Source organism: Eumetopias jubatus, unplaced genomic scaffold (genome assembly GCF_037043125.1).
Source record: "Eumetopias jubatus isolate StellerSeaLion01/CBP00866 unplaced genomic scaffold, mEumJub1_p1.0 scaffold_1, whole genome shotgun sequence".
Lineage (NCBI taxonomy): Eukaryota > Metazoa > Chordata > Mammalia > Carnivora > Otariidae > Eumetopias > Eumetopias jubatus.
In genome coordinates this window covers 179,553,318-179,625,406 of record NW_028274807.1, presented here as the reverse complement: position 1 = coordinate 179,625,406, position 72,089 = coordinate 179,553,318, and the positions used below count along the sequence as shown (strand labels likewise).

The window sequence follows — 72,089 nt, the reverse complement described above, 5'->3', positions numbered from 1 at the left end:
CATTCATCCCTGCTTGATTTCTACAATAAAGATTATTGCACACCTGCTATCAGCCAGGCATGGTGCCCCCCTGAGTGATAATCATGGTGTCTGTCCTTGCCAAGTCTAGTGGGAAGGACAAACAGGCTGTCACAATACATTGTGCTCCTGCTCTCTTGGGACAGGTGCAGGCTCCAAGAGAGAACACAGGAGGGGGACTCTGAGGTGGGGAGAGGGACGGAGAAGTGTACTGTAATGGCACCCTGGGGGGAGGTCACTCGCCTTCAGGGAGGAGCAAGGAGGAAGGATAATAGGAGTGAAAGGAGGAAAGACTGGAGACTTAGCTCCATGTGGGCAAGTCAAGGAGTCAGGACATCATCCACAGGGCAACTGGGAACCACAGCACCACCACTGGCTTCTTAGCTTAGGCTAAGGCAAAAATTTATTGAACCTGACCACGTACAAAGATTAGGGTACCACACAAAATGAGAGCAGCGCCAATATCATCTCCATCCTGCAGTTGAAAGAATGGAGGCTTGGCAGTGAGGTACCCCACCTTGGGTCATCCAGCTACTGGGACTTTACGCTGTAGTTGAGGTTTCTGAGTCTGTCACCCAGAATCAACACCCCCTTTTCTGGGACTCCATCTCCATGAGGTCACTGGAGCTGTAGGCTAGGGTATATGACTTATGCCTGGCCTGGCAGAGCACTGCCATCCTCTGGCCACAGTCACTGGCTCAGGAATGAGAGCCAGTTAGATTCAATGGCACACAACGTTGGGACTTCCTGGGAATCTAGAGAGAGAGAGAGAGAGTGGGAGAGAGAAAGGTCTCTTAAAAGTGGGAGGATATAGGTTTAGAGCTGGGGAATGAAGACAGCACAAAGAGAACCATGAGATTAGGTCTCCTGGATCAAACTGCTTGAAGCCACAATACTTCACAACTTCTCAGTTAGGTTATTTACCATATTCTTGGTAGGTTTCTCTGTCACTTGCAATGAAGTAGCCCTAATGCAACGGTGCTTATTGTGACCCTCTCTTCCTGTACCCTGAATATTACACGTGGCTGAAATTGCTTTGGTGTTTTGCTAATTTCTCACATTTAAAAAATTATCTTAGTGAAAATTTTGAGCATGGAATAAATTGAGCTATGAAAATAAAGGCAGAGAACAGGAATGCGTTATTTAAGCAACTGTAAAATTAGTTGCACAGGAAAAGGAGACTGGATGTAGAGCGAGGGGAACTGAGGTACAGAAGCACAGGTCCTGCTCTGTGGCTCACCAGCTCTGTGACCTTGGGCAAGGCACCTTTGCTCTCTCAGCATCAAACTTATGGAATAAGGGAGCATCACTAGAGGGGACCCCAACTCAGGTTGGTGACTGCTACGTAGGCTGCTTTTGAATCATCAAAAGTTGACTAACACAGATTTAGGAGACTCATTCATATCTAAACATAAATGGAGGTTTAGCTTCAAGAAAGTTCACACCTGTTTGTATCTGGCAGGTGCAGCTGAGAAAGGCTCATCATTGGGTTTGTGTTCAGGGAAGGGCAATTATGTAACTGACAAACCCCAGAGAACCTAGCTTGTCTTGGATCCTGGAAATCTCAAATGGTAGCCCTGGGAGAGGGTTTCCAGCCTGGCTCGAGTCTTGTTGTGCTCAAGACACATGAATATCCCACCACCCTGCTACTTGTAAGAGAGGACTTTCCCACTTTGCTCTCCGCCATTATGGAGCCTCTCTCTACAAACCCTTCCAGTGAGTCCCCAAGTGCAGCTGGTCTCATCTTTTGATGACGGCCAGCCAGTGACCTGGAAGGCAGCCCACAGGGACCCATAAAAACCACACTGGTTGTTTATAAAGGTTGACACTGGCAGGTTGCAATTGGGTAGTGACTTTCAAAGAATCTGATGGGCTGGGCTGGGTGCTTTATTTAGCTATTCTGCTAAACATAAGCTTTAGAATTTCTACAACTTTTAGAAATACACTTTTCACCTACTTTGAACTTCATACAATGAAGAAAGCATCTACAGGAATTGGAGTTAAGATGCCTGTCACTATAACAGACTTTGAATAGAGTCTCCTTTTAAAAAACCTGTATTCTGTTATAGATAAACACACTTTGTTCTCCGATTCCACCTATGAACTAACTAATTAGGGCTTTTTGCCTGCAACATGTGCGATTTTAAGTTCTTTTTTTTTTAAAGATTTTTTAAAATTATTTTTATTTATTTGACAGAGCACAAGTAGGCAGAGTAGCAGGGAGAGGGAGAAGCAGGCTCTCGCTGAGCAGGGAGTCCGATGCAGGGCTCGATCCCAGAACCCTGGGATCATGACCTGAGCCGAAGGCAGATGTTTAACCGACTGAGCCATCCAGGCGCCCCCGAGATTTTAAGTTCTGTGTTGTAAAAAACGAAATATAAAACTGGATGTGTGAAGTGGCTATTGAGATTGGTTAGAACAGTGTTCTACTATGCTTTCTAATTGGCAGTCACTGACCGCCTCTTGCAAGGCAGAAATTATCTCCTCCCCCCGGATAACACCAGGGAATATGCTCCCTGTAAGTCCTGGTGAAGTCCTAACACAATTTCAACCTCTCCCATCTTATTTGAATGATTTTTTTGGGCTACCCTATCAGGGGTTCCATGTAGGCCAAGAGCCATAACAGACTTTTTAGCAGAACAAAGAAGACCAGAGTCACTCCCACTTTTATGCTCTTGGAATTACTGAAACACCAGCAAAACATCTAATAGTAGAAAACTATTAACAGTGCCCAGCTCTTGTCACGGCGACTATCATTCAGCTACCTAAACACAAGAGACGTAAACCATTCTTGAGAACAAGATACAACACCAACAAGAAAAATAATTAGATTTAAAACCACAAACCTCCACTGAAGTTTCTCCAGGACCAACAGTCTGTGAGTCTTGGTGTGAAGATAATACACATTTGTTGATCAAGGTGAGTGCCGACTTAATTACCTTGAGGGGCATGTCTGAACTCTAGAAAGTCAGTGGGGGCTCTGGCGGGTTTCCTCTGCCCTCAGACCTCACCTCCAGGTGCAGAGTGAAGAAAGTCCTACAGGTGTTGGACGCCCGCAAATGAAGCATAATGGCTATGTTTCCTTTAAAGGATCCCGCGCACGTGGGCAGGAGACGGGAGATGCTGGTAAATGACTTCTCCCGTACCACCTGAGTAAGGCCAGGCCACTTTGCAAGGCTCACTGTTCTTTGGTCTCTCCTTTTTCCTGTTCACTCTCGCCTTACTTCCTTCACATGTCCTTTGTGGCATTCCTCTCAGCCTTGCCCTGGCCCTAAGCAGCCCCACTTTTGTGCCTATCTTCAGATATCCATAAACACTGTTATTTCCCACAGCTATCATCGTGGAAAAAAAAGAAGTACTTGGCTGGGGGTACGGGGGTAGCTATTATTGTTTGCATGTGTTAAAATGTATCACTTTTATCCTAAAAAGAGGATTTTCATAAACATAAAAAGTGTCTGGACGCTATTTTACTTTTTTTTTTTTTGAGGTGAGGAGAGAGAGAGGCAGAGGGAGAGACCCTTAAACAGGCTCCATGGAGCCCGATGTGGGGTTCGAGCTCACAACCCTGAGATCATGACCTGAGCCGAAATCAAGAGTCAGGCGCTTAACCGACTGAGCCACCCAGGCGCCCCGGGACTCTGCGTTAGAGTGTGATTTTAAAACACCGCGTGTATCTAAAAACAACAGGCCTATCTTGACCAGAACACTATGGTACCATAAAATAGGACTATCAAGACCCACACATGAACAGCCTGAGCTGCTACAAAGGGTCTTCCCACAGATTTTCTCATTTCATCTTCCCACCCAGCGATGGGAGTATTCATTCTTCCTGTGCCCTAGACGACAGAAGCTGAAGCTCAGAAAGGTCAGGAAGCCCCATGCGAGGTCACAAAGCTTGCAGGCTGGGGTTTAGGGAGGCAGGAGCTAGTCTTCTCCCTCAAATGGCAGTGCTCTTTCCAACCACAAAACCAATTCCCCAGGATCCTACAAGGCATCTCTCTTGGGCTTGTGGCAACGTCGCTCCTCCGTTCAACAAACAGCAGAGCCTCTGTGTAGAAAGGCCTGGGGATTCTTGAGTTAGGACCACACTTACAAATGAACACACATGAGAACGCACCTAGTGCCACAGAGGAGCAAAAAGAAAATTTAAGGGCCTCCTACATTGCCAGAGAGGGGGCTCCTCTCCAGCTTGAAAGCTCAGAGCTGGCTTCTTGGAGGAGGGGGCCTTGGCTCACGCTCAGAGGCTGGGAAGGGGTGAGCGGGCGGGGACAGAGGCAGAGGGCTGAGGACACAAGGGGCTTGGCTGGCCGCACACATGTCAGAGAGCAGTGGGGTCAGCACTGTAGTCTGCTCGCTGCAGCGGAGAAGGGAGAACCCGCCATACACTTTGCTCCTGGCTGGATTCTAAAATACAGCTTTAAGTTATTAAGGACCCTGGAATGCCACAAACTTCTGAAAACTGCCTGTCAGGATAACAAAGATACTTGGAGGAAGGCTCTTCAAACCAAGTGTCAGAAATGAGAGATGAGCCTGTGTGACCCCACTTCACCACGCACATGTTTATCAGCCATCAGTCACCGGATGGCGGTGGTGCGGCTGCGTGGAAGGAGATCCTACAAATAAAATAGGAACTCACAGTATGTGGATTTGCGTGTTTTGCCTCCATATTAAAAGGGGGAAAAACACCTCTTGGGTTCTTCTTTCCAAAACTGTGATATAAAGGTATGAACCTTTCATTTTTTGAAGTCTTTTAGGGAAAGGCGTAAAGCCCGCCCAGGACAGTCAGGGGACCATATTTTGTGCAACAGAAATTCTTCTAAATATAGAACGCACAGCGATCACAAGAGGGATGCGAGCAGTGTCCTTGGATGCTCCGCAGAACAGGCGGATGACAAAGCTGCTAAGAGGGTTTGCATCGAAATCCTGCGCTCCCCGATTTAGCAGAAGGCTTATTTCGCTCTCTCGCATGAGTGGGTTGCCGGAGCCGACCCACAGCAGTCGCATTTTGAATCCCATTCTTTGCCTTGTCCTAGGCCTGCCTTAAAGGTACATAAAGCTCCCGGCCGGGGGAATTTGCTTTTTAACCAGGTACAAGTAAATTTCCTTAGCAAAACGCCACCTATCCCTAACGCTTGCCAGGTATCACAAGCCATTTCTTTTTTTTTCTTTCTCTTTCTTTCTTTCTTTCTTTCTTCCTTTCTTCCTTTTTCTTTCTTTCTTTTTCTTTCTTTCTTTCTTTTTCTTTAACTTCACCTTCCCAACAGAAACATAAAAGGGAAGCTCTATAAACATTTCAGATTGCTAATATACTCCCTCTCCTCATTCTTCTAAGTGGAAACTTTGCTCTTGAGAGAAGGTGAGCATCTACTAAAAAGTAATTTTCCTCTGTCAGAAGGGCTCGCCGAGCACTTGATCGCAGCTGAAATGTGTTTTAATAAGGCCTTTCTCCTTTACAAGCCGGCAGCTTTCAGCTCTGTCCCACAGCCTGAGCAGGGAGGAAGATGGCTCTCAGACATCCTTTTGTGGCTCTAATCAGAGCCAGAAGGGCTGTAGTGACTTTCAGGCCTTGGGGAGCTGTAGCTCTTTTGTATCCATCTCATCCAAGAAATCAAGTTTGATTAATTTGTCATCAAGGCAAATGTGTGATTCCCTCAGAGCCAGGCCTTTGAAGTGGAAGGCTGAACTAGGGCTGCAAAAACCCAGGTCAGCGGGATAAACGGTGACTGTGCCCAATCGAACAAGTTCTTCTGTGCCTGTTCTCATTTAAAATCCTCACTTAAAATGCTGGAAAAACAACAACAGAACCCTTTTCCACACAAGTGTTCCGAATTGGACTGCTCCCCATCCCAAGTCTCCTTTTGTTTACTTTAATTGAAAATAGAGTTATCTGGGCTACAGAGCAAGTAAGACCCGGAAAACACTGAGCCACGCCACAAAGCACGGGGGTGGAAGGCTCTGACCTCCTGCCAATCTTAAAAGCCCACTTGGAGTGGGAGATTCGAGAGGGCTGAACCCGGTGTCAGCACGTGCTTCTGGAATGAATAATCGGAAGGGGTCTCCAACTGGGTCATGGGACAGATGCTCATTTACGATGCTCTGGTCTTGTTAACCTGCACTTAGTGGAGTTCCTGAGCTGCTGAAAATGCATAAGGCAGTGGCCCCAAGATATTATTTAATCCAAGACTTAGTGTCATATTTCTTGTTCAGATGCTATATATGCTTTATAAGGAATTACAGGGCTTTTAAAAATTACAGAGTAAGCAATCTTTAGACATTCCATAGTGTAAGAATCCCCATATTGAACATGTTGGCGCACAGGCCTTTTTATGATGGTTACCCCTCAGTATATATATAAAGACATGGTGAATTACCAAGCGAAAGTCCAGGGCTCGCTTGGCTTTTAAAGATGTTTGAAAAGCACCAACAAATTATAAACAGGCTTTGTGGTTACTGAATTCAGTATCAAAACTATTATTAGAGCAGTTTAAAACAATAATGAGATTAGTAAAAACACTCAGCTTTAGAAATCTCAGGATACTTTAACTTAAAAAAAAAAAACTGCTTACAACACTCAAACATTCCTTCATTCCAGCATGCACTGAGTTTGTAGTATGTGTAGGTATGTGGAGCTCAAACATGTTTAAGATACACTTCCTGCCTTTCTTATGGTCTAGTAGTTCCTAAGTTTTAATATTTGCCAATCTGCTCAACGATAAGCTCCGTGAAGAATGGATGATGTCTTTTCTTGTTTATTTTTGTATCCCCAGTGCCTAGCAGCACATCATAGTTGTTCAATAAATACTTTCTGAGTGAATTAGTCAATATCCCATGTAATCCTTGTATCAGCTCTACTGATGTCTACCAACTTTCCTTACGGCACCCAGCATTAAAAGAATATGCATGGAATACGAGGAACCCTTGGGAGCCTCCTACGGTCCTCCTCCAGGGGTAAGTTGGAGTGCCTACAATGCACAGAGCATTACGTGGGATTTAGGTTTCAACGATAGTTTGTTCAGCCTGGAAAACATTTTCACTAGCTGGACTTCCTTCGTATATTCCTGAGTAACAATGGCAATAATGTCCTTAGAAAATAATTAACTGGAAGATTCATTCAGGTTTTTAATTGGTTCACAGCAAATGACCCAGAAGTCAGGTACACAGTGCTCCAGTGAAGAAGGCAGATTTGTTTGTGCCACTATGGCGTGAGGAGGTAGAAAGATTGGTAAACAAGCAGTCATGAGACTAGCGGGTTTTGGCCAGTGTTGCCACCAACTTGCAGGATCTCAAACAACTTAAGCTGGACCAATATGTCAAGAGGAATGTGCCAAAGTTTCACTGGATCAGTTCATTCTCTTTACCGTGTGGACATATAGTCAAATAATAGAAGTACCATTGAATAGCTCTCTACGTGAGCAAAGTGCTGAGCTGGGTGCTTAAATATGTCATTGGCTTTGAAGAAGCTCTGTCTTCTTCCCTTCTGTAGATTAGGAAATTGGGGCTATGAGAGGATGAGTAACTTGCTTGAGGCAGAAGCTAATGGGATTTCAACCCAATAAAACAAATTCCAAGCTAAGCTCTTTGCGTTGTGCCAGTCTGCCTCCCTTCCGATTGTTGACATCCAAGGCTAAGGTTTGGAAATCCCAGAGTGGTCAACAGAGAGAATCCCACAGTCTCCCACGAAAACCACCAAACCATTATCCAGGACACGTGACACTCTGGTCAAGAAACCAAATCCCATCTTCTCTGCTCTTCTCATTTCCAATCTCCAGTAGAAGCATTTGCAAACACAAATAGTTAAAGGTCACCAGTAAGAAGTAGAAGAGGGATTTTGCATGATCCATCTGTGCTGGGATAATCCAGAATTGGCCGTGAATATGTTGAAGGGCCTACACTACACCAGTAATTCTTCTCCACCTGCCATCCACACCAGTCAAATGTGTTATTCTTGTACATTCTTTGGAGGAGAGTGTTAGGCATGTGCAATCTACAGATTGGGCACTCAATAAGTGAGACAGAAAAGCAAACTTCAAATATAAATTTTTTAATTCCCAGCTAAAACCTTGAAAAAGTAAGCAAGTAGATGGTGTATCCTAGTTGTACACTGGTTTCGAGACAAATCTGCTCATGTGGAACTGATGCAAAGAAGCGGATTAGGAAATGTGTATTTTTTTCCACATAAGGTATGGAATGAAGGAAAGATCATTGATTTTAACAGCCAGGAGATTCAGGGAGCTGGCTGCAACTTTGCCACCAACTGCTTGTGTGACCTTAAGCAAATTCTTTATGCTTTCTGGGTCATTTCTTCATCTGTGAAATGAAAGGTTGAACTAGGCCAGCGAGTTTTCAATCGTTTTCTTAAAGCTGTAGAAAGGACCTTTCCTTTACCAACAAACTCTTCTAAGCAGCCTCAAAATCCTTGTATATTGGAATCTTCCATCAAGCCTAGCATCAGGAGAACAGGCTGGAGCCATAGTAACTTATATGTCCCTTGGCTCCGTGACAGACCACCTGCGTGAGCGTGGGAAAGTCATTTCACCCCTGAGCCTTAACTTCCACATACAGAAAATGGAGGCAACAATCATGACAGTACCCCCTAGTGTCTTGGGGAGAAGTAAATTAGGGAGTCTGTGCTTCGATGGCATGGAGCTCCATATGCCATTAGTTTCTACTGAGTCACAGCTAGGAACAGAGTCACACAGCACAGCAGAAGCGTGCCAAACCCTATCCGCTCCCTGACTCATGGGGGTAGCAAGGGCTTATAGTGTCATTCTGCACTTAGCATTTAAAGAGCTTATAAATAACTTTTCTGAACCCAACTTTCCTAAATAGAGGAGCTTCTATATAAAAAGATAAAGGTGATGTTTATCACCTGAGTGGTAAAACCAGAAAGAAATTCAAGGAAGAGCTTACTGGAGTCAAGTGGGCAAAGGCAGGGCCTGGGACAGCGAGGAAACTAACAAAGAGGGCTCCTGGAGTGACCGGCAAAGTTCTGTTTCTCGACCTGGGTGCTGTTCTAGGAGTGTTCTCCATATAACGATTCACTAAGTTACACATTTGTTTTGGGTGGTTTTCTCTCTTTGTTTTATTTTTACAATAAAAAGTTTCTAAAAAGTGGTGTTTCATAAAACAAAATCAATGAGTATGTAAATTATGCCTACTGGCTTCCAAAATGTTAACAATTTGCCTTGCAATGCATGTCAGTATGGATGTGTTATTGTGTTACTACACTTTTAAAAATACTTTTAAAAAATATACTTTACAATAGGAGCTTTGTTTGCAGTATCTAAAAGTATTTCTGTAGAACCAACCACCTGGAGAACACTTTCTGAAAGCCAACAGGCTTCTGTTAAAATGTTGTTTATGATTCCATGACGTTTGTTTTTTTAAAAAAAGACACATTCTGAAAATCAGAGTCTTGTCCTTCATAATTTGACTATCTTCCTGAAACACCAATTATTTTTGCCTCAAAAAGGGAATGCTGTGTTAATATTTACCTTCATTTCTACCGGTCTCCAGTCAGGGTGAGTCACAAAACCCCAAACTTTCCTAAGACCTGAAACCTTCCTCTAGGTCCATGCTTTCTAGAATTCTGTATGTGCAAACAACAAGTGATTTAAGTTCCCCAAGTGAAAGAGGAAATTGGGGAGTAAGAGCTTGTCCACATCTTTGAGGCTGGGAGGAGCCCACACATTTAACCATACCATCTGTACAAATGGTACCAGAGTTCAACATGCTTATGATTAGAAGAGCTTATGATTTATGCTTGCTAGTTAAATATGCTTATGATTTAAAATTATTTTCTCTGGCAAGAAATAACCTAGTCAGCACCACAGCTTAGCCAGATGATGGGAAATAGATACATATTTCAATGGTACACATTTTAACTTGCTGAGCCCAGTAAATACTACTGTTTTCTTTTCTTCCTATAACAAAAGACCTATCTTCCCATAGGACTCCAAAGGGTTTTAAAAATACACTCATTAGGGAAAGCAGTTAAAAGTTCTGTAACAGCGGTTACTACAACCAAAAGAATCACCGGGGTTGGCCTCTGAAAAACTGTCTCTTCAGTGGGAAGGCAGAGCCTACAACTAAGAACATGTCCCCAAAAAGTGCATCGCTAACCACTACATGACCCAGCACACACAGAATGTATGGCGGCAGTAATTAGACCCGAATACGAGAAGGAGATACTGGCAAATCTTAACACCTTTAGGGTGTTACTCCCTGCCCTTCAAAAATTTCATGAAAATCTGCTGTGTTCATGGTGACTGGGCATCACACACATAAGCTTGAACTGCTTGCTTCTGCAGTGAGAGATAGGAAAGTCTGCAGATAAATGGAAGAAATAAGAGTTTGCTGGTTTCTTTTTGTTTTTAAAGGGATATATTGGACAGCCAGAAAGGAAGAGTAAGTTCACTTTACTTGGAGAAATGGGGGACAGTTGAATCTTAAGGGCGAATTGGAGGACAAGAGAGAAATAAGAGTAATTGACTTACTCTATAATGAGACCACTCATTATAGCAAAAAGTAGAGAAAAGGATTGAAAGTAAGTGAAATGTGTTTTCTAAGAGCCAAAGATGAGCGCTCAATACGGGAGTATGCAAGGAACAGCTGCTTCCTGTCAGGGCATCATGGACGCCCTACTACGTGTCCCACACGCCATGCTGGGAGCTTCATACTATGCTAGCTGGACAGAAAGGTTCACTAGGAGCTAGAATAAACAGCGTTATGACCATCACCACACATATACTTGGACCCTAGTTAAGATGAAGCAATGTGGTTACAAAATGGCGTGAAATTTTAAACTTGAGGGAGGAGAATGACACTTCTGTTCTATAGAATCCCAACACAGAGTGAAAATGAGTGGCAACAGATGAGAAAAAAAAACTCTCAATAGCAAGTTCTACAAACTAATGGACCCTTAAACCCCACAAAGTTATAACTTGAAAAAAGGAGCACAGATTTCATAATAGCAGCTTAGTCCCAAATGAGAAAACAGCAAGAACTTTTACATGAAAAGCCTAAACAGTCGCCCTCAACACATAAATCACTACATTTTCAAGGAAGAAAAGTACAGTCTAGTCTTACCTTATTGCTGCAAAAGGCTGGAATAAAAATTACTGACTCATAGAAGCAACTTTCACATGTATCTGAACATCAAACACAACACACAATATAAAATCAAAAATAACTAGAACAGAAAAGTTTTCAGTCTGACCTTAAAAATACTGAGCAAATCACTAGATGAAGCCAGATCAAAAGGAAGGGCATTACACCAGCTTGTAGCCATATGTGGAAGGGCCCCAACCGCATAGGGCACAGATGGTATACAATGGCGGGGGGGGGGGGGCACAAGCAGATCCAAAACATAAGGCAAATAAACCTGCTTCGGCTTACACACAGGTAAGACAGTTTGAAAGAATGAATCATTTTGAACGCAACTGATAAGATTTTAAATTTGGGATAACTGGTGCTAGATGTCCCAAGCTAAAGTGTGCTCACCAGTTTAAGCTCTGAAATTCTTTGTGTAGTAATTTAAATGAAACTAAAATCTCAGGGAGGATACTCGCAAGGGGATGGTAACTTGTTATTAAATGATAACTGAGTAGTTAAAACTTAAAAAAAACACACACACACACACTGTGGTTGCGAGCCATGTTACCTGATTAATGTCTGAGAAATGGGGGGGGGGCGGATTTAATGCATACTCACAAAATTAATAGCTCTATTTGAAAACAGAAACCCTACAAGTTTTATTAAAATGTTCAAAGTCCCCATTCATCATATAAGGTAAAGTGCTAAAATTAAAAATTTCACCTCTTTAAACTTTCTTAGGTAAAAAGACAAAACGTACCATTGATTTTCTACAGAAAACTCAGAAACGCTCACATTTACTTAATGCTTGTTTCTCTAAATACAAAGTTGGCAGTTTTATAAATCTCAAACACTTGTTCCAAAATAAAAGTTTCAGGAAAATTCTCCCACTTCAACATCAGGAGTTGAGATTTTCACAAAGAAATCTTACATTTCATTAAATGAGTCGATAGCTTTTTTAGGCAGCAACCCAAACATTTAACACAGATTTCTTCAACCTCATGATTTCTGAAGGACACAAAAGCATAGAATATCCAAAAGGCTATTTCATTGGATATTCTAATTAGTACGTTCAACACACACATATACAATGGGACTCTAAATTTTAGCAGCAATGATGGACAAAAAAATATTGACTTCACGATGACTTTTGATTATCATTCACATGGTTTTAGGGAATACTTACTTGATTTTTTTGATACTTCTTTGTATTAAAGAATCCCTCCACTTTAGTAATGGCTTTGCTAAGCTACGTCTAGGAGTGACAATTTTAGTGGAAATTCATTCCCAGGCTACTTTGATAGTCATTTGAACAGTTTTGCATTATTTTACATGCAATTTTATAGCTCTATAATGTTCATTTAATCTTGTTCAATGATGCTGAACCCCAGATGCCATAAGATATTATAGAAAAGTAGTTACTGCCCATATGGAGTAACTACTTTCTCTGAACATTAATTTCTTTTCTCTTAACTCGCTGAAATGGTATTTAGAAAAGAGAAAAGCCGCCCCTCTGTATTAAAGGTTTTATATCATGGACTTTCAGAGATGGGCTACTTATTACCGCTGTGGTCCTAGCCATAAAGTTCTTATTTACGAGCATCATCTTCTCAAGTCTTAGTGATAATGGTTTTCTCCAGCCTTCCTAGGGTTGTTGGTATTATAATTCCAATCAGGTCACCTGAGAGCTTGGGGGGTGGGAGGCTCTCCTCACTTGTCATAGGCAGGGGTTGGTATGAACAGTGGTTCTAAAAATGAGGTCTGAGGGCCATCCACATTAGAATCACTGGGGCTCTTGCTAAAAAAGGCAGATAGCTAGGCCTCCCAGACCTGGTGAATCAGAACCTCTAGGGTCGGGGCTGACAAATGATCATACTGAGTAAGCACCACGATGATTCTTCTGCATGCTACGGGGTGAGAAGCACTGGTAGATGATCTCGAAGGTCCCTTCCACTCTAAAATTCAAAGACTCGGTGAGTTTTCTTTTAGAGATGGAGTAGTGTCAGCAAGATGAGACTATCTCTATAACACAAGATGGTGACTTTTTGGCCTGAACGCGCTAGCCTAAGTAAGAAGTGCTCACAGATTTGGATGTATATGTAAAAATAGAAAACAGAAACAGAACAGCATAATCAGGCGTGTAAAGAACCTATTTGAGCTTTCTTCCTTGGGACAGGATGAGTGGGAGAACCCACTCTAATTGCTACACAGAAGCGTGGGTTCAAAGGGCTCTTCACCGCGGCCCCATTCCCACCTTTTCCCTCTCCACCTTCTGACCCCTCTCAGTTGTCGAGGCCATTACCCAGGCTCTTACAATCCCGAGTTGCCAAACTCTTACATAATCTTTAATTGGTCTGCATATATCCTTTTAAGAAATAAACTACCTACAGGCAGTCCTCTACTCTCAGTTGTTAGGGAAATCACACAGAAAACATGCAGCCTAGGAAAGGTGAAGAGCAGACTTACAATTTTAAAAGGGAATTCCATATTTAGAAAGCCCTTAAAAACCCAAAAACAAACCATAATTTTACTTCTCCCTTCAGGCACAATATTGGATGAAATATTTCTGGTATTTCCTATATGTTAGTTTATTTCGTTCTTTCTCTTCATAACTGCTTCGAGGCTCACGGAGAGCCTAAGATTTGAGATTTTTAAAGCACATCCAGAAAGTTCTATCTTTCACCCGTTTTTATTAGGTATAGGAGAGCTAAACTTCTTTGGTGGTATCTAACCACATTTTTATAAAACCAGAAGAGCAAAATGCACTCGAATCTTAACATTAAGTACACAAACATAGCTGGATAAATGATGCCGCTGAGTCAGACTGGTTGGCTGGAAGGCAGCGCCACCATGTGATCGCTCCAAATGTTGTCACTTTTGTTTAAGTACAAAAGATGGGACCTTCTAGGAGCTGGGCTTCTCACAGCAAAGGCCCACCTCCTGTCCCAATAAGGTTATTTTCAAACACCAAACTGGAGCATCGCTTTAGTTGCTGAAAGTCAGAGGGAGAAAATGAGAGGATACCTGATCATGTACGGGCATATCAGTGGCCAGACAGGATCAGGTATGTAGTGCTCAAGTGGGGTGAGCTGTTTGGGGGTTAGGTTGACAGACTTTTGATTGTTCTCAGTTCGAGGAACCTGGACTGGGTATGTAGCCTGCTGTCTCTAATGCCCAGCTCTGTCGCTTGCTACCCCATGTCCTTTCACGAGGGACAGGTTTGGTCAAGGCTCTGCTAGTACCCGGCAGGTGTGTCTACTACTCAATGATACCCAAAGTTTCGTTCATCTGTAAGGTCTTGGAACTGTGTGTATGTATAGGCATAAGCTGAAGTCAAGTGTTGAGAAGGAGTCGAGTTAAACTATTTAAAGTTTTATCAGAGTTGTGTTTTTCCTTTTGCGTTTTCTTGCTGTCGATTTTACCATAAATTTAATAGCCACATCATATCAAATGTACGTGTTCACTGTAAACTATCCCCTCGTTTCAGAAATGTGGAAAAGTCGGGCGGGAAATCTTTAAGTGGAGTAAGTCAAGACTTCCGGGATGTGCATACAGAAGAAAAGTGAATACAGAGACAAGTTACTTTCAGTGGGTATTATCTGTCCTTATGAAACGGGTGTAACTTCCCCAGTGTAAGCAAGCCATTGTGATCTAACAACATAGTATGGGGCAATGGGAGGAGAAAATACATACTGGTTTCCATCAGAGACCCTTGCTCTGCATCCAGACCTAAGGAAGGACAAAAGCGAGCAAGTCAGCGCTGTGACTTCCATACGGCTCTCTGTAGAGAGGACAGGCTGCACCTGCAAGGTCCGGACTGAAAAATCAGGATCTTCCTGCAAGTTGCCACCAACCACCCCCACCCTACGCCCCCAAGCATGGGTACACTGCCCTAAACAAAAGTCACATGCCCCACAAGATATTTCCTTGTATCTCAAAAGAGTATTAGCTTCTTTAATCCAAGAAGGTAATGAGAGGTTTTTAGACTGATTAAATCAGATTAGTTCATACAAAGTCTGTTAGGAACTAAATATTCAATTAAAACAATTTCCAAAGCAAAATCTGACAAAATCCACTCTTAAAGTAATTTAGATAATAGGTTCTTAACATTTGGCAAATTAAAACCTTCTCACAGTTGGTATTTTCTGCCGGGTCAGAAAAGGTGCAGAAGTTCTCTGGGACAAAAATCTACTTTGTGCGTTAAGCCATGTGCCACGATCATCAACAACAGAAACTCGAGAACACTAATGTGAGCCTAGCATTCCTATTTATTTTTTTTCTTCAAAGGCTACATACATGCAGAAGCTGAACATGTCATCACAATGCTTTAAATAAAGTTCAAAAAAAAAAATAAAAATACTTCAAATCCATTTAATTGTGGAAATATATATGACAATTAAAATGAAGATAGGCAAATCCTCCTTTTTTTCCCTAATCTATCAGAAAAATATATTATAAAAAAGAATTTAACTTCATGGTCAGAATAATTTTTTAAAAAATTCTTGATGAATAACTTAAAAATAAGTTGGATGTTAGTACAATGTTTAGAGAAGCAAGTTCCAGGCTTTTGAAAAAGGGGTCTGATATCCTTATACCTCATTCCGAAATCATTGAAGAAATTCAGTTTAGAAACAAAAGAGTTTTTTAAAACTACGATCATTGAGGTTATGGTTGATGTGGTTAGTAATGCAAGTGAAGGGCACAACTTTTATAAATAGGTATCGTTGAAGGTCCTTTAAAATGTTTGAATGGAGAATTTTATTTACAAACACAGGCTGGAGGCTTCAAGTAGCCCTACCTCTCTCTGCTGGTCAATACTGCAAGAGGGATTAAAAATCCTGGGTACAGTGAAGTTCTGAGCACTGGGCCCCTTTTGTGAAATGTGTAAGCGTGCACTAGCTCCCTGGACTCAGAAAAAGCTAGCAGGAGGAAGTGTCTTCAAAAGGCCCTGCCTTTTTCAGGTAAAAGCAGTAGGGAGGCTTGGCAGAGTTGAGAGAGGGAAATTGGCACATTTTTGAAAGAGTCTCAGTGTTCCAGAGGGTGGGCATTTCCTTCTACTAAAACTGGTATTTCTTTGGTAACATAATACAATATATATCAACAATTCCAAAAATTAATATCAAGAGAATGCACTCAACATTCCACTTTGCCAATGTTCACATTCATCCTGGAAATGAGATTTACTTTGCTGCTCCTAAACGAAAAAGGCAGGGGAGAGCTGCCCAGGGAGGAGGACTATCAATTACTGGAAATGACATACAATGTGAGCAGGAAAAAGGGATAATCTAACAAAGTGTGTTCGAATGGATTTGGAAAGCCCTAAGTGGGCACACACACCCAAAATTCAGAAGCAGCTTTAATGCAAACAATTAAAATATCACCACCTCTTCAAATCAGAAATACAAGGTCTCCTACCAGGAGAAATCCATTGCTACCACTCTATGCCTATCCTTTGAGAAGGCCAAATTGAAATTCTGGTTAGAAATACTTCCACAGAGGGTGTGAAGGCCTAGAGTTGATTTATATCCTGAAACACTCAACTGTGATTATAGTTTTCATGTTCGGCAACCCAACTATTATTTTCCTTTTATTGCAAAAAAAAAAAAAAAGTTTAAAAAGGAAAAATAAGAGATGTGTGTCCTGTCAGTGCAAAATCAGATTAAGTATGGTTTTTCTTTTCCCTGGGACAGAAAAAAACAATGCCCAGTGCACAGTGTGAAGGAATGTGTCACAACAAATAATCAAGACAGGTTTCACCAAGCTAGTATTCCTCCAAGTACAGTGTGGTTTTCAAAAGCAGTATTGTCACGATTAGGCATATTCTCATTAACTAGGTACAGCAGAGCTACTTAAAGGGAAACCGATTTCTTGTGCCTCAATGAAAGGGGAGTGTAGAAAACAATAATTAGACTGAATAAGGAAATTTAAAAGGACAAAAAAAAAAAAAAAAAAAAAACCCAACCCAGAGTGAAAAGAACAGAGAATTTAGAAGGCAAAAAAAAAAAAAAAAAAAGCAAGTAATGTGACGGTAGAAACCCACACAGTCCCCCCCACCCCACCTGCCACTTCGAGCCCTAATTGCCCCATCTGCAAGGACAGAAACCCACTCTAAATGGACCAGCATCGGGCTTCGGCAAGTCTTCTCTTCACTCTCCCTCCTGTTAAGACCGTTTCCAAAACCAATCAGCAAAGGACAAAGAATTCTTTACAGAGTGTGCAATTAGTGTTTTCCACGTCCACCTTCAAAAGCATGATGCTCTTCATGGGCTAAAGGACAGAAAAAAACAAAAAAGAAAAAAAGGAAAGAAAACTTTAAGCAAAGGATGGGGCAACCCTTCTCTAAGGCATCTCATTCAGTTTCCCCAAAGGCTGGCAAGAATGCAAATACCTTTTTGTGCCAGTAACTGTTAGCTAAGGCGTGCATTTCCTGAGAAACGTAATCATGAAAATTAAAACAAGGAATAAACAAGCAATGGGCATGCTGCCTGTTTCTGCTTGCTGTGCCGAGAGGGTGAGTAATCCCCGCAAGCTGATGAAGAGAATATGTGGGGCCTCCAATGCTACGGGGGTGGGGGGGGTGGGGGGAATGTGCCCCATGGGATGCATGGGGTGGGGGAACCCAATGTCACCCACACCAGGGCCATGCACGGACCTATCTTTAGAAATAAAACAAAACAAAATCAAAGCAAAGCAAAGAACAACACAAGGGGGTAAGCAATCCTATCACATCCCCCCAACCTCTGAGCACCCTCTGTGGGAAATGAAATTTCATAAAACGGATGGGTCTTTTATTTTTTTCCAATCATGTTTTTAATTTTTTTTCCAGTCCTATTGTCTGGCTTGCAAAATCACTAATTACAGTTAGGGACCCTAGAATAAAAAGCTGCGCTATCAAAAATATTTTTCAAAGACTTAAAATGTTATAAAGTAGAAGTAGGAAACGAGACATTCATAATAGATATACCATTTTCTCCAAGGCAAAAAAGGCCAAGTGTGAAAGTCCACTTCCTGGAATCTGACTAACCATCACCATGAAGCAAGGGCAGATCCTCTTCTCTCGAGGGGAAAAGTCACTGCAGCTTGGGTCTGATAAAGCTGAAGGCAACTCAGAATTCTCTGTGCTTTGTCTCCCTACATCCTCCCACTATGGGCAGTGAATGGACGTCCTGGGAAGGCATGGATGGGCTGGCCCATTTCACCTGTCAAGCCCCTTCCATTTCTCTGTTTTTAATATAGACTAAATTCTTCAGACTAGTGTCTGAAGGGGTGAAGCGGTGGGCAAAGGGACTATTTTCTCTTCAGGATCATCCTGGATGTTCGCCCCAACCTGTTCTTCACTTGGATAAAACCCTGGCAGAAGCATACCTACAGCTCGCAGGGTTACCGTGGGTTGGCCAAATTCCTAAGGAGAGCCTACAATCCCAAATGATTTAACTGAGTGCTTCTCGCACGTACAACTTTACAAATATTTCACTTTTTTTTTCTCTTTAGAACAGATTTTTAGGGCTGGTACCGAAGCAAATATGGTCTGTTCTGCAGTAAAATATACAGTGCTGCGGGGTCAAGTGGAGGAAGCCCAGACCTCTTAGCGACGCCGGGCTCCAAGTGATAAATCGAGAGATATGGGCTGTCCGGAGATTTTTATGACTCTGAGTGCGAGGGACAGTCTGTGGTGGTCATGGCTGAGATACTGAAGTCCTGTCACTGTGATGGGCTATGAAGCTAGCAGAATAGAACATTCAGAACTGGGGGAGTTCTGTGAGACAGAAGTTCTTTTTCAGCCTTGGGTGAGCCTTGGTGGAAAGAGAAGATAGAATTCTCGAAACCAGGAGTCAAGAGAACTTGCTCCGGAAAGGGGCAGAGAATAAATATTTTACGCTTTGCAGGCCACATGGTCTCTGTCCCAACGATGAACTGTGCCACCGTTAGAACTAAAGCAGCCATTCACAGTATGTGCACAAACGGGCACCGCTAGGTGCCAATACACTTTATCTATATATGGACACGGAAATTTGAATTTCATACAATTTTCATGTGCTACAAAATGTCGTTCTTCCCTTGATTTTTTCCAACCATTTAAAGATGTGAAAACCATTCTTAGCTGCAGCCCCTACCAAAGAAGGCAAGGAGGGGGCAGATTTGGCAAAAGGTTCATAGTGCGCCAACCTCCGCTCTAAATAATTCTCACATCAGAAAAGATGCCATTCAGCTGCTCTGAAGAACGTAACAGAATGGGTGTGGGGGGAAGGGTAGCACTGGGGTGGAGGGAAGGGTCTCTGTACACTGTGAGTGTCTCCATCAAATAATTAATCTATATCCAAATCCTGTATAACTTAACAACAGCCCACTCCTCATCTCCCCTGCTGGAGGCCTTGACCGAATACGCTTGGGCTCTTTCTACATCGAAAATCTGCCATGTCACCTGGTTTCTGTATACTTGTGAATACTTACACCAGGATCCTATTAACAAGACAGAATAAAAGCATGGAGTTGGCCATTCCTAACTTAGCTCACCCTACGACTTCTTCATCACGCTGTGATGAAGATTTCTGCCCAAACCTCATTTTTCCAAATCAATTCTGCAGCACGTGGTGTATAATAATCCTACTGAGTAAAGGACTGCCTGCTTTATATAAAATAAAGAGAATTGCTTGTTTTTTCCAATTCAAATTTTTATCTGAATAATCTTTGAGTCTTTAAATGTTAATTTATGCCATTAAAATATGGATTTCTATGGAGACCCTAGCCAGTTCTGCGTTACTCACAAACTTCACAATGGCATCTATCTTTAGGTCATCTATTCAGCTTGATTCAACTGGCCAGGTTGCCACTTCTCCCGCTTATTTGGCTTCCCTTCCCCCTCCCCCCAAGCCATCACAACAACTAAGCAGTGACTCATCCTTGTTCAGTCTTACCTGAGTATTACCCACAGCCCTAACAACTAGGCTAACCACTGTGAGGCTTAATTTTCTAGTGAAATACTCCTATCATCTTGGACCTGCTGCTAACAGTGTTACTTGGAAATTTAATCAGAGAATTTTGAAGTAGAAGGAACCTTGGAGATCATTTAAGACCAACCTCCTCAATAATTTGATGAGCAAGTAAAAGGACGAGAAGGTGTGACCTGCTCGAGGTCACACAGTTGAAGGGGAACAAAAATTCAGAGTGCCTGACTTGATGATTCCAAATTGCTTCTCTCCTCTTTTGAGTCAAATGTGGGGCTGGTTCAAAGGTGGTAAAGAATGCTGTAGCCCCATTCATAAATGGCCCTGAAATACACTTCCCTCCAGAGAGTTAGTCTTGTGAAGTAGAAAAACAAGAAAAGATCCTTGGTGACCTTTCAATTAATATGTGGGTTGAAAATACAATTAATGTTCCCCAAGGACTAAAAATTGCATCTACAAATGTGCCATTTCCACACTGCATAGCCAAGAATCAACTTCTGCAGGACCATCTTTCTGCCTCTTTTATTTAAACTTTCATTTAAAATTCAGAAGCTAAGCACTTGCTGAATATCTGCAGCAACGTATCAGTCTTGTTGCTTAAAATCTAAATCATTTGGCCTGTGATTTTATGATTCCTTCAAGGGAGGCCTTTGTTTTAATAACCTCTATCATACCAAGACAATCCCATAAGAACATTTGATTTTTTTTTTCTCCTTTTTGGCAAGGGGTTGGGAAAAGTGAAACAATAATGGAGTGTATTTCAACAAGACTAAGATGCACTCCCCAGCCCACATCGGAAGACCCCTGGATTCAATAATACAATATAGTTTAATTGGGAGCCTTTTATTTTTCTTTCTCAGTAATTGTAAAATAATACTTATCATCAAAGGCATCTTAGAGTCAATGAAATGCCACACAGTTAAAAAAAAAAAAAAAACTGGGTTATTGACTCTTGGAATGGTTTGGAAAACAGGAATTTATCAGATGTATGTGTAGGACTGTCAATACTTTTCTTGAACTCACTGTTAAAAGTGTAACCTGCAGTTTGATCTACCAAACATTCGTTTAATAGCACTAAGCTGTTTTCATTATGAAAAAGATGACTTTTTCAAAAGAGCACACAAAAGCAATGAACATGGATCATGATGGAAACAATGGGTCCACACACCTATTCATACTGTTAACATTTCACCACTGTGCGTGAATTCTCTTTCGTTCTGTGTCATGGCCTTCTGTAATGAAGAAATATTAGCATTTCAGTAGAACATTCAATCACCCCTGCTCTCAGAACAAGAGGTTCTCCACAAATACAGATGTTATACATTATAAATTCCTGTTTATGAAGGGATGATTGAATATCTACCTGCCAGCTCATATAATAACATTTTTGTTATTGTTGCTTCAAATAGAAGGTAATTTTTTTCTGAGAATGACAAATTTAAGATCAGGTTTAAATTTCTGAAATAACAAATACAATACGTATCACCTTTTCTGATCCATGTGTTTAGGTGACAATAAAAACGCATTTTAATTTCTTGAGACTGAACTTTTTTTTTTTAACACTTATGTATATTTTATTGCATTATTTTCTGGATTATAGAATTTTGAGTGATTCTGCCTTCACCTCATTTGCAACATAGTCTCTGTCTTTAAAAGTAATGATAGAATAAGCTAGAAAGTAATAACTGAAAATAAAGCACTTACGTTTATAAAATACTGCTTTAAAAGATATGTGGGGCAGAAGTTCATAGATCTTTTCTAACACAGTCGCTTCACCCACTAAAGAGGCGTTTACATTCCAGACTTGGACGACATCTTCCCGGTCCCGAACGCTGACACTGACTCCTATTACTTCATCATCTGAGGGGAAGGCGGGGAAGAAAGAAATAAGTGATAATTCCAAGTCTGTCTGTATTGTTTTTTTAAGCCCTATCATCTTAGCTGTAAGTTATGGATAAGATAATAAGAAGGTGGCACAAGAGAACACATAATAAACACTGTTTCTAAGGGGAACCGCTGGACAAAGAGCAAGTTAGTGGACAAAAGCTGCAACAGGTACATCACATTTATCCAGGGACTTAGATAAACATCATGTTCCAGGCAAATGAATTTTCCAGATAAGTAATTTATCCTTTTTTAACATGTTACCAAAGCTTTTTGACTTATTTCTTAGTCTGTTTTGATGAGACTTTTTCTAAAATGGGTTGCATAATGCTCTGTCCTCTGAAAGCCAAGTGAACTCAAATGAACTTTTCCTCGATGCTTGACTGTCTTTGTTAAGAACAGCAAGTATTTCTCCTGACTTCCTGCCAAATGTTCAGAGATCGTGGGGTGGTTAGTGCTATTTGCCCCAATACTAACTGGACCCAGACTGTGTGTTCCAAGCTGCTCATTCCATTTTTGTGTGGTTTGCTTGTCTGCTCCTTCCCTTTTCATTCTTTCTGCCCTCCAGTGCTTCTCTCTGGCCATTCCCCTTCAGGTTTTGGCATTTTTGAACTTTGGGCTAGAGGACCAATGACCATCTGTCAGCACTGTATATAAAGGGAGAGTAAATATCTTCTGAGTGTGACTCTGCTATTCTAGTACTTCTGTGAATGTACATTAAAGCATTCATCAATACTGATTTAATGTAGGTCTTTCCTTTATTTTTAACTAAATTCTGGGTTGGGGGCCACTCTGTAGATATCTGAGAATGGTGGCTAGATAAGGAAGGCTCTGTACCATCATATGCTTCCTTGCACCCACTTTGTGTCTGTTAATTTGTGGCAAAATGACAGGAATAAAGGGTTTTGACTCCCCGTTTATGTGCTCATGCCATACCAATGAAACAGGGTTGGCTCTCTGTACTTACATGCGCAGCATCTATAAGTAAAATGTGAAAGATGAGCATTATCAAAGTTAGGAAATTTTGCTTTAGTTAATATGCTTTGTCTAATTTGGCTAATTTGCTCTAAATCTGTGCATCTAAATATTTATACCATCAATTTTTCCAATTGTCTTCTGGGGGTTAAAACATTCTAGTATTCTGATACAATTGAAAAGAGGGCATGTCTAATTTACTAAAGGAATTCATCTTTAGTAAAATAATTCCTTTGTTTCCTCCTTCCTTCCCTCTCCTCCTTCATTCCCTCCCTCCTTCCCTCCCTTCTTTCCTTCTAAATGTGTATGACTTGACACTAAATGATGCCATTTATATCAGTGTTTGAAAACAGGCAAAATCAGCTTATGGTATCAGAAGCCAGATTGGTGACCACCTTTGGAGGAAGGGAGGGCAAGGAGGGATTCTGGGAGGTGAGTAATGTTCTGCTTGCTCCCTGATCTGGATGCAGTTATGGGGACGTGTTGACTTTGTGACTATTTATCAAGCTGTACACATTATAATTTGTGTACTTGTCGGTACATATGTCACATTTAAATCAAAATTTCTAAAAAAATAAATAGGACCTGATCCCGGCCATCTCTTAGCCAAGAGAAACATGGTTGTGTCAACAATTTTGTTTTAGTTCAGGTTTCTTATTTTTGAATTTACGCCTTCAACGGACACTTGCTCGAGCTCACTACCAGAAGTGCTATGTGAACGGAAAATCTGCGAGTGAAGAGGGAAGCCCCACGCATGCCATTCTCATTACCCTTTTCAAGAACGGCCATGAAGGCACTAGATCGGCCTTTCAGGGAAACAGCGGCATTCTCCGGTCTTTGGGGATGGCCCATTTCTACACTCTTGGCCAGAGGGTTGTAACTGATGGCTGCTGGATCTGCTGAGCCATCAGCATTTCAGTTTGGCTTGGCTTTTGGTAACTAGGCGGCTCCGACTAGCATAGCACTTTCAGAAGCGGCATGGTCAAAGGCTGCAACTCTTATGCAAAGGCAGATCCGTCAGCAATCATGTAATATTCATAAGTAGAATCGACCAGCAAAACCCTAATTATTTTAGGGTGCTGGCAGCATAAGAGCTAGGAGGAGCCACTGTTTAAAGATGGGGGAAGCGAGGCCCAGAGAGACTCGCTAACTTGCTTCAGGTGGTAGAGTGGGGGTAGTGTAAGAGCTAATGCTTAACAGACAGTGAATGGTGCACCAGTTTCCTAAGTCAACCACGGAATAACAGGCCTTCTTTACTCAATCCTGCCTGTTTATTATTACTTAGACTATTTTCCTGGGTTCTGGAAACAGGAATAATTCGCACAGGAAACCTCCTCTCCCAGGGATTAATGTGTTTATAATTATACCTAGGACGCATTTTTGGCTCCATACTGTGAAGCTGCTAACTATTCGCTGTTAAAACAGAAGGAATCTGTACTTTTAAGACAATTTGATCTTCACCCGGGTTTTGTCTTAAGGGAATGAAAGCTGGTGTAATAAGGAAGCAATACAAAAGGAGAATTATAGAAACTGCTAGTAGGTGAATTTGAAGCTTGCTATGGCAGTGACTCAGCCTCGGGGGCCCCCCCCCCAAAGATAGTACCATTTAAGACATCTGGGGACTAATTAATCAGTACTAATTAGCTAAGAAAAAAATTCTTTAACTGAAAGCTGAACAGGTAAAGTATTATTCTAAATGTTACCTCAGAAGCCTTCTGAAGGAACTAGCCAAGAAGAAAACAAATCGTTAAACAAGCAATTCAATTCTTCTCCTCTTTGAGTGGTTTCATGATAAAAACAAAGCAAAATAAAAATGGACTTATGGAGGCTCTGAGAAATTCACTAAGTATCTGAAAATGCCTGAGGACCTTCTATTTGAGCTTCAGGTGTGGGGTTACAAGTCCCAGTGGTGAACCTCTGTAAGTCTCTTTGAGCAGGGGCCCAAGAGCAGGACAGGAGGGAGGGAGAAAAACCAGGGGTACGGAAAGGACTGTGCTGGCCTAACTCCACACTCCACGAGACACCACTCACCCCTGGGGGAGGACTGGAAGGAGCAACCTACCCCAAACTGTATTAAGAACAAACCGATACCAAATTTTCTTTTTTCCTTTTGCCTACTGATTTTGGACAGATGTTTGTGGACACTCTTAAGATGAGCTACGTGGGGAAAAATATATGCACATATACATATGTACATACATATAACACACACATAAATATGTACATGTACATACACATATGACATGAAATGCCATGATAACATGAAAAAAACCTTTAAGTTCAGAGTTACGGAGTAAAGAACCTCGAAACGTGTTAAAAGTCAAACACATGGAAACAAATGCTTCCAAGTGACAAGCACAAGCCAAGCACACACGAGCAGGTGACCGACGGCGTGAGCTTCTTTACCTGCAGCGGCACAGTCTGTGAACTGTTCCCCGATTGTCGCTAACAACAACTCTTTCCAAACTGTGGACTGGCATGGGAAAAGAATAAAAAACAGCAAACAAAACCAAAACCAAACCAAACAAAAACAAAACAAAAAAAAAAACCAAAAAACAAAAACCAATAACAACACATATATTTTTAGACAAGTATCTTGAGGAGCTAAACAAGTCACATTTTCTTCTGCTTCACATGCACTGTGTTCATGCCCATTATTTGGAGCCCGCAGACATCCCCAGATCACGGGTGTCAACACTCACAATAGTGGCATATACTGTATTATTTTACAAGTAACTTTACACAGATAGATAGGAGGGATCCAAAGTCACAAACTTTGCGTCCATAAAACTTTGTGTCCAAAGCTACAAAGTCAATCTCTAGTGAAACCCTGATGAAGTTCAAAAGAATGGGGTGGGTGGGTGGGCGATGCTTTCAAATGATTTATAATGTTCCAGTGCTTTTAGCTTTCACTGATTCAAAATGTGTCGACTGCTTATAGTTGAATGCTATTAGTAAAATCCTTCTCTCCAATACCCTCCCTGCCCTCTGTTTTTCTTGCAGTTTATGAGATACTTAAAAAGTTACCACAGGGATGAGGTCTGAAGGAAATTTCTGGTTTAGTGAATATGAGAGACTTGCAAATTTCCATCCACTGGAGCCAGACTGTTTACGTCAAGGGCTAGAACTTGATGTGTGTATGCATGCATCTCTCCAGAAGAATCAGTTCGTGTTCCCATCCACCTCCTGCAAGTGAGAAACCTGGGGGCCCTTCTACCCAAGATCTACTCAGGCCATCCAATCAGCAGCCAGCGTGCGCTCACGGGTAGCTGGAGGCCTAAAAGTTCTTCCAGTTATCCCCCCTCAAAAAGTTCTTGGTCCCATTTACCTTCCTTGCCAGAGTTTACAGGCCCTAAACTCTTCCAGAACTGGATTTGAATCCTGCCAGGCTGCTTAGTCTGTGAGTGCGCAGGTTATCAACCCCTGGCAACATCAGTTTCCTTAGGCGAGCAGGGAATAACAACGGGCTGAACTCCCAGGGTTGTTGTGACCATGAAATTAGTCAACAAATGCATTCAAAGGGCTTAGCATTGTGACTGTAGTAAAAAAAAGCTAAGAGATAAGATCGGTTCCATAAATAGCTGCCATGTTTGCTCCATGCCCAGGTGCTCACTACATATTAACTATTAATAGTAGTGTTTCTTACTATGTTCTAATAAACTGAAAGCAGCCTAGCTGAGTTTTTAACCAAGATGATAGCAGTTAAGCACCGTGAGCTTTCACTCACAGGGAGGATTTTATTTGCCCTTTTCTAGAGGCCCCCTTTGGCTCTGCTGGTCTCCCTTCTGGAAATCATCCTCTGTTCTCTATGTCCCAACTGCGGCGTCTTACACCGTTCATGATGAAGCTGAGGGTGTTGCAAGGAAGTTTGGGCAAAGGGGAAGTTCCCTCCCATGTTGTGACGTCAAACAAGGTTGGCCCACCAGGCTCCCAACTGACAGTGAGTGAAGAGGACACTTCACTTGTACAGACACGTACGTGCTATTATCTGTGACTGCAGATGGCCAAGAAGAGAAAGGGGCAAATGCGCCCGTCAGCTACTGTTCACCACGCGCTGACAGCACCGTTGTTTCTACCAGAACTCAAAGTTTGGTGTGAGTCAATAAAGCACATGAAAAGGAAACCGTGCTCTCCCTGAAATTAAAAATAACCTATGTTCTCTCCTTTTAAAGGTGGGGGGCAGGAGGAGCTTTGCAGGCCTTGCCTGGTTGTTGGCTCCCCTGACATTTTTTATGAAAGCCAAATAACAGGCAAATCCTGGAGCTATGCATCTTGATGGTAGTCTGCATCATTAACAAATAAATGTGGCCACATCTTTAGGTTTGTGCTTACAGGGAAATGACTCAAACCTATGGGTCTCTGGAGACATTGTAATTCTTTGAGCTTATCCACATGAAAGAAACCATGAAAAGGTGACACGGGTAGCTTCTGCCCTTTCATCCATTTTCAAAGAAGTGCTTTGGTTTCCCAAAGCTTAAGAATGGGTTCAAATGTTCACTTTTAGTCAGCATGATGAATTTGAGCCTATTCTAGAAAAATCTCGGTTTCTGAGGCTTGGCCACTAGAAACCAGTTGTCTCAGCAGGCCATCCTACCAACCGGGCTCTTGTCAGTCCCGCAGGGAGGCTGGGCACAGCCTCACATGAAACCCTCCCCAAATGGTAAGATGCATGGGCTCCCAAGCATCCCCTGTCTCCGCACCAAGTTCAGTGGAGGAAGGACAAGCCTTTGGTGGGCAGGAATCTGCTTCTCACTATGTATACCAACTTCCACATGTTGGTCATGGCTGGTGAGGAAATGACTGCCATCATCAGCCTTTCTGTAAAGTTCAGCAGTGCGCAGCTCCTCAGAATTTAGGATACAGTCCCACAGCTGCATCATTTCTATAGAGAAACACGATACTACATTTTCAAGCTGACACTGTGGGGCAGAAAATCGCGAAGGTCAGAACAGAGTTTCTCACCCCCAGTCCTGTTCTGAGATGACCAAGTGGACTGCCTAAAAAGCACAAGAGGCTCACCATATGCCGTCAACAACAACCCCAACCGTAGCCAGTTCTAGAAGAGGATCAGAACAAACGTACCGTGCTGTCCTTGGGGACTTTCATCTTCCACACGCCACCCTTCGCATTACTCTCCTCTTCCCTGGATCAGAGACCGAGGTTTAAAATTACACTCAAGGATTAAATGATTCTATATGTGTTTAGTTTAACCACAGATGACATTAAAAACAACAAATGGAGCATTCTTCAATAAACTCTCCCTCGGCCCTTTTACTGGAAAAGCAGAGGAAAGAAAAAGAAAGGGGGGTGTGGACGGGGAAGGAAGGAAGTGGGATTCAGTGACCACAGGGGCAGGGGTGGCAAGGGGCGGCCGGCTTCTCACCCTGAAGGAGGCGCTGGTGAGAGGTTCCCTACACTACCAGGGATGGGGCGGCCGGCTTCTCACCCTGAAGGAGGCGCTGGTGAGACGTTCCCTACACTACCAGGGATGGGGCGGCCGGCTTCTCACCCTGAAGGAGGCGCTGGTGAGACGTTCCCTACACCACCAGGGATGGGGCGGCCGGCTTCTCACCCTGAAGGAGGCGCTGGTGAGACGTTCCCTACACCACCAGGGATGGGGCGGCCGGCTTCTCACCCTGAAGGAGGCGCTGGTGAGACGTTCCCTACACCACCACGGATGGGGCGGCCGGCTTCTCACCCTGAAGGAGGCGCTGGTGAGAGGTTCCCTACACTACCAGGGATGGGGCGGCCGGCTTCTCACCCTGAAGGAGGCGCTGGTGAGACGTTCCCTACACCACCACGGATGGGGCGGCCGGCTTCTCACCCTGAAGGAGGCGCTGGTGAGAGGTTCCCTACACCACCACGGATGGGGCGGCCGGCTTCTCACCCTGAAGGAGGCGCTGGTGAGACGTTCCCTACACTACCAGGGATGGACAAATTAATGCAAGTACTTTACACGGGTGAAGGCCTTTATGTTTCAGTACCACATTCATGGCATGGCCTCGTCTGATTCTCATAACGACCTTGCACTATATGCTTAATAGGAGACTCGGCCCCTGTGGTGGGCCTCTGCCGTGTTTTCCTGTTTAGTATCTGCTTGCTCATCTGGTAAAAGTACCCTAATTTCCCTGTAAGGAGCTCCTTGTCTCCTACTCGTATGTCAGACCCATTCCAATAGGGTTGATTCCTCATCCTAGCCTCAAAGGTGGGCTCATGACCCAGGTGTGCCAGTGAAAATACTGCCTCTTTCTAGTCCTTGTGATTGGCCAGAGATGTAAAGGACCCACAGTAGGCCAATGACAGCCAGCCTTAGCATCTTATGGGGCCTGGTGAAGGCTGAGATTGATACATTTGTAGGGTGTTAAGACTGCAGCTCCTGAGAGCCATTCTGCCACCACGAATGGGAGAGCCTGTCTGAGAAATTACACCAACTCAGAGGAAAGCAAAGCGAATCTAATGGAGCACATCAGATTCCTAAAAAGATGTGAGCATTCAGGTATGGCAGAAATCAGCCCTACCAGTGGACATCTCAGTTACTTAGAACACTTGAGGGACACAATATAAGAATTTTTTACTAATTGGGACTCCAGCCTAAGCAAACTGGCTTATTATCTACCACCCTCATCACTACACCAAGCTATTAAAGAAGGATCCCTTCCTCTAGACCCTGGGCCATGACCTGTCTCCCATACTTTCTATGGGGTCCACGTAAGAGATGTCTCTGAGGTTCAACTGTACAGCAGATGTGGATACTCCATCTGTTCCTCTCATCTCCCACCAGCCTAGAAGCTTTTACACCCCACTGTCTAGGTCATTATCATGCAAATGAAAGAACAAACCAAAATACAGCAACACCCCATACAAAGAACTGCATCATAACTTTGGCATACGAACAATGACCTATTTTTGGTGAGACCACAATGGGGTGTTCAGTGCGGAACACTGAGAAACCTACTCATCATCGTGGAGCCCAGGGTGAAGGGGAAAGTAGGCAGCAGCTTCCTTCATAATTTAGTAAGAGCTAAAATTACTTTCCATCATTACCAGGAGAAAATGACTTTGGCATTCCAATTTGGCATGAAGTAAATATTTTATGAGGTTCACAACCATTTTCCTCCCACCTTAACCTCAAATTACAAGTTGACACTTACCAAAGTGGTCGCCTCTCTCCTCTCATTAAATGATAACTACATCTCAAAGGCAGGCTAGTCACAGGAGGGATATTATTGTACACACTCCAGAATATCTTCAAAAGAAAAACACTTTGTTTAATATACCCAGTATTGATTTACTATGCCACTAGATTATAAAATTAATGCATTAAAGAAAAAAAAATCAGTTCTCATTAAGTCCTATCCATTCGAAATAGATTTTCTTTTCAGTCATCTTTCTAGTTTTCTGCTAGAAAATGTAATATAGCATTAAAGAATGTTCCTTGCTGATGCTGGGCCAAGTTCTTTGCTTCACAGGAAGCTATGGTTATCAAGCAAACCTCCCTATGCAACGTTTCTCCATGTAAAATTGGTCAAGGACTTTGCTACTGACTTTTCCGGCAGTGGATGGCATCTAATAAAGACCTGAGTGCTGAATATACGTAGTGAACCATATTTCCTTATAACACAGACTGCCTTCTTTCTAAGCCCAGAAGGAGACTTCCACTTTGGATTAGGGGATGGCTTACAGAGGAGGCAAAGAGAGATCACCTTATGCACTCTCTGCTTTCTTCTCCCCTCTAGAAGGAACAGGGAACAGCTCAAGTTACTGAAGCAACAAGTTACCCAAAATGTAGGACTGCATGTTTGTGTCCTCCCCAAATTCATATACTGAAACCCTAACCTCCAATGGGATGGTACTAGGAGGTGTGGTCTTTGGGAGGTAATCAGGTCAGAAGGATAGAGCCGCCATGATGAGATTAGTGTCCCTACAAGAAGAGAAAGACAACAAGCCCTCCCTCTCTCTCTCTCTCTCAGATAACCCTCAGACATGGCTGTCTGTCTATAAACCAGGAAGATGACCTGTACCAGAACCCAACCATGCAAGCACCTTGATCTTGGACTTCCAGCCTCCAGAACTGTGAGAAACCAGTATCTATTGTTTAAGCCCTCCAGTCTACAGTATTCTCTTATAGCAATGGGAACTAACTCAGATGAAAGGTGGCTGGTGGACAAAAACAGATTATATAAAAATAAGAGAATAAGAGTAACAGTAGTAAGAGTCATTAATAATAGTGGCTTCAGTCTATGAACTTTTACATATGCATGTCATCTATCCTACCGACAACCTCATTAGGGGGCACAGTTCTTATTCTTATTTTATACATAAGGAAATGCAGGCCCAGAGACTAATCTGTCTAAGAGTCAGTGTTTGGTATGACCACTAGAATTAGGACAAGAATTGGGTTTACAAATAAGAAAGCCCTACCCATATTGTTTGGAATGGGCCATCGTACCACTACATTATGAACTCCATGCACAGAATTACTACACAAACAAAAACTATCACTCTGTGTGGTAGGGTAAGTAAAGGGTGGCTGTCTGGGTCTCCTAGTAGATCTGAGGAAAACAGTACAAGCAACAGAACAACTAGAAAAATAAATCCTAGGGCCTCTGCCATGGAGTAACATCAGTGGAATGAAATTTTATGTACACTGAATGATAATCCTTAGGAGTTGTTCAAGCCTGTCTGGTGTAAAAATTAAAGCCCAGTTAATTGCAAGGAAAGCAACAATGAAATGTAAGATAAAACTGAAGTCAGAAAACCACCTGGCAGTAGACTGATCAAGAATACCTTGATCCCTTACATTAAAGTGGTACCACATACGGAATAGCCGAAAATAGGTTAGTAGTAACAGCAGGTCCTCAAAGAGGTGTATCTGTCCTTAGGGAGGTATTTACCCGATAAATGGTTTGCTATTCGTGCAAACGATAACATGACTCCAATACTGGTCTGTGGTGTAAGAACAGACAGACGTGGGATTTGAAGCCTAACAGTTGGATTCCAAAATGTGTGCTCTTAACCACCACGCTATTCCCTTTGAAAATATTACTGTATGTTTTAGGCACATCTTTCTCCAATTTGGAAGCCATGACCAGGTCAAGGAGTCGCAGAATGAGGGATGCCTGCCGAAGAGGTCTTCCTGCCAGGAGATGCTCTTTGCCACGCTTAGTATGGTGGTTAGCTCTAGTCTGGGACTTCCGTGATAAGGTGGCAGTGATCTGTGTAGAATTTATGGATATAAGTATGCTAGCATAAAAATCCCTGCTTTAACTAAAAGGACTTTGGTGCTGTTAAACGTCAAGCCTCCTAATGGGGCACCCAAACCAGAGCAACTGCCTACCCTCCCTCCAGCCCCCGCCAAAGTTCTCAGATCCTGGCATTTCACCAAGGGTCTGAAGCACCTTGAAAAGAACACCACAATGCTCCTTCTCGTCCAAAAAGAAAACACTCTAAGGATCGTGCTAAGGTCTGTAGCTTTAATGGCTTCTCTTGAAAATAAACAGACAACTGATTTTTTTAGTCTTGGCAAATCTGACAGGAGGAGATTACAGCCCAAGAAGACGCAGCAATAGACTGAATTCTGACTTCAGGTACTTATGAAGGCACATCTTTACACGTCTGTGCATGGACACAAAACAGAAGCAAAATATCTGGCAACACCACTGAGAAGAGCCTCATTCAAAAAGCACGCGGCCCTAAAGCAGTCTGTCTCCTTGTGGCAAACCTCATCCGATATGGGGGATATTTGCCCAATTAGTTACCCACGGTAAGCTGCAGTCCAGAAGCAGAGAATCCTCCTTCTGACAGAACATCAGAAGGTCTATAGAGGGCGCCTGGGGGCTCAGTCGGTGAAGCGACTGTCTGCCTTTGGCTCAGGTCATGCTCCCACGGTCCTGGGATAGAGGCCAGCATCGGGCTCCCTGCTCAGCGGGGAGTCTGTTTCTCCCTCTGACCCTCCCTCCTCTTGTGCTCACTCTCTCTCTCTCTCCCACATAAATAAATAAAATCTTAAAAAAAAAGGTCTATATAGTAGCTTGATGCTCTGTCACATGCCTATGTCATTCACCTTACCATGTAGGCATTTTATTATCTCCTATCATAAGAAGGGTAAGTACAGTACAATAAGGTATTCTGAGACAGAGAGACCACATTCACATAACTTTTATTAGAGTATGTAGTTATAATTGTTGTATTTGATTATTAGTTATTGTTGTTAATCTCTTACTGTGCCTAATTTATAAATTAGACTTTATCATAGGTATGTATGTACAGGAAAAAAACCTACTACGTATGGACTTCAGTACAATGCAGTGTTTCAGGCATCCACGGGGAGGTCTTGGAATACACCCCTGTTGGATAAGGGGGATGACTATATACATGATGGTGAAACAGCCTGAGGAAGGAATCCAGCATCACACAGCTCCTGAGACCCTCCTCCTACTCTGCAAAAGTAAAAGGGCTATTTCACTGGATCATATTCTCTGGACCACATTTTTATTTTTGTTGAAATACCTAAATTTTACTATAGATAGGAACTTGCAAATAGATTTCAAAAGCCTAATGGCTTTTATAATTAATTCTTACAATTCTTATACTTAATTCAAAGTGGCCTGCAAACAGTAGGTTGGAGTAAAAGTAAGCACAACGTTGATAAATCATAGCTAAGTGCTTTTTTCAAAAGCCTGAACGATCCCCCTTGGACGAGGAAAGGTATAAAAGTCGGGCATCATTCATGTGGGCAATATTTGCAGGCACCAGTTATGGGCATGCACTGTGATGAGCTCTTGGGGGAACAGAGCTGAATGTATGAGGGCCAGCCTTGCCCAGAGTCCACACCTTGGTGGGTAAGTTCTCAAGCATCATTCTGGCACCCTCCCTGAAGAATGGAGACAGGGCGGATGGCTGTCCAGTGGAGTTGTAAATCCAAGTCTACCTGGATTTAGGACCAAGGTTCTCAGGATCACCTTCACAGCTCATGGGGCCCTTGCAACCCAATTTCCTCCTCTACATATCAAGTAGATAGTTATTGCACTAGATAACTCAATGATTAAAGGTGAAGGGAGAGTTTGTGATAGGCCTCAACTAAGGAAGCAAGGTGTGGTTAGACTCACTAGACAGACAGTGTGACCACTTGATAAATCCCTAGTCTACTAGTTCTTATGGGAGCAATTATGCCCCAACTGATAGTCTTCTGCCAAATAGATAATCATTCATTACCAGAAAAACTGACAAATTTCCCCCTCATTTTTCTACTGGAATGTTCTGAAGAAATGAGAAAGAGAACATACTTGAAAATACTAGTGAAGGAAAAAATGCCGTGTTGTGACAGACGAGCAGGTGTAAAATAAAACAAAAACACCCAGTAAACACCCTCCCCCACCAAAAAAAAAAAAAAAAAAACCCACCAAAATCCAGACTTTCTTCTGAGGGTCACAGCATATGAACCAGGAGAGTATTTTTTAAATAATAAGCAAATATTTCCATTCAATAGGAATGAATTTCTAGTTGTCTGGAGCTTGTTTCCCACCAACTGAGTCAATGATATTTGTGGGGAGGAAAGAAAGAACCCAGAACAAACAAGGCAACAAGGGCAGAACTTAAAGGATGTTTTTAAGTGACAGCAGACACAGTAGGCTGAAAGCAAAGTGCTTCTGATCTACAAGAACTGGGTACTTGAGAGGTGGGTTTTGTTTTGAATTCCAAAAAGGCCTGACTTAAAGAGAGAACCAAAGTTTGGAAGACTCATCATCATGTAGATAAAATAAAGGATAGGGTGTTAGGGCAATCTCTCACCACATAGGAAGTCACTGAATAAATCACAAAGTCTGAATTGGGGCGCTAAGTGGGATTCAAACTTTGAGAGGAAAGAGCCCACAGAAAAGCCTGGGGAAACACATCAGAGCTGTGTGCACCCTGCTTCCTGCATAAGGCCCACTGGTATATATTTCTTTATTAATGTTACTACTTTTAAGTGCACAGGGGCTTCAGAAAATGGAAGTGAAAGCCCAAGAAAGTGGTTGGACTCAGAAGCTCATATACCATCATCACAAAGGGTGATAAACTGTGAAAAGTGAATGGATAAGGGAAAAGGGGTCTAGGGCCCCTTACAGGCGGTCCGTTGGGGGAGGTGACTAGGACATACACGGTAGAAACGGTTGTGGAGTAAGGTCTGCTCTCAGACCCAAGTGACAAGAAAGGGGGCTACCTTTACAAACAGAAGTTTACGCCACCCTTAAAAGGGAAATTTATGCCTGATGTTAGGCAGACAGGAGAGCAGAAGGCTCCTCCTCTGTCTGCTGTTTTTCAACTGCCTTTAGCTTGACAGAATTCTTACGCTAAAGTGGCAGTTTTGGGGGTGGCATAGTCTGATCCCCTTCGGAGACCAAGTTTTACATTTGAAGTGACTAAATTACTTTTACTGTGCAAGATTTCATTTCCCCCTTCAGCCCCCACCCACACAGTGGCCCCCAGTGCCAGCAAGCCAGCAGAGAGAGAGGATCATGGGTAACCGGACTGCAGTTCTATTTCCGCACAAATGGGCTGTGACTATAAATGTCGATCTCGTTATACACATCATGAATAAATTAAATGATAAAGAATCCTGTCTTACTCGAAATTAAGTCTGTGTTCGACAGACCTATGAGGTAGACCTGGCTGCAGGGCCTTCTGTCTCTTCAATACGGTGAGTCTCTCTCTCTTACCTCGGTCCCCTCCCTTCACCCAAATGGTTCATTCCAGGTCGTTCTATTGCAGGATGCCACCCACTGTGAGCTGCCCATCTGTGTTCAAAATCTGAATCAATCTTCACATCATTCTTCATTACCAGTACTGACCTATAAACCTCTCTTTCTGAAAGGGACAGCCCTCATTCCCCAATGATTTGGAAGGCAATCTGTTATCCTAACTTAATGATCTATAACAGCACAACAACTTCACACCTTCTGATGAGGGATGATGTCTTTTTTTTTTTTGCGAGACAGAGAGAGAGAGAGAAAGCGAGCATGAGCAGGGGGAGGGGCAGAGGGAGAAGCAGACACCCCACTGAGCAGGGATCCCAACATGGGGGTTCCATCTCAGGATCCTGGGATCATGACCTGAGCTGAAGGCAGACGCTTAACTGACTGAGCCACCCAGGCGCCCAGGGATAATGTCTTGATATCACTGGCAGGACACAGGTACAGAAGGAACATCTCATAATTTTAACAGATTGTATGTATTTTTGATGAAGACTTTCCCTTTATGGTAAATGATGCTGGATATCCATTTACAGAAGAAACACGAAGTTTCTGTATTATGTAAATTTAGGTAAAAAAGTCAGCCAATTTATGGGAAATACTGGGTAAAACACAGCCCAAGTGGGACATGGTGTGGCAAAATCTTGAAGGGGATAACACAGATGACCTAGGTGGGGTAGAATGTGGCAGAAGAATGAGTTTTCAGGGGTGGAATTGCTGGGTTTTGCGGTAGCAATGCTGAAAGAGAGTGGGGACGAGGGAGCCCCTCCTTTGCAAATCATATTTGGCAGGTAGATCTTCATTCTCCCACAAGTAGAATCAGCCTTGCTCAGAAGCTGTGTTCTATTCTGTACTCCATCCATTTAGGACATAAAAACACAGGAGAAATGTGGAAAATTTGGAAATGTTTACAAAAGAGTAAAAGGAATCAATAAGCATCTGGAAAACACAACTAGATGAAAAAATGGAATTTTCCAAGAAAGGCAGGGAAGTAAGAAATAAATTTAACTCCAAGCAAAGAGAATTACTGTTGGCTACAGAGAGTGTCCTCAGCAGGGGTCAGTGGGCCTTGTGGAAGCACGCGCCTCCTTCCCCCTCCCCCCTAAGTCAGGGCAGAGTGAAAGGAAAAGAATTGAACTAGAAGGGGTGGGAGTTCTAGTCCCTGAGGCATGGCAAGATTGGCTGTTTCCACTGGATGTTTTAGAGCACTTACCTCTCAGCCTCAGTCTCTGCAGCTAATAAATGGGAATAACAATTCCTCCCCCGCCCCCATCAACATCTTTGATTTGCTGAAGGGCCTCAAAGTACAAAAAGACACATTATATCCTTCTCTATAAAGCAGTCATTAATAACACAGGATTCTCATATTTCACCCACAGAGACGGGGGGAAAAATCACAGACACTAGGGGTGCAGTTTTTTAGAGCTGAAAGAGCGAGGGTCCAAGAATCAATACATAATCAACAGAATAAAAACAAAGGGGAACCAAAGCATGTCCTCGAAAGACTTAAAAACTGGCACCAAAGCCAGTTGTTCAATACTCAGGACTATTCACGAATGTTCAGGGCATGCACAGGCTGGAATCCCCGAAGTTATTGATAAGTTAAACGTGTTTTCATGAGTAGGGATGGCAGCAGGGGCAGAACGGCTTGAAATAAATCATCGAGAAGTATGGTGCACAGGAGGACAACACAAAAAGATGCTCCAGAAGAAGTCGGTGAGTAACGGCGGATGAGCCTGTTATTACCGGACCCCACTGTGTGCTTTTTATCTGCTTGTGCCATTTCATTCTCAGGGGTATCGAGATTGTTCCTGTCTTGGAGATGAGTAAGCAGATACAGAGAAGTTAAGCAACTTGCCCGAGCTAGTAAGTGGCAGATACGGGATAGAAACCCAGGCACTGTGATGACGCTACACCCTCACCCACTTCCTCACCCGTCAACAGATGACGCCAAGGGGTAGCATCCAACACCACTCTAGTAAAAGCTGCCAACGTCTGAGCACGAAGTGCCAAGCACGACTAAGAACCAGAGGCAATCTCATTTAACCCTCGCTCAACCTTAGGGAGTAGGCAGCGTTATACCCTCAGTCTGACACATAAGGAAACCGAGGCAGACAGAGGCACATCAGAGATATGAAAGAACTTCCTGATCACTTAGAGCAGTGTTTCATTATCACATCCCCTCCAGCCCACCCCAAAGAGCCCTTTTTTCTAATTACTCCATTGTGAAATGTTAATACCACCGCAAAGCGGTTTGTTTGTTTATGTACTGGATACATATCTGTGCTTTATGTATAAAAACGGTAGGATTTTCCACCCCACCAAGGATCAGTTTTTGCCCCCATTGAGAATGGGGACTACATCCTAAAGGATCCTTTTGCAAGTAGTTCTGTTGTGGTTTAGGAAAGTGGTTCATTTGTTAACTTTTCATTCATTCCTTCAATTCTTCAGTATGTATGTATGTATGTATTTATTTAAAATGTTTTATTTATTTATTTTAGAGAGAGAGAGAGAGAGTGAACTTGTGGTGGGGAGGGGCAGAGGGAGAGGGAGAGAGAGAAGCCTCAAGCAGACTCCCTGCTCAGTGGAAAGCCTGACAGGGGGCTCAATCCCAGGAACCCGAGATCATAACCTGAGCCAAAATCAAGAGTTAGCCGCTTAAACGACTGAGCCACCCAGGCACCCTAATCCTTCAGTACTTATTGAGGGAAAGGAATAATAGACACAGTAGAGTATGGTACTGTGTGATTCCATTTATAGGATGTTCAATAAAAAGCAAAAAGATATATAGTGATAGAAATGTGAATAGTGGTTGCTTCTGGAAGAGAAGGATGAATGGAAGGGCACAGAGGAACTAACTTTCTGACGATGCAAATCTTTTTATCTTGATCTGGGTTATGGTTACATGTTTGCATACCTTTGTCAAAACTTATCAAACTGCACATTTAGGAAATCTACATTTACTGAAAATCAATTATCTGCCAGTATAGTTTTCAAGAAAGTATTTCCTAGTATGTGCCAACCGGGGTACTTTAAAAATCGGTCTCTGAAGCCCCTGTTTAACTTGCTGCTTGGATGCTAATGCTCTGTGGTCACACAGGGTCAGGGAAACAAACGGACCCCTTGATCTGACTTTACCAATGTCTGTTCTGGAATCCCAGGCAGAGCTCTGAGGACCTGATGTCATAATGGAGTGGAAAAAGTCTACTGAGTCCCTCCAAAAGTCAAAGGGATCTAAGAACTTCCAGGTGGGGACAGCCTTCAAAATCAAGTGCTCTGAGGTTCGTACAATGATGACTGCTGGGGAAGAGGTAAAAAAGTCTACAACGTCACCTCAGGGAAGAAGCCAGAGGAGGCCTTTCCTGGAACTGGAGAGCAGTCATCCCCCTGGACAGTGGCCCACATGCTGCCTTGTGACACTGCTTGTACTTGGCTCCACAGGATTATTTACAGCAGCACTGTTCTTTTGCTTTCCATGTGCTTATGCCATTTTCCCAACTAGATCGGAAATGGACAATGGTCTGGACTGTGTCTTTACACCTGGCTCAGTGGCCATGCATGACACCTTACCACCAGACTCCTGGGACTGCAAAACAGAGAATACCAAATTTTCTGAACCAGACAGTGGGAGAAGTTCTGAAAAATGGATCTTTGTGCTAGTTCTAAATGTGAGAAACTGCCTAAGGGACATAGTCTAGGTGCCCAGCCAGTGAAATTGCTAAGACATTAAAAGATTTAGAGGCACAACATCTGGCCCTTCTAGAACATTCTAAACATATAGTCATTGCAAGTAGACAGCAGCCTTAAATCCTTATTCTGTCTATAACAGTGCATTAACCTCAAAAAAGGGGATACACTTGAAAGACTTTGCTTTTAAAGAACATGGAAATGTGATCAACTAAATAAATCAGGTTTTTCAGAAATTTTCTTCATAAGGGTTGGCTAGAGAAAGAACGAATAGAACTAAGAGCTTACGTGTGTGGAGAACCTACAATATATCAGGCATCCTGCTAAGCATAGTATGCACATTATCTTACTCACTCTTCCCAACCACTCCAGAAATTAAAGGCATTGATAGCGTGCCTAATTGAGGACGATGGAAGCTGAACGTGAAGTAGGAAACAGGCTTGACACCTTCCACTTTCATGCTCAACCCCCACCTGCTTTTCCTATGTGGCCTGTAACCTTAGGTAAGCCTGCAGGGGGACCACTACTGCCTCTCAGAGAAGGGAAACAGAGGTCAGAGCTCAGACGGGGAGTGGCCGAGCTGGAATTTGAATGGGGACACAGGCCCACGTGGGGACACACCACAGTCTGCTGCTCCCGAGGGCCTGTGAAATGTTGAGGTAGTAAATAAGTTTTAGCCGGTCCCCAACAGAAGAGAAGGCCACTTGGAGGTGTGCACAGCCAGCATCTGGGTTATACCTAGTTAAGCGCAGCGCCACCAGAAGACCTGAGAGCTGGCCCGGGGACAGGAGCCTGGGTGGGGACTGCCGGTGAAGCAGCCGTTTTCCGGCTGGAGGAGTAAATGTCCCACATACACCGTGGTCACCTGGTGTGTCCCTTTCTGGGTCTTACCTGCACTGTTTGTACTGTGTAGATTTTCTTCAGGTTGGATGCACACTCAGCGGCTGTGGCACCAGGAAGGGATCTAAGCAAACAAACAAAAGAGCAAAGACACAAGTGAAACAAGTCGTCAATGTTCATGAAATGAGTACACAGGTTTTCACACAAATTATGTCTGAAACCACAGCAGCAGACAGTTCTGGGATGTGATTTAGAATTTAAAATGTGAAATTCCTACTCTGTGAAGTCATGTGTCTGCTTCTCCTAAAAGCAAGCATATTTTTTTCTGTGGAAATTTAATTTAAAAAAAGGAAATGTATGTAAGAAAGATACTGGAAACTTTTAAAAATCACATTTTAAAAAATACTAAACTTTAAAAAAAATCACATTTTATTAAAAAATACTAAAATAACCTTGTAATAACAAAGCCTTTTGCTAGGACTTTGGATACGAAACTGTGCCCAGAGTACAGGTGACAGTGAAATCACAGGCCCTGGCCCGGTGACATGTTTGGAAAAACTTGTTAGTTCCTTGATGGTAAATATTCAAGACCTCTTAAGAAACAGAGTAACCTTTTGCCAACTTTAAGAAAACATGATTACTAAAAGTCAACTTTAGTTGCACCTGAAATTTGCATATATTTCCCCAACACGTGCTTTTAGAAAAATTCTGTCAGTTATTTTCTCGGGCTGATATTAGTTCTGGGGAGCTCTGCGGTCAGAATACATTAATCTTTAGTTTGCCATACGGTCCACTAGATGGCAACATACTACAGGTTTATTCACCAGAAACATCGGGCTCGAGGGACAGGCTTTACCCCCCACCATTTCCTGGGATTGGGGGCAACATGACAAGGCTTCATCAATCTGTAGAAGTGAAGATTCTCAATTCCTGCCACCTTTTTCCTTTTCCCTACACTGAACTAGAAGTTTTTGCTCAAGACTGTCGGGATCCAGGAATGTCAGGCCAGAGATGAAAATTCACCACTCAAATAATGCTTGAAAGCCCTGTGTCTGGTTGTGAGGTGGGAAATGAGGCTTGCTGAGAGAATATGCTGGCTCACAGTCAACCCACTAGAATCCGGAATCTATTAAAAAAAAGGATCTCTAGCAGCCACTGACCCTCAGAGACACAGATCCCACAGAACCTCAAGACATTGCACTTTCTGGAGAATCATAAAACCACTGCACACCAGAGATATGCAGAAAACCCACAGAGTTCAGAGGCAGAGAGGACAGCAAAGAAAAGGGTCATGCCCAGGTGTGTGTGGGGGGGGGGGGCATGACACATGAGTGACAGGGCTCTACAGACTAAACTCCTAGAAGTATGGACCAATAAATGTTCCCTGGTATATAACTGGAATAGAAAAATGCACTTCTGAATACAGTTCCCTTGCGTGAAGGTCACTAAAGAAGCATAATTATGGACTAGTTTGAGGGCAAACAAAGGACGCTGTTAAGTTGGTGACGTCCGACAAATAAATCTACCTTAATGCATTGGGCTTACAACTCTTTTCTAGTTATTTATAAATATGCTGGGCATTAAAAAAAAAAAAGCCAATCCGCAATAACCAGCATGATTGCATTTTCTTGCCAGACCTGAAGCCTAAAGTCACTATGTTGAAGAGAATGGTGAACAGCAGCGAGCTACCACGGGGCCTGGGCCCCAGGTGAATCCATCAGTCCACTGAGACTGCCTTGACATGAATAAATATTAACTTACTCTTTAATGCAGGTTTTTATACCATTTTTGGCTTCAATTATAAAAAGATTGAAAAAAAAAACCCACTAAAACAGACCTTGGACTTTTTTTCTGGATAGATTTTCACACGAAAAATCTTTTGCTTTTTATATGAAAATCTACTGGCACATATTCCATTGCTGATTTTCCTTTGAAAAGTTTAGCTTAACCTCTCCACCAAATATGCCCCACAAGATATCCCTGGATCACCCAAAGCACATAGGAGAGCATATATACACAACTCCTTTATGAACAGGATGGGGGCTTGTTAGGGTCCAAAGGAAGGAAATGTACTTTGCCTTTCTTTCATTTTTAAAACTGTGTATTTCAAAGTTTTACTATTTCTTAAAGTCACACTTCAATGTGTAACTGTGTCGAACGAGTATTTGAATGTTCGCCATTCATGTCAACTTAATACAATGCGAGGATAATACCATTTAACCTGGAAAAAGTTTCTGATGAACATTTGCTTTCTATGCCTCTTTTTAAATGCCTCTGTCTCTACATTCCAGGCTTTTATTTCTATTCTATTGTAGGAGACAATCACACAAAATCATTTAGGGCCCCTCAGTTTCATTGTTCAAGTTTTTTTTTTTTTTAAGAGAAATCTAGTTTCCGTTTCTCATTAAAACCAACAGGATCACCCTCCATGATAGTTCTATTCTGATTAATGTTTCACAACACGGATGTATGGGCGTTTGAAGGAAATATGTCAGCTCCTATGGGCTCCGGTTTCCTGAGTTCTTAATGGGGAAGGTTGGATTCTGGGATCTTAAGGGTTTCCTCTAGCTGCTGGACAGTTTTATGGATACCCAGGTTTCAAAGTAATGCAACAATGGTGCTGGAACTTCTGATTGCAGTTAAGTGGTTGGCTTGGCCAGCTCAAGGGAGAGCATTCTTCTGCGAGCCAAGTCTGATCCCAACAGTCCCTGAAAAATCCCACTGTGCCCAAACCTCCTGCCTGCCCTGGGACATCTTTAACAAGCAAAACCGGCCTTAGCCACAGAATCAATTTTAACAGGGTAAACAGGCTGAGATTTTAAAATCATCTGTCTTGTAAACAGGTCAGTCTGTACTGGACTTGCTGGTTCAAAGTTGAACCAGAAGCTGCAGTGTCTACTGTTACTGTTTCTTAAAGTAGCAATGTAGCAAAGTGGGCTGCTCACCGTGCAGTACCCGCATCCCGCGAACCGCCCCACACCCCCTCCTCCCTATCACTCTAAGACAGAGCTGTACCAACGGGAAGATAAATGTTTGCCATGCACTTCAAGGAAAGAAACATTTTTACTCATCTTACATGTATAGTATATTCTCTGATCTTTTAAAAGTCCTTTTACTCCGTTCATGTTACAAACCTAAACCTCCCAACAGAACCCCAACCAAACCCAGATCACTCTGCAGACCAAAGGTACTCATCTGTGAGTGATCTTGCCCCCCAGGGGGACATATGGCAATACCTGGAGACATTTCCAGTTGTCACACCTGAGGGGGATGCCACTGGCACCTAGCAGGAAGAGGGCACAGGATATCCTAGAGGGCACAAGGAATTACCTAGTCCAAAATGTCACCGGAGTCAATGCCGAGAAACCCTGACACAGACACGTAACAAAGAGTCTCAGAGGATTTGTGATTTATTTAATCAACAAAGATTCAGTGCACACCTCTTTTAGCTGATGGGGATACATCAGGGGTCATTCTAGACTAAGTCCTTATCCTCAGGGAGTTCTAGTACCCCTGCTTTCTGAATTCCCCAGGCTCCTGAAGACAAAGCAACTCTGATCAGATCCTCTCTTCTTTGCCTGGGAGGGAGAAGGTGGGGGAGAAAGCAGTGGGAGGGGTGTACATATCGATGATGACCCTTCCTAGAAGGACACACAGCCAGAGTTGTGGGAAATCACAGAACCAAGGAATCAGAACCCGTTTGCACATTCTCTGAATTCTAGGCTGCCTTCTCCCGGTATGCAGCTACAGCTGAGGACACATCAGTGGGACAATAAATGCTCCCTGAATGGATCAGGTTAAGGAGTTTGAAGTGTTTGCCAGAAGTCTTTCCTCTGATTTAATGATATTAATGTAATAATGGCCTCCTTTTATTGAGGGTTTTGCTTATGCTGTTACAGCAGTCCCATCAAGTTGCTATCATCATCCTCACTTTACTAATTAGGAAACTGAGGCTCAGGGAGGCTTTTTCAGTAGCAAATCTGTGTTCTTTCCCTGGTTGGTCAAGCTCTGATGCCCATGATCTTCCTCTTAGACAAGGATGGCTCCCAGTAAAAACCAAGCAATCACTGTCATCATGGGAGGGTCACACATGGTGTCTTAGGGCAAATCCCTTTCTCATCCCTTTTTAGGTTATCTACTCCCTCCTTGGACCCATTCCGGCCTGTCATTATTCCACCACCATCCATCTGGCCACACTCTTGGAAGCGGGCAGACACAGAGATGCAGGGCTGAGTTGGAGGCTACCAGACTCCCTGGCAATAACGATATCCCAAAATGTTATACAAGGAACACAATTCACTTAAGAACACACATACAGACCATCACCTTCTGGGGCTAGACGTGGGCAGAAGATACTTTACCAAACAAAAGCCACAAATGGGCTATAGCAGGAAGGCAGGAAAGCAGAGGGGTTAAGAGGATGGTCCTTGGAATCAACGGATTTGAGTTCAAGTCCCAGCTCTGCCACCTCCCAGCTGTGTGGCAAGCCTGACCTTCCCTGACCCCCACTTCCCCTTTCTGAGAACATGGTCTCTATGCCACCCATTATTTTGCTACTTAGATGACATGCGTGAATGCTCTACACAGCATTTACCCAATACCTGGCATCTAATAAGCAATGGTTGCTAATATCATCATCAGCAGCAGCAGCAGCACTGGAAGCAGAAAAAACAGGAACAGATAAGAGCACAATTAGAACTAAGAGACACTGAGCACATTTTCTAATCTTGGGGCAGCCAGTAAGAATCCCAAGAAATCTGTGAGAGTTACACACAGAGCTGAGAAACTCCTAGGTTCCCTCCTCAGAAAAGAAAGCCCAGCAGGTGCCAGTGTCTCAGTGCTGAAGGCCATAAGCTACCCTGAGGGCTGTTTCCACTTGGACTTGGCTAATCCAGAAGTTACAATGGTTAAGGCTTCAGAAGTGGGATGGGATCCTTCGAGGTCTGCCAAGTAGATTAGTGTAAAGAAGAGAGGGGAACTCTTAATGTTACTTAAGATCCTAACTCCCCAATCCAGCTTTATATTACTCCTGCGCATCTTCAACTGCATAACAGAATAACAGGAAATGCATCTTAAGACCCATTATGTAAAACTGGTTAAAATTTCTTTTCATTTGGGGAGTTAGGAGAAAGCAGAAAGTCCCATAAGTTTGGACCAACTGTTCTGCTTAAATGGTTTCTAGGCACCTAAGCACCATTTATATGCAAAAAGTTACTTACAAATCATCTTTATCTATTCATTAAAGCAGGTTCCTAAGAATTTCACAAGACAGAACTCTTTTAGCTCAGTTTAAGTCTGCAATGCTTCAAAGCATTTTATCCTCTCTCTTATTCCAGAAATACTTACTGAGCCCCCGATAACTGAAAAAAAAACCAAAAACAAACTATGTATCATGTGTTACATGCATGCACGATCTCATTTCCTCCTCAATCATGAGGTAAATAATGGTTGCATTTCCATTCTGCAGATAAGCAAATGAAGTCCGAGAGTGGTAACCTGTCAAAGACACAGAGTTGGCTAGGGGCAGACCTGGGACTTGAACCATGGGTGGCTGGCAGCCTTGCTCTTAGTCACCAGCCTAAACTGATCACTTATTCCATGACCCATCCTCTGCTTGGTGCCATGCGTACAACTCTGCACCAAGCAGTCTCAACTTTCCTGCAGCTTGCAACCTCAGTGTATTTCCCTGCAATACAAATATGCCTTCTCCACTGAACCCCACCCTTAAAGATATGTTTGCTATAGGTGAGGGAGGCTCATGAATAATTCATGGAGACAGAAGCCCTGGTAAATACCCAAGGAAATATCTTCACTGTTACCTAGCTAGCTCTTAGCAGGCCATAGCACCACTTAACCAGTGACCTGGATACCTGGAAATGCTTCTCACAAAGAGAAGAAGCTGGAACGGTTTTCCCCAAATCCTGCCTGCATCCTTGCCCAAGTGCGGTCAGTCAACTGGTAGCATCACCTGGTGTGAGGGCTATAGCATCTCCAGGCCCATTAGACACCTGCTGAATCCTATGTGATTTTTATATATACTGAAGTTTGAGATGTGCTGGCCTGTGTCATCTAAATCAAGTCACTGTAAGAAATGCTAACAACTGGGCAAGTAAAAGCTAATGAACTATAGACAGCATCATCAAAAACACATAAAAATCACTTTTCTCACAGATATATATTTTTTTGTCATCACCAGAGAGATTATCAAGATGAGGTTATCATTAAATGTGAAGAACAATCCTACACAGGCTCTTAAATATGGGTATTAGGCAAGGGTCTCTTCTTTGCAAATAGTGAAGCAGGGAGTCCTTGGCTTAATTTTTTCCCATGGAACAGGAGCTTGGTTTCCTCATTTGTGAAATTCAGTGGTAGGCCCAGATAACCAATGAAGTCCCATCTAGCTTCCTTATTTCAGAATATGAAATATGGGAGAACCGTATCTCATTCACTGTTCACATTCACAGGGAAGTGGTGTTCGGCAGGGTTAGGGACACCAGTGCTTGGGGTCACACAGTCCTTAGCTCAAATACTGTTTCTATTCTGTATTAGCTGTGTGACCTTGGACAATGGCTTCTCTGGGCCTCAATTTTCTCATCTGTAAAATGTTGCTGATATGTCCTTCAATACTGTGAGGACCTGGTCGGTAATTATGTAAAGCACCCACTGTAATACCTAGCACACTGAAGTAAATAGTAGTTAATACTAAAGGCTACCATGGAAAAAGATGTGAAATTTTATGTATGGGACAATATATCCAAGTATACACATGCCCAGTGCGCGCACACACACAAACTAGATGTTAGTGGAAGAAATGAATACTGACAATATTCCAACTCATATGAGTGACCACTTCATTTGAGCCAAGAGAATAGCCTTAGAGAGGGAAACTTCAAAGCCAGGGATATGTCTCCTAAAAGCCAGTCTTGGTGAATTTGTTCACATCGGGCTCAGCTGTCAGAGGGAAAATCTGCACAGGCTCAGTTCTATGATGAAGAGCATCCCTCATATATCATTCACTCCATTAAAGGTGATTTCACTTTAATCACTTTTAGATAGATCTGTGGCTTGTGGCTATACCAGCTTCCTGTTTGACAGTCACATACAAAAAATGGTCCAGGGCCTCTCATTAACATTTAATAATGCACCTATTGAAACATGCTTCATAATCTAAATGCTTTATTTTTGCATGTTTAGCTTATTCTTATTTTTTCCAGGCTTCCTTCTATTTTCATTCCTAGCCTCTAAGCTCCTTGACATGAGCAACCGAGACTCTTCCTCTTGCCATATAATTAATTCCTCGGTACACAGGGGTTGGGTGGAAGAGAACTATAATAGTATGAGAGGTGACAGCCAACTGAGGCCAGGTTTTGGACTGTCACCATGCCAGACCACTAAAGACTGGCTAGCTGTCTTAGGTTTGGAAATAAGGAAATGGCATCTGTAATATTAAAAGAAGGAAAATCGATTTTTTGAGCAGCTAGTACCAAGAAAGGACTGGTAACTTTTGAGTGAGGATGTTTAAGGCCTCCAGGTCCAACTGCAGGAAGCAACCCCTGACGCACAGGTAGAGAGGCTGTGAGCCCCTGGGTCAGAGCCTTTCCCTGCCTCAGCTACCTGGAGACCATTTCCCCCTTCCAGAAAGTAAAATCCTGGGCCATTAAGAGAGCCTGTGGGTTCACAAAGGCAAAAATGAGGGGAACAGATGCAGATGCCAGCCCGTCTCCCTCTCAACTACATCCTTCCACGCTGCCTTTTACCCTCGCCTGGTCCCACAGGCCACTCTATGAACAAGAATGGTTTTGGGATCCTCTCTATCAAGCCTGGCCCACCGGCCCATATCAGATTTGTTATTATGGACCACACCATCGCAATGCATGCGAAAGCATCACACTGTGAAAGGGGGAATCCCTCTGGAACTTGGTACCTTCCAGAACACTCCACCAATGCTATGGAAGCTGTGGTACAAGAGACATCCCTCCTGGGAGGTCCGGGATCATGTTGTCATTGTGCTTGCATTCTTAGCACTGAGAACAATGATGGACAAGTACTATGCTCCATTGACCTGATCAATAAACAGAGCAGTAATTCTCCAGTTGTGATGCATAAGACGTTTGTTACAAATGTGCATTCCACCCCAAAGGTCTGAGAGAGCAGGTCCTGGGCAGGGTTGGGAGCTTGTATTTGAAGAGGCACAGCCAGGTGATTCAGATGTAAGTGGCGAGGGATGACATTTTGAGAAACACTGATTGGGTAGAGGTAAACCCCGAAGCGGCGGCGGGAGGGGGTTGGTGGGAGACATATGTGACTGGGCTAACTCTGTGACTAAAGACACAAGGACACAAATACTCTCTAAGCACCTACTATGTGCACTGTAATGTCCTCTCCAGGGAGTCAGGCATGAGGCAGTCTCGAGTCTCACGGTCACGAGGGAGGGAAAGAGGAGCAATCAATAATCCGTTCTACAAATACCGGCCTATAAAAAAAATGCTGCAGGAGTGCAAAGGAGGTGGGCTCAATCTTGCCTGGGCCAAGGGCTATTTAAGGACAATTACAGAGTTAGCATCTTTGCAAGGCCTTGAAGGATGCACGGCAGCTTTTCAGGTAGACAGAGGAGAAGGGCATCCCAAGCCGAAGGGACATCAGGAGACAAATCTCAGAGGCTGGCAAGTCCATGGCTTATGCAGGAAAAGGGCCACAAGTCCCCTGTTACCAGAGAGACTGGACACACTGAGTGGTGTTTTGGAGTTGGGGAGATATAGGGGATAAGACTTAAAAAAAAAAAGGTGCATTTCATGTTCAAAACAGCAATATAGAAGTTTATAACATAATCTGAAGGCTGGGGTTTTAGGTTTTGTTTTTGTTTCTAAACTGGGGAATGCTCTTTTCAAATTAGAGTGGCCCATTTCTCAAACAAACCACCACAAGAAAACCAATCGGAGCCGCTCTGGTAAAAGAAGGGGTGAAGATCCAGAATCCCACCTGCTAGGAGCACACAAAACCACAAGAGAAGCACACTTAGGTGGTGAGAGATGGAGTCATCACCCACTGCTGTGGCAGAGGAGAAAGGACGGGAGTTTTGGAATGACAAGACCAGGAGAAGGTTAGAAGGCTAAGCCTGGTAGCCCAAGTGGGGGATGCCGGGAGGAGGGCAGAGCTTGGGAACAGGAAGGGCCAGCATGTACCGGAGGCTGGAGAGCACTGGGGCCTAGGGAGGCAGGCACAGGGAGAGGAGGGGATGGCTTAGGCTTGGAGCAAGTTTTCCAAAAGGGGATCAAACATCTGAAGTGTGGAACTAGATGAAGTAGTGGACTTGAGAGAGAAGAGCAGTCAAAGGAAATTCCAACTCCGAAAGATGTGTCGGATGGTGGCATTGCTAGCCAGTACGTGGTCGACAGGGTGTCCAGGGCTCGGGAGAGCGGTCAGGGCTAGGGACGCAGATTTACAAATGATACTCAGAGTAATATGAACCATCACCGGAGAAAGGGGAGTCATTAGGCGTAGAATTCCACAACCCTGAACTATTCAGTGTGGGATGACTTGTGCCAGGGGCTGATACAGGAGCTGAGGGCAGAACGATGTGGAAAGAACCCTGTGAAGCTGATGTTCCAGTGAGAAAAGATGGACAAATGCAGAATCCTATGGAGAAAATAAAGCGGGGTCAGGGGCATGGGGAGTGTGTGTCAGGATGTGCGTGCCACTTTGTGTCAGTGGTTAGGGAAGGCCTCGCTGAGAAGATGACATCTGGGCAGAGACAAGATGGGGAGGAAAGCACAGTCCTAGCAGATGACTGAGGGAAGAACATTCCAGGAAGAAGGGACTGTTGGTGGCCAAGGCCCATGCTTGGGATGACCGAGAAAGAGCTAGAAGGGCAGAAAGGAGAGGGAGAGGGAGAGGGAGACAGGTGTTGGGGACGGGGGTGGGGTGGGGAGAAAGGCATATTGGGCGGGGACAGGAAATGCTGCAGAGTCTCACGGGCAACTGTAAGTACTTTGGCTTCTGCTCTGAGTGAAAAGGAGAGCAGAGAAGTGACAGGCCTTAACTTGGGTATTACTTCAGCTGCTGTGATGGGAAGGGACCATAGGGGGCAAGGGTAGAAGCAGGGAGAGCAGTTAGCATGCTCCTGCTGTGGTCCAGGTGGGAGAAGCCATGTGGCTCAGGGTTTAGGATGCAGGTGGTGAGAATGTATTGGATTCTGGATACACTTGGATGGTAGAATCAATAGCCTCTGTGCATAGTGGATGCAGGGGAGGGAGAGGGAATGGGGAAAGAGAGGAAGAGGAGAGTCACAGAGGTCACCAAGATCTGGGGGCGGAGCAACCGGAAGGAAGGAGTTACTGTGAACTGCTCTGATCTGAGATGGGACAGATGGAAGACGGCAAATTTGGGAGAGAAGCTGAAGAGGTGGTTTGACATGTGTTGAGTTTGGATGTGTATTAGACATCCATATGGAGACAGAGAGGAGGAACTGCATGTACAAGTGTAAAACTGTGGGAATCACCAGCATACCAAGGGCACTGAATGCCTCGTATAACTGAATGCTATCACTGGTGTGGATGGGGGCAAGAGGCCTGAGGACTGAGTGCTGTAGATAAAGCTCAGAGGAAAGGGGGTCACCACTCAGAGACATGCAACCAAGAGCAGCCTCCAAGATCAAGACAGGGTTGGGTTTTCGATATCCAGAAAAGGGGAGGAAAACTCCTCAATTCTATATCCCCAATCAAAATCATACCCCAAATGCTTGCATTCTTAGCCATACAGTCTAATTAAAACATGCACGCATGCACACACACACACACACACACACACACACAAATAAGGACTTACTGGAATTTGCTATTGAAAATGCAAATAACTCTACTTAAGGGACTCTCCATTTCACCCAGTGGGGGAAATAAGTTCAGGTTGCTGGCTTCCTAACACTAAGTTCAGACAAGCTGCTCCAGGGACTGCTGGTGTGTGTGGGGGGGGGGGGGGGGGGGCGGGGGCGGGTGGTAATTTGGGAGCTTCAGGTAACAATGTTAGTTACCAATATTTATTAAGCACTTATTCTATGCCGGGCACCCATGTTCGTGTTTTATATTCATCCATTAATCCTCAGAACAATCCCTATGAGAGACAGCCTATGAATATCCTCATTTTACAAACAATGAAACTGAGGCTTAGTGGGGCTAGATCACTCGTCTCTGGTCACAAAGTAGGCTGAAAGGGAAGACAGGACAGGTGGTAGGTGCCAAAGGAAAGTTTTAGGGATCAGAAGGCCTCTGGATGCTGTGGAACTCAAAACTGTTGCCTTCAGTGGCAGACATCAGCTATGCTGGGATGAAGATTGCCTTGGGGGGCTCTCCTGAGAGCCTTACTACTGTCTCTAGAATCTTGTTTCCTTAGGGGGAAAAAGTGACAAACAAAACTTCTAGAACACAATGTGTTCATAACCCTGAAGGGAAGGGGGTCTGCTAACGTAAAGGTAATGGACTCCCAGAGAAGTGGAGACAGTTCGATAAAAGCTATGGGACGACTGATCAGGCAAAATGAATTCAAATGAGCAATGCTGGAAGTAATTATAATTTCTAGATTAATGTAATTATTTCTATTACAAATTTGGACACAGCAGCTATAACATTTCATTGGATTGCTGGCTTTCAGAGAGCAAAAACACCCAAATGCATCCTAGGAAAGCTAGAGTTTGTGTCTTCATTGAAGTTACTGTATTCTTATCCTGAAAGACCCCAGATATTCTTAGAAAGTTATTTGTTGTTATGTAGTATTAAAATCTTGGACCATTCTTAAAATGATGTGCCTTTAAGTAGACTAATTTGTGAGCCATTTAAAAAGAAACTCTCTTGATACTGTTTCCACCAGGCAACAATCTCCACATGTTAGACCATTAGACCAGAGGTCCAAGTTTTAACACCTCGAAAACAGATACCAGGTTGCAACAATAGTTACAGCACACCTTTGGAAACAAAAACACATGATTTCATTCAGCTAATGTTAGCCAAACCCACTCCTATTATGACAGTGAAATGCTTTCTTCGCATCCCATAATGAAAGTGAAAATGTTTTAGAAAATGAGACTCATTGTATCTACCCCACCCCCAACTTCTTTGTGTCCCCGGAAAAGACAGTGGCTCCAAGTGTCAGTTCTTATAGATTCTTACAAAGGGTGCTAATTCCAACAAGAAGAAAGGAATGAAATTATCTTCCCTGAAAGGATGATTATCATTTTTTAAAAATCTTGCAGGAATTTTATGCAAGGCTTTTAAAGACCAGATTTGGGTCTATTAAGTAAATTTCATAGAAAGCAGTCATATACCTTTCTTCCAAATATTTAACCACAGCTACAGTGTCATCAAAGTTTCCATAAGCTTTTGGGACAAACTTGAGGTGTCATCTTTGGGCACCCACAGGGTAACGGATACTAAGAAGGGCTTTGCATTCATGCATTTATTCATGTGTCAAAATTTTCTTGTGCTCCTACTACGTGCCAGGTACAGTTCTAGGTGCTGGGATATAGCAAGTGTCAAAAACTAAGTCCTTGCTCAACGGCTTTCAACAGAGGGGAAAGTATTGAGGGACTGAGACAGACTGAAAATAAAGAGATTCGGACATAATACTTACTATGTGGCAGCATTAAGCATTACAGAGAAAAACAAGACAGAGCAGGGGAATACAGAATGATTGCAAGATGGGGGTGTGCTAATTAGGTACGGCAGTCAGGGAGGAGTTTCTGAGGGGATGGCACCTGAGCTGTCCCCTGAGAACGCTATAATTGTCCCCACTTTATTGACAAAGTGAGGTATGGCTCACTGTTGAATTCCCAGCGCCTAGAAGGCATGTGGCTGCACAGTGAATGGTCAAGAAAATACCTGCCCAGGGTTTGAGGCAGAATGCCAAGAGGTGTCCGTGGCAGTTTCGGTGGGGCACGGAGTGGAGGCCCCCGCTGGTCCGTGATCCAGCCACCCCTGCGCAGTTCCCAGGGGGCCGGCCCACTTTCCCAAGCGCTGAGACAGCAGAGGTCGGGTCCTGAGCGCCCCAGGAGCCCCGTGAGGCCACCAGGACAGCACCGCTCTCCCCACTTCACAGCGAGGACCCGACGACCCCCGGCTGGCCCATCTCCCAGCGCCCGGCCAGGACGGCCGCTCGCGGGCACGCTTCCTTTGAGGGAAATAAAGGGAGAAAGTGCTGCGGAAACTTTTGGGGCTGCGCCGGTGTCCTCCCCGCCGGAGGCGAGGCCGCCAAACACTCGCTCGCCCCCGCCCGGCCCCGGGCTCCCGACCCGGCTCTGCGCGAGTCCCGGGCGCGCGGGCGGCCGCGGAGCGGGGCCGGAGCCCGGCCCCGGGCGGCGCCGAGACAAAGCGGCGGCGCGGGCCCGGCGGGAGCACGGCGGCGGCGGAGGGGCCGGGGCCGGACGCGGCGGGGCCCGCGCCCCCTCACCTGTCGAGCCAGAAGGTCCAGGGCGAGTGCAGCGGGACCTCTCCCGGCTCGGGCCGCAGCGCCGACAGCTGCTGCAGGCCGAGCGGCGGCGCGGCGGCGGCGGCGGCGGCGGCGGCGGCGGCGGCGCGGGGCCCCGGCGGCTCCCGGGCCCGGGCGGGGGGCACGGCGGCCGGGGGCATCGCCATTTTCTCCGCCCCGCCTGCGAGGCCGGCGGACGCGCGGACCGCGGGGCGAGCGGCGGCTGAGTCACCCCGGCCCCCGCCCGCCCCGCCGCGGCCGCCCCGCCCCGCCCCGCGCCCCGCCCCGCCCCGGGCCCGCCGCCCGCCCGGCCTGGGAGCCGCGCCGCGGGCCGCCGGGGGCACGGTCCGGCCGGGCCTCCAGACCGAAGCCGGCCGACCCGCTGCGGGCGGCGGGGCCCATTTGGCACGGGGCACGGACCCGGCGGGCGGGGGGCCGACGGCTGGCCGGCCGGGGGGAGGGTCGAGCTGCAGCCGGGCACAGATTAGCAGGCTCTGGGGGTCGGGGAACAGAGGACCGGTCAGAGAGAGGGCTGGTTCTGCAGCCAGACCGGACGGAGGCCGGTGAGATGGACGGGCGTGTTCCGGAAAGATGGAGGGATGGACGGACGGACCAGTGGATGGAGTTTCAGACGCACATGGTGGGAGCGGAGGACGGGTGCATGGAAATACCAGCAGTCTGAAGGATGGGTGGGAAAACTGGCAGATGGCTGGAGGAGGATTGAGGGACGGAAGGGCAGATGGAAGCGCAGTTGGATGTGACAGAGAGATGGCAAGGGGGACCGCTGGCCAAATGGATGAAGAGACTGGAATGTCCAAGAGTGCCTGAAGGGAGGGCCAGCCAGACCCAAGCCAGGAACCACTGGCTTGGGCATGAGGTTGTGATAGGTCAGTTTTGCATTCCTCACGGTGAGCACTTTTCCTAACTCAGCTAATTTTAAGGGAACACAGCTCCCATCCCACCCTTTCCAGAGCCACCATATGTCTATAGTAAGGGACCAAGTCTGGCCCAAAGTATGGCCAAGTTCAGAGGAAGGTTCCTGAAGTCAGCCGAAGTCCCCAGACTTGCCCCAAAACACCTGCAAAGAAGAAGGAAACCAGGCACTCTTGAACACAGAACCCTCTGCTTTCTGAACTTCTGAAGGCACAGGAATCCCCTGTGGCCATAAGATTCCCGGGTCCAAAGTAAGAGGAACCCTCCTGGCACAGCTCCTTGGGGGCTATGAATGCATGTCATAAGTGGCATGGGCATGGATGCCCCCTCGAAGCTCCAATTTTGGTTAGTCCCTCCCTGGCCTTTAACAGTTGTGGATGTAGAGTTCCATCTTCTCATGGATTTTCTACCTGGCCTAGTATATGTTCTGCTCTTAGCTTGAGCATTCACTGGGATGGACTAGAACAGGAGCTGTAAGACCAGATAGGTTCAGGGATTGTAAATGCCTATTGTCAATCCCAGGATAGGTGCCTTCCCTAAAAGGTATTCAAGTTCAGATAAGATGACAAGCTAAATGAGACCAATGCTTTGTGATGCCTGCTTCAAACATAATCTGTATACAACATATGAGGCTGAAAGCAGTGACATATTTATAAAATCTTTCTGGTTCTGAGATCCTGGGGCTCCTTTTGGTTAGATGCAGGGTTTTTTGTTTAATTTTTCCTTTTATTTTTTCAAGAAAAGGCATATATGGTATTGTTTAGGCTCTTCTGAGTGTATTAATTCATTTAATCCTCACAATAATCCAATGAGGAAGGTACTATTTTATGGATGAGGAATGCAGAAGTTAAATTAATCCCAAGGTCACACAGCTAATAAGCAATAGAACCAGGATTTGAGCACAGGGATTCAGACTCCAGAGTCTAGGTTTTTAACTGCCAGGCTCTACTGCTTCTCTACCTGGAGAATGAACAGGTCTACATAGTAAAAAGAAGGCAGTGAATAGTAAGTCTCCCTCCCTCCCAAGGCTATCAATCTTCCTGCCCAGAGGAAATGACTGTTAACAGTTTCCTTCCGGAAAAATGCAAGTAGGCACATAAAAGCATATATCTAGATACAGAAATTGTATACCTATCTATATCTTTTATAAGAGAAATAGAAGTATTTTATACCATTGCTGCACTTCCTTATCTATTTAACATTATATATTTGAAGATTTTTTCCATATCAAAATATATACCTCTACTTCAAGAGCCGCAAAATAATCCATTGTAAAGAAATAATATAATTTAATTCACTAGCCCTCAAGAATTACGTGGTTTAGTCATTCTCTTTTATAAATAATGCTACCATAAGCATTTTTATATTCAGTGTCTTTCTTCAGCTGCACAAGTTTACTTCAGAATAAGTTTGGAGAAGTAGAATTTTGGTCTGCATTAAAAAATTTGACACATATTGCTAAATTACTGTGCAAAGTGGTTAAATGAATTTATATATAACTGATTTAGAAATAAGGGTTGATTCTGAAGTTATGTTTATTAAGCGATATTTATCTTCATAAAATTCTAAGATAGGAAGGGACTTTTTGCTTTCTAATTAGATTAGAACTTGTCAAACTGTCTAGTCTAGCTTCTTCCTCTGTCCTTCAACAATACTGTCAACAAAGGGTTATTTTAAAAAGTTTTATCTGCAGTTTCTGAAAGAGAGTCAGCACCACATGATAATTTACTTTCAGAATTTAGAACAAGGAACAGTTTGGCAATTTTTCTTTATTGAATAAAATTATGTACCTCCCTCTCTTTTTGCTTTGGCTTCCAGGATGCTCAGAATTACATCTAACGCTTAATCAGAACACTGATGATAACCAATGAAGCAGCATCACTATTTTTATATTAACTTACTCCTATTTTTATTTTAATGACCTAATTGCACATAGGCATCTTATACTGTGAACCCCTCAGATCTATTTTGGAAGGAGATGATGTACAAAAGGATAAAAGTTAAATGAGCTTAAGATTAATAAAATGGCCCAGGCAACGTGGCTAGGATGAGAGGCAAGCAGAGAACAATGGGCCTGATTTTCATCCCCTTCCTGTTTGAAATGTGTAAGAGACTTAACTATTGTTACTACAGCTCTTTAGACTCATCCTTAGAAGATTAAAAAAAAAAAAAATTGGGAAAATTCTCCTCCTCTTCACCACTTTGCAACTGGACAGCAGGAATTAGAAATACAGGATAAAAAGGAAATGTGGAGATTATCTAAGCAAACCCCCCATTTTACCAATGAGGAAACTGAGGCCCAGACAGGTGAGGTGACTTACCTGAGGCCACAGCTCTGGGAAATGACAGAGGCAGGACTAGAACGTGAGTAGCTTGAGATCCAGGCCAACGTGTTCTCCCACTGTGTAACGAGCACCTCAGACGACTTGGGGTAGCAGGAGGGAGGAAGAGAAGGTGACCCCACAGCCCCTAGCAACGAAAACAACAAAAAGGACTTGAGGCACTCATAAATAATTAAGCAATTAGCTGCAGCAGCTACTCCCCTCCCCTCTAGTATCCAGTCACCAAGGCAACTTGGGCAGGGTGCCTGCTGGTTGCCTAGTAACAATGTGGTCTGCTCCCTTGACATGCTCCCTAGGCATCAAAGGATTTGAGAGCTGGGAAGAGCCTTAGACGGGGGTCCCTATTCCAACACCTTCATTTTCCATCTGGGGAAATGGAGGCTCAGAGAAGCCGAGTAACCTGCCCAAGGTCACACAGCTACTCAGAGGCACAGCTAGGCTCCATTTCCAGTTGCTTTCCATTGCACTAGGGCTGCCTTGGGGACGCTGAAGATGGAGGAGAGGAGAGCTTTCCACAGTTTCCACAGAAGAATGAGAAAGTAAGAGCGAGCCAGCCCGCAAGCAAGAGACAGAGACCTTGAGCTCTCACATGCAATTAGCAGGAGCTGGTAATCCCATCAGCCCAACTTCCATCATCACCATGGCAACATGGGTGAGGCGAGTACTGGTTGCCTAGGAACGAGTGGTCCTCTCTCTTCACTCTCATCCAGCTCCCTGGGAGTCACAGGAATAGGGTATTGGCGCCGGAAGGGAAGGCGGGGATCCTAACTCTGTCTCCTCCTTTGACTAATGAGGAAGCTGAGGTGTGGGGGCACTGTGCGAGGTCACACAGCCACATGGCTAGTTAGTGACGGGGACTCATTGTTAGCTGGCCAGCCTTTCTTGAATTGCCTCCATTTGCGGCCTCTGTCATAGCACTGTGGGATGGAAAACTTCACTCGGTAAAGTCAAAGCACAGGAGGTGAATGGCTGGTGGTCCCCTGGCGGCACTTCTGCCACCTGTCTAAATGGTGGCAGTCCTGCACACGAGGCCCGCACACAGAGCAGACGAGAGGGACCATGCATGGTAGCTAAATGCCGTGGCTCTCAAGTCAGCAAACCTGAGTCAAAACCCGGCAGTTCTCCCCAGACTCGGCAAGCTTCTTGTCCCTCTATGGCTCAGTCTTTACATCTGAGAAATGGGCATCTTGACATTCCCTGTCTCTTAAGTCATCATTAGGAGTAAATGAGAAAACATGCATGTCAAGTGCCTGGTGTATAGTAAAGGTGCACTAAATGTTAGGTCCTCATTTATTCTACATTCAATAAATATTTACTGCGTATCTGCTATACAAGTGCCACTGTTCTAGGCTCTTGAAATTCATTAGTGAGCAATACAGACAAAAGAAATCCCTGTCTCAGTGAGCTTATTTTCCAGTGGGATGAATATATATGTGTGTGTGTGTGTGTGTGTGTGTGTGTGTGTGTATATATATATATGAATGAATATATATATAAACACAAACACTTAAATATATATGTATATACATATATATGCATTACATATATATTTAAATGTTTGTTGAACGGGCGGAGGAACTCATTGCCAATATGCTATGTTTATGTTACCAGGCTCCTTCTCTAAGACTGAGAAGTTTCCTGTTTACAGGGTGTGATGCTATAAATATGCAGGCCTGTCTTGTATGTGGGAACTCCCGGTTTCCTTTCTTTTAAAAGCTCAGAATAAAAAGGAAAGCAGTGGCCGCTAGATGGCAGACCTCAGTCTCTCTAGATTCAGGGGACAGTGAGGCCCAGGCCCTGCAGAAGCTTCCAGCAAAGGCAGGTGTGGCAGTGGTCAGTCCCAGGAGGGGCCTGGAGGAAAGGGGGAGGCTTGAAACTCCTCTGGGGCACTGAGGGTGTCGGGGGAGGCTATAAGAGTTATTGCTTTAGTGAGACCGAACCCTGCTTTAACCAAGATTCTGCCAGGAGTAAGCTGTGTGACCTTGGTAAGTTATTAACCTTGCTGAATGCCAGATTCCTCACTCGGAACATGGAGATAACAAGAGCTCCCTCGATAGGCTGCTTTGAGGGATGTATGAAAAAACATGTTTATGCACCTTGCAAGCCACACACAGGAAAAGCTCGACTCATGTTATTTGTCTAGAATCTAAAAGACCCCTGAGGGTCCAGTTCAGAGCTGCAAGTGCAAGGGAAAGGGGTAAGCAAAACAGCATTTGTTGAGTATTTGCAATGAGGAGACTGAAGTCCTCCCAACCGCTGAGCCTGGAAAATGTGACATCAAGGTTCAGTGGACCCACCCTGCACATCTATATCCACCTATCAGCCACCTAGTCCTGGTTTTGCTCCTCCTGCAGCCCCTGCATTGGTCTTCCTCCTTTATTCCCACCAATAACACCCACTCCCAGTCCTCACCTCCTGAGTTCTGGCCAATCACAACATGCTTCTGACCAGGCTCCTTGCTCCCAGCCCTTGCCCCTCCAACCCGGTGCCAGACAGTAGTCTCAGCAGTTGTCTCCCAGCACCAATTCAATCATGCCTAATGTGCTTTGCCCGCTTCCTATTGCTCTCACCATCTCTTTTTGGTTGCAAACAGGGCTCAGTATCTTCTGCATGCTTCCTGCCTTTCCAACCACATGGCTGCACTCTCCCTGGTTCCTTACAGCATCTCTGCAGCCTTGAGGCATCTACACAAGCTGTTTCCTCTGCTGAACCGCCCATCTCTGCTCTGCATGACTAGCTTCTTCTCCCACTCAGGCCTCCTGGGCAAGAGCTTCCCAACCATCCGGCTCCAGAGCAGGTCCTCATCCCCACTGATGATTTCCCTAACACGCATCATAGCTGCACGGATCTACTGTCCATCTCCCACTCTAGAACAGCCAGTCCAAGAGGACCAGGACCCTCAGTGCCCCTGGTACCCAGCCTAGGTCTGGCCACATGGATGGCATGCCCCCAAGATTTGTGAAGGAAAAGAACTGGGTATATAACAGCTGTTGATTGAAAGGAACAGTCAGTGAATTTGTTTCCCAATTTCTAGTCTTTCTCCTCTGCCAGTTTATCCTTTCGGAGGATGGTATATTACTCTTCCTAAAAAGCACCTTTTCCCTGCTACTTTGCTCAACTCATATGGCTGCTTCTCTCCCAGAGGCTGAAGTCTGAAATCTCCAGTCTAGCATTTGCAATCTTCCCACTCAACCCACCCTTCCAAATACATCTGGGGAAGGCTTTCCTCCTCCTCCAGCAACAGCCCATACCCTATCAGCCAAAGGAAAGTCTCTGTACTCTCAACTCCCAGTTTACTCCAGTGGATTTTTTGTAACAGCCTTCCAACTTCCCCCTTTCCTCTATAAGAGAGCATTCCTCTCCTTTGTTCTCTGGACTTGCCAATGGTTTGGCCATAGCTTGCTTGTCCTGGGTTCCAATTCTCTGCTATTTCTGAATAAATAACTGGAGGTTTTATTTCTAAGGTTAACATAACCCACTCCTACTGCTGGCATTCAGATTGTTACCAAGGTTTGTCCCCATTACGTGCAACCCTGCAATCAATATACTCTGCAAATCACTGGCTCCCTATCATAGACTAGTTATTAATGCTCCCCTGGCCTATCAATCAACCAAAGATGTGAGGATGCTCAGGTCAGAGAATGGACCTGAAAAGGAAGGCCAGCAGGCTTCAACTTGGTCTTTGGAAATTTTTTAAAGGGAGGAAGAGATGGTCAGTAGAAGGGCAATGTGATCAGGGGAAAACCCCCGAATGTGTGTTTGAGCCCACACTTAACAGCTGTGTGATCTGAGACAAACCAATCAACCTCTCTTTTTCCTCAACTGAAAAATGAGTGTACTATTAATACTGGGTTCGCAGTGCTGCCTGGAGGTGAGGGCCCACATGAGCCAGAAAATGCCACACAATTACTGGTTCTTGTTTCCTTATTACAATTCCTGGCAGAGATAACACTAGGCTACTTGAATAGAGGTGTTCTCCTTTACACTCTTCGGAGCTTTACAGAAGAGTGTATGAACCATCCATCCCAGTTTGTGTGAGACTGCCCTGATTTCAGCAACATACATCCTAGAAAACCCTTCCTCAGTCCTGGGCAATCTGGAATGTTGGTCATGCCAGGAGCATGCCCACAGAGCACTTGGTGGCCCACATCCATCCAGGAGGCCTCCAATCCCCACTGCAAGGTAACGGTTGCTTGCATGGTGGGATAAGTCAGCCGCAAGCTGGTTACTTCTTCATAGCTAAGAAATTCTTCAGGGATAAGATTTGATTTTGAGCTTTCGCTTATGGCTCAGAAATCACTTAGGGGAACATTGTGCAAGCCTGTACTCTTGAGAAAGGGCACTGTGCCTTCCAAAGCTTTATTTTTAAGCTTAAATAATCACATCATATTATGGCATAAGAAATCATACAGAAAATATCAACTTACTAAGCAAAATATTAGGAGGTGATAAGTCATGTTACAAAATGACTACCTATACCTTACTTCTGGTATTAGTTTAAGCTCCTTGTGTGTGTAGGGGCATGAGAGGTCACCTTTGTGTTCCTCACAGAGTATTTTAAAGATTGCTCATGTAGTGAATATTCAATAAATATCTGGATAATGAATCTGTCTATGATTAAAACATTCATTAAAGTAAATATTAAAATATTTTATAAGTCATTTACTTCTTAGGAGCTGAGTCCTCTAAAATTTGAGAAGCTATTATCAGTTGATGGGCAATTAGAAAAGGAAAATAAAGCAAGTCTGGAATAAAGCCACATTATTTGTTTTCCAAAAAAAATTATAATTGCATAAAATTTTCAGAACTGCAACTATTGAGCAAAGTGCTACATTAGAAATCATGAAGATGCTTGCAAACAGAATTTTAGGCCAAAGAAATCTCTGTGGTTACTTAATCTCTTTCTTTTTACCAAGTGCTAGAATTGCATACTCCCAATACAGAAAGATATTGTCATTTTTTTCCTTCTTTCCTGTTGGCTTTCATTTTTTACAAATTACGCACATAATATTAAGTTGCATGTTATGGTATATCTTTAAAAGTTCCTTAGTTTTGGGGCACCAGGCTGGTTCAGTTAGAAGAGCATGAGACTCTTGATCTCAGGATTGTGGGTTTGAGCCCCACGTTGGGTGTAGAGATTGCTTAAATAAATATAAAAATAAAGAAATAGGGGCGCCTGGGTGGCTCAGTCACTTAAGCATCTGCCTTTGTCTCAGGTCATGATCCCAGGGTCGTAGGATCAAGCCCCACATGGGGCTTCCCACTCAGTGGGCTCCCTGCTCAGCAGGGAATCTGCTTCTCCCTCTGTCCCTCTCCCCACCACTCATGGTCCCTCTGGCTCTGTTCTCTCTCTCTCAAATCAAATAAAAATTTTTAAAAATGTGGCTTCTAATGGGGGTTATGATAAACTGGTACCCGACACACCACTGGGCACACGTGTTTTGGGTCACAAATATTTATCATCATTGAGCACGATCTTGGAGATAGCTAAGAATCATTTTTGCCCTTTCAAAACCTTCCAGGTCCCTCAGAACTAAACTCTGAATTATCCTACTTGGAGTTAACGCTCTATCGTTCCTAAAATGCCCAAGGGTCATACTTTCTTGCCTTATGGACTAAAATATTTCGTATGACATTAAAACATCACCTTGTCCATAAAATACACTACCATCTTTCTCATGTTTTGCACAAGCATAGTTAATGATGCAAATAATTTCCTATCTTTCATTCTGAGGGAAAATCATTAATAAAACCATACTCCTTGCAAGAAGCGAAATTCAGCACTAAGAGGGCACAGACCACCCATAAAGGCAAGACATAAGTTCGCAGTGAGGAAACAAGCCTAATGATTATAGTGTCCAGATGGAAATGAGTAACTGAATCATTCTCTGTCAAATCAAATAGCATCTTAATAAGCTGTTGCATCATCCTGTTGATTTAATTTAACGGGAAGATATCAGAAAATGAGTACAACCTGCAACAGTATCATTTCCTGGACTCATTAGCATTTGGCCTGGGAACCCTCTCCTTTTGTTCTGAAGGTGGAGTTACCCCCCAAATGATCTTTGGGTTTCTTTCCTTCAAAAGCAGCCCGTGTTAAAAAGAGAAATACCCCCAAACTGGAATTAAATTATTGGAATTAAAAAACTGGAATCCCAGTGTTTGGCCAAATCTTTTATCACAGAAAGAATTCAAACACTTCTTTTCCCAGGCAAGCTGGTAAGTACAAGTTGTCATGGAAACAGGATGTATTCAAATTATACGAGAAATGACGTTCTTCATCTAACTAGGTGTTCATCGCCTCTAAATGGGGAGAAATTGTTGTAGCTGAAATCCATTATATTTCTTTCAAATCTGCATTAAAAACAATCATTTCCTTTATTTTATATAGGAATACACAGACACAAAACCTCACTCTCATGAAAGGGAGAATTAAAATCACTTGCAAAGGAACTGGTGCATAAATAAAAAGACATAAAATGAAAACGAATCCCATGATATAAATCTACTGACGCATAGTGAAGGGGTGGAAGAATGGAAATATAATACATCCTTCACCTGCAATGGGACATATTTTTCTTCAGTAGCACTGGTGACTATTTTTTATAGAATGATCTAGGCCAGAACAGTTTTCTAGAAGTTAGGGTGGTTTGCTACTAGGTGTATTGTCACTACTGCTGATTAGAGCAGAGGCCCTTGTTATTCTACACATGCCTATGGAAGACACAGAAGAAAGGCAATGCTGTGCTGAACAGATATTTCCCACTACTTAATAAGGCATTTATTAAGAAACACATGGCATAAGCTAATTTTGTAGGGAAGGATTTACAGCACAGAAGCCCCATGAGGCCACAGTTGTACCTAAGAGGCAGCCTGAAATTCTTTTTGGATCAAGGTAATCCTGGGGAAACCTCTTTTAATTTTTTTCAGGTGAAGATAATTTCTCTACTTCCCTCAAAAAGGAGAAAACAGATTTTTTATTTTCGCAGCCTAGAATGCTGAGGTGTCAAGAAAACCCTCATAGCACTGAAGACAATAATAATTCAAATTAAAATGCCAACAGCTCCAAAATAAACAAAGAACTCTTAAAATTCAACAAGAAGAGAATGAACGGACTAATTTTAAAATGGGCAATGATCTGAACCCGACAGCTCACCAAAGAAAATATACAGATGGCAAATAAGCATATAAAAGATGCTTCACATCATCTGTCATTAGGAAACTGAAAATTAAAACAAAGAGATTCCATATACACCTATTAGAATGACCAAAATCCAAAACACTGACAACAGCAAATGCTGATGAGGATGTGGAGCAATAGAAACTCTAATCATACTGGTGGGAATGCAAAATGGTACAGCCACTTCAGAGGACAGTCTGGCAGTTTCCTATAAAATTAAACATACGCTTACCACACAATCCAGCAATACGGCTACTTGGTATTTACTCAAAGCAGTTGAAAACGTGTTCATACAAAAATATGCACCCAGACATTTATGGCAGTTTTATTCACAATTGCCAAAATATGGAAGCAACCAAGATGTCCTTCAGTAGGTGAGTGGATAAATGGAAATGGTATGTCCATTAATTGGAATTGTATTCAGTGATAAAAAAGAAATGGACTATCAAGCCATGAAAAGACATGAGGAAGCTTAAATGAATATTACTAAGTGAAAGAAGTCGATCTGAAAAGGCCCTATACCATATCAGTCAAAATATACGATACTCTGGAAATGGCAAACCTATGGAGAGAGTAAAAGATGAGGGGTTGCCAAGGGTTAGGCGAAGGGAGAATGAACAGACAAAGCAAAGGGGATTTTTTAGGGCAGTGAAACTCTTTTGTATGATACTGTCATGGTGGATACATGTCATCATACATCTGTCAAAACCCATAGAAGGTAAAGACCGAGAGTGAACCCTAATGTAAACTATGGATTTTGGGTGATAATGATGTTTCAACGTAGATTCATTGATTATAACAAATGTACAAATCTAGTGAGGGGTTTTGATAGTGGGGGAAGTTGTGCATGTGCACGTTTAATGGGAAATCTCTATACTTTGCTTGATTTTGCTGTGAACCTAAAGTGCTTTAAAAATAAAGGCTATTAAAAAAAATACCAACAATGACAATAGGTACCATTTCATGAGTGTTTAGCTATGTTCCACATTTACTTACGTATTCCACATATCAGTCCTGTAAGTAAGTATGATTATCATCCCTATTTTATACATTGGAGGCTCTAAAGGGTTGAATAACATTCCCATAATTACACAGCAAGAAGTATGGAGTTCAAACCAAAGTCAGCCTGGTTCCAAGTCTGTGCTCCTACATTTGCAAACTTACCTCTAGAGGACAAGTTTCACCTCCCTGCAGTTATCCCTCTAACATAATGAAAAACCAGACGGGCCTTTGACTTAGGGAAGTTTTCAAATTATGCCCCCAAATGTTTAAAACTAGAACACTGTAGAAAAGGGCCTGTGTATCTGGTGTACAAAGCATATGTACACCTATTAAAACACGATATGGAATCTCGTAAGCAGTGGAGTTGAACTACAAATTAACAGCAGTTAAGCATTTGCCATAAGGTTGGTTGAGTCATCTGCTTTGGGAGAGGGGCTGTTTAAGAGATGTAAACCCACAGATCTAAGAGAATCTCCGTGAACTCCAGATACAAAATCATAAAGAAAATTACACTGAGGCAGAACATAATCAAATTGCTCAATACCAGGGGGGAAAAAAAGGACCCATTATGAACAGAAAAACAAAAATATTCGAGGAGATTTTCCATAGGAAATAATAAAAGCAAGAAGATAGGAGCAATCCCCTTAAAGTACTGAAAGAAAAAAATGTCAATCTAGAATTCTAGAGGTGAAATATCTCTTCTGAAATATCTCTTCTGAAACAATGGAAAAGAAGTCTGCCTCCAGAAAGATGGAGTCGACATGCTTTTCCCAATTCCTTGTACTTGGTACAGTGAAAAGTCCTGAACACTACCTATAAACTAAACAGAAGAGGGCTGTAAAAGGTGGCAAGAAGGTGGCATACCAGCTAGGAACCTTGGCAGCCAAGGAACAACACTGTGCTCTGTGCCGTGGGTTTTCTTGGTGCCTCACATACCCCAGACGTGGAGCTGGACAAGCTGGCATCCTCGAAATGCCAATGAGCAGAGGCAGAAAAAGCCCAAGAAAAATTGGCTTTCTCTCTAGCCAAAGGACAAGAAAAGCAGAAGCCTACCAAGAAAGAAAACTTTTAGACGAGAATTGCTGTACACCAGCTAAACACCACAGAACAACTATGACCCCACCTCCTACCAAAGTCATCAAGGCAACACGGGAGTGTAGGCATCTACCGTCACGGGGGCGGGGGGTAGATTAAACAAAGAAACAATGACAAGAACAACAACAACAAAAAGACCCCTCATGATCCAATAATATCTATAAAAAAACTCACTTCAAACATACAGTATGGGTAGAATTAAAGGAAAAGGATAGAAAAAGATATTTCATGTAAACATTAACTTAAAAAATGCTAAGAGTGGTTATATTAATATCCATTATATGTAATATCTGTTATAATTAATATCTGGTTATATTAATATCCGACTTCAAAGCAAAGTTTACTAGAGACAAATGAAGATATGACATAATGATGAACAAATCAACTCAAGAAGACATAATGACCCCAAATATGTGTGCACCAAGCAACAGAGCCTCAAAATACAACAAAGCAAACCCTGAGAGAGGGGAAAGGAGATAGGCAGTTACAGTTCAGAACTTAAACATCCCACTTTCAGCAACTGATAGAAATACTAGGCAGAAAATCAGCAAGAAAGAAAGGTTCCAGAAGGTTCCAGAAGAAATGAATAACAAAGTTTAGCCAACAGTACATAACTGACATATATTGCACTTTAGCAGAATACACATTTATTTTTTAAATGCTCCTGGAACATTCACCAATGTAGATTACATTCTGGATATAATACAAACCTCAACAAATTTAAAAGAAACCACTAATAGAAAGACAACAGGAAAATTTCCAAACACATCAAAACTAACAGTATAGATATAAATAATCCATTGGCTAAAGAGAAATCTCAAAGAAAATTTAAATATACATACAACTGAATGAAAATGAAAATACAACATATTAAAATATGTCAGATGCAGCTAACACACTGCTGACAGGATATTTTACAGTGTGAAATGCTTACTTTACAAAAGAAGAAAAGTCTGACGTCAGTAACATAAATTCCTACATTAATAAACTAAAAGGAGAAGGGTTCAAAGTAAACTAAATCAAGAAGGAGGAAGGGGAAAAGATAGCAAAAATCAAAAAAAAAAAAATAAAATAAAGATGTTTACAGACATCCGAAAGCTGAAAGTATCCATCACCAGTAGACCCATGCTACAAAGAAGGTCACATGAAGTTCTTCAGGAAAAAGAAAAATGATACCAGAAGGGAATTTATATCTACAGAAAGGAGTAAAAAGTACTGGAAATGGTAATCACATGGGTAAATATATGAAAATTTTCCTTACATTTAAAATCTCTTTAAAAGACAATGGACTGTCAAAGCAAAAATAATAAGAAAATAGTATGAGGTTTAAAACACAAATAAAAGGAAAATACGTGACACTAGCACAAAGTTTGGGAGAAATGAAAGTACGCCATTTGTAAGTTTGTACACTGTATGTGAAGAGGCACAGTATCACCTGAAGACAGACTGTGGTAAGTCAACGACTACACTATAAACCCTAAATAAAGCACCGAAATAACAAAGCAAAAGATTATAGCTAATAATCCAACAAAACAGACAAAAAAGGAATCATAAGAAACATCTACTTAATCCAAAAGTAGGTAGAAAAACAGGGAAAAGGGAACAAAGAACAAGTAAGACAAGTAAAAAACAAATAACAAGATGACAGATTTTAATCTTACCACATTAATATTCACATTAAATGTAAATAGTCTAAATATCCTAATTAAATGTTAGGGATTGTCAGATCAAGACCTACCAATAATACTCCCTACCAGAAACACACTTTAAATATAAAGACAGAAACAGGTGAAAAGTAAAAGGATTAGAATGTTTCCCTTTCTGCAGGTAGTATACGAAAACTTGCAATTTAACAAATATTTACTGAGCACCTTCTATGAGCCAAGAATATATAAGAAAAACTGTTAAGAGAACAAAAGAATTGTAGGAATTCATTCAAAACCACACACCTGAGGACATGCATAAACACAGGTGCACATCTTAAATCTCAGGTTTAGACTGTAAGCAAAACTGTAAGTTACCTTGATCCTTAGCTTGATTTTATGAACCTATCCTACCATAAAATAATTTTTAAAATTATTTTAAACAGAAATAGATATACTGTGCTACTTCTAATCAAAAGAAATCAAAAGAAAACTGGAGTTTCTATATTAATATCACACTAGGAGAATTTTAAACCAAAGAATATTATGGGGAATGAAGAAGATCAATTAATTATATAAAAGAGTCAATTCACCAAGACGACAAAACAATTCTAATCATTTTCACTCCTGACAACACAGCTCCAAAATACATTAAAAAAAACTGTTACAGCATAAGAAAAAATATATGAATCCACACTTACAGTCCAAAATTTTATTTATTTATTTTTATTTGTTTTTATTTTATTTTTTTAAAGCTTTTTTTATTTATTTATTCATGAGAGACAGAGACAGACAGAGAGAGGCAGAGGGAGAAGCAGGCTCCCAAGGAGCAGGGAGCCCGATGTGGGACTCGATCCCAGGACCCTGGGATCATGACCTGAGCCGAAGGCAGACGCTTAACCATCTGAGCCACCCAGGCACCCTATAGTCCAAAATTTTAACACTACTCTTTCAATAACTGATAGAACGGGTAGACAGAAAATCAGTAGGAATATAAAATATTTTAACTTTATTGAATACAAAAATATTCAAATTAACCTGATTGTCATTCACAGAATATTCTACCCAACAACCACACAATATATATTCTCTACAGGGGCACATGGAATGTTTAGCAAGATAAACCATACTCTGAGCCATAAAACAACTCTCAATAAAATTAAAAGAATTCAAGTCATACACGTATGTTCTCTGATACAATGGAATTAAACAAAAAATATAAAACAATTTTATATAATCCATGGTTTAAAAAAGTCATCAAGAAAGAAATTAGAAAGTATTTTGAAATAAGGGGGCGTCTGGGTGGCTCAGTTGGTTAAGTGTCTGCCTTCAGCTCAGGTCATGATCTCAGTGGGGAGCCTGCTTCTCCCTCTGCCCCTCCCTCTGCTCATGCTTTCTCTCAAATAAATAAATAAAATCTTAAAAAGAAAAAAAAGAAAGTATTTTGAAATAAATGAATATGAAAACACATAGGTCAAATCTGTGCAATGCTGCTAAAACAGTAAATTTATAATACAAATTTAGAGAAAAATTTATGATACAAATGCTTGAATAATGGTCTCAAATCAATGAACTTGATCACTGAATCATGTTAAGAAACTAAAAATGAAGAGCAAATTGGATTCAAGTTAAAAAGGAAATAATAAAGATCAGAGTAGAACCCAATAAGTAGAAAACATAAAAAAAATCAATGAAATAAAAATATAGTTCTTTGAGATTAAAAAAATTGATAAACCCTTAGACTGTTCAAGAAAAAAAAACTGAGAAGAAAAAAATTAGCAAAATCAGGAAATAGATGATATCAACACAGAGTCTATAGATATCAAGGGAATTCTAAGGATAATGAGGGAAGATTATTAACTTTATGACAATGAATTGATAACACTGACGAGCGGGACAAATAACTTGAAAGATACAAACTACCAAAGTTTACTGAAGAAACAGATAACTCAAACTGCCATACATCTATACAAGAAATGGAACATAAAGTTAAAAAACACCCCACAAAGAAAGCTTGCTTAAATGGTTTCACTAGTGAATTCTACCAAACATTTAAGGAAAAAATAATAACAAGCACAGAAACTCTTCAAAAAAAATTGTAGGGGCACCTGGATGGCACAGTCAGTTGAGGGGCTCACTCTTGGCTTCAGCTCAGGTCATGATCTCAGGGTCATGAGACTGAGCCCCACATCAGGCTCTGCCCTCAGCACAGAGTCTGTTTAGGACTCTCTTTCCCTCTCCCTCTGCCCCTCCTCCCTAAAATAAATAAATCTTTAAAAAAAAGTTTAAAGGAGGGACATTTCCCAACTCAAATGGCAGCCTCACCCTCAAAACAAACAAAAACAAACAGACAAAACCAGGACCAGAAAAGTATCAATAAAAAAAAGTAAAGAATCAATAACCTTCGTGAATACAGATGCAAAAATTCCAAACAAAATTTTAGCAAGTACAATATAAGAATATATAAAAAGGATAATACATCATGACCAACTGGGATTTCTCTTAGGAACACAGGCTGGTTTAACATTTGAAAGTCAATCAATACAACTTATCATTCAACAAATTATACTAGTAAATCCATGTGATCATCTCAATAGATGCAGAAAAAGCACTTGTCAAAAGCTAACAATCATTTTTTATTTAAAAAAAAAACTCACAGCAAAACAGGGATAGAAGGGAACTTTCTCATCTATAGGCATCTACAAAAACCTACAGCTAATATCAAACTTACTGGTGAAAACCTGAATGCCTTCTCTTTGATATGGGGAAGAGATCAATAAGGTCCGCTCTCATCACTTCTATTTAACATTGTACTGGAGGTTCCAACCAGTACAATAAGGCAAGAAAAGGAAATAAAAAGTATCTGGATTGGAAAATAAAAAATAAAAATGTCTTTATTTGGTGATAACACAATCATCTATGTAAAAAAACCTCATGGAACTTATCCACAAAAGCTACTAGAATCAGTGAGCTTAGCAAAATTTCAGGACACAAGACAAATATGCAAAAATAAATTATGTATTTACATACTGGCATTGAACAATTAGAAACTGAAGTTTTTCAAAATGCCATTTGTAATAGTATAATATGAAATGCTGATGAAAACATCTGACAAAAGATGTAAAGAATTGTGTGCTAGCTACAAAAGATTACTGAGAGAAATTAAAGAAAACTTAAATAAATGGACAGATATGTCTTGCTCATGTACAGGAAGCTGTAGTATTGTTAAAATGTCAATTCTCCCCAAATTGATCTATACACAATCCCAATTAAAATCCCAACAGGCCTTTTTGTAGAATTTGATAACCTGATTCTAAGAGCCATACATGAATGTTAATGACTTAGAACAGTCAAAGCAATTTGAACAAGAAGAACAAACCTGGAAAAATAACACTCCCTGATTTTAAAGCTTATTAAAAAAGCCACAATAATCAATAAAGTGTGGTATTGGCATCAAGATAGAGAAAGTGAACAGAATATAGAGTCCAGAAACAGAGACATATATGAACAGTTGATTTCTTTGACAAAGATGCAAAGGCAATTGTGTGAACAATAACGGTCTTCCAATAAAGAGTGTTGGAACAAGTGGATATCCATGTGCAATAAATAAAACAAAAACCTCAGGCCATATCTCACACCATTTACAAGAATTAGCTTAATACGGAACATAAAATTAAATGTAAAACTTAAAAAAATAAAACTTCTTGAAGCAAACATAGAAGAAAATCTTTGTGATTCTGGTATAAGCAAAGACTTCCTAGAAAAGCCACCAAAAACACATCTATAAAATAATCCAAATTGACACATGGGACTTAGTGAAAATTAAAATCTTCTGCTCATCAAAAGACACTATTAAAAGAATAAAAAACAAGCCACAGACCAAGAGAAAATATTTGTGAATCATGTCTGAAAAAGAACTTGTTTCCAAAATACATTAAGAACTCTCTAAAGTCAATAAAAATAAGTGATCTAAGGGAAAAAATAGCAAAAATTTGAACAGACTTATCAGAAAAGAAGATATATGAATAGCAGATAAGCCCATGAAAAGATGCTCAACATCAGTAGTCATTATTTCCAACCTGGTAGAATTCTATTCCCGGCTGAACTATTGCGTAATGAAGGCAAAATAAGGGCATTTTCAGATGTGTAAAATCTTAAAACAGTTACTTCTAAATCACCTTTCTCAGGAAGTTTCTGATGTACTTACAACCCCCTAAGAATGAAATGAAAGAACAAAACAAGAAAGAGAAAGATGTGGGCTTCAGAAA

At 42.7% G+C, this 72,089-nt stretch overlaps 1 protein-coding gene across 3 annotated transcripts; it reads right to left on the bottom strand.

Moving 5' to 3' along the window:
• Positions 1-15,362: 15,362 nt before the first annotated feature.
• On the bottom strand, positions 15,363-53,826 carry EIF4E3 (eukaryotic translation initiation factor 4E family member 3). Of its 3 annotated transcripts, none has more exons than XM_088027577.1 (7): positions 53,609-53,815; positions 40,226-40,298; positions 30,068-30,162; positions 27,999-28,059; positions 25,323-25,389; positions 21,762-21,917; positions 15,363-17,379 (listed from the first exon to the last, which is right to left on the bottom strand). In XM_088027577.1, exons 1-7 carry the CDS (start codon positions 53,791-53,793, stop codon positions 17,333-17,335), a joined length of 684 nt encoding a protein of 227 aa, XP_087883703.1. In that variant the 5' UTR covers positions 53,794-53,815; the 3' UTR covers positions 15,363-17,332. The 3 variants fall into 3 exon arrangements, with proteins under 3 accessions (XP_087883703.1, XP_027957481.1, XP_087883714.1); XM_028101680.2 differs by lacking the exon at positions 53,609-53,815 and adding an exon at positions 53,041-53,105; XM_088027588.1 differs by lacking the exon at positions 15,363-17,379 and adding an exon at positions 20,902-21,289 and having other exon boundaries at positions 53,609-53,826.
• Between the last annotated feature and the right edge of the window lie 18,263 nt (positions 53,827-72,089).

Bases quoted from the DNA above. Each gene is read 5' to 3' on its own strand.
- EIF4E3 (XM_088027577.1), bottom strand. From the start codon at position 53,793: ATGGCGATGCCCCCGGCCGCCGTGCCCCCCGCCCGGGCCCGGGAGCCG. The intron at 40,299-53,608 runs GTGAGGGGGCGC...TTGTTTGCTTAG, and splicing joins TGGACCTTCTGGCTCGACAG to ATCCCTTCCTGGTGCCACAG. The intron at 30,163-40,225 runs GTAAGACCCAGA...TTTCTTTTGAAG, and splicing joins ACACAGTACAAACAGTGCAG to ATATTCTGGAGTGTGTACAA.